This window comes from Anabrus simplex, chromosome 1 (genome assembly GCF_040414725.1).
Source record: "Anabrus simplex isolate iqAnaSimp1 chromosome 1, ASM4041472v1, whole genome shotgun sequence".
NCBI lineage: Eukaryota > Metazoa > Arthropoda > Insecta > Orthoptera > Tettigoniidae > Anabrus > Anabrus simplex.
The window spans coordinates 1,398,230,022-1,398,293,247 of NC_090265.1; the positions used below are offsets into that span (position 1 = coordinate 1,398,230,022).

Genomic DNA, 63,226 nt, shown 5'->3' on the forward strand with positions numbered 1-63,226 from the left:
GAGTAGGTACGAATAAATGCCATACAACCTGCACCAACAAACAGTTTAGCGCGGTACCTCTGTAATCGCTATGAAGTTTGGTCATGGTGCCTGAGTGTCAAAGATAATATACGAAAGTGCGGATAAAACCTACCCTGTACAAACAAACACTTTAGCACTTAGTCAAGAAAATACGTAATAAAGGAATGAAGATTAAAGCCAGTAGTAATTAATGAATTCAGTAAATGGCCAGTAAGATATACAATAAAAGATTAACTTAATCAGAGGTACAAAACTTGAACAGAGACTTGACTCGTAATTTACTGTTCTTGACATGATACCGGACACATTATTTCTTGCATAAATTACAAATACGGTCTATACTGGGGTCGTTAAAATATTTGATTATGCATAGTTTATGGTGGACACAATGTACGGAGAAGCGTGTGACGATGTGTTTGAAGTCGTAGCTCGTTCCTTTCCAGTCTATCGTTAACGTAGTACCTGTTGCTTAAAATTAATTCCAGTTTTCACTTCTACATCGTTGATGAATGTTCCTGACTGAAGAAGTTTCACGTAAGATATCAGTTATTTGTTTTACATTTTCCTAAATCCTACATAATATGCAGAATAGTCGTTAGCTTGGTCCTGAAGACTGTGCCCACTCTCTGGGAATTTTGTTCTGGGCAGATTACATCTGCCAGTCTACTGTCACTTCCGACAGGCGTAGGTGGCCTGTTACTCTCAACCGGCCAAAGATATAAATCGAAACAAAAAATTAAATGCGGTAAAATTAGAACATAGAATAAAGACAATTTTCGGTGCTTAAATAGACATGCATCGCAATATAGCCAAAAACTGGCAAAATAGTAATTGGTAGGCACTAACACATGCCTTTTATTGGCCATCATTTTTATTCAAAATGCGTTTTTATCTTTTCTTGCATGTTTAGTAGTTCAAGAAGCAAATAGGCATTTTATGAAATGTACTCAGCCTATTTATGAGACACCCAGTATTATATTTTACTGTTTTAAATACATTGACGCTACTGTTCACTGCCTTTTACTCTTAAAACAGGTCATAAGTCCTAAATAAGTTTATTTGTTTGTTATACAAATCTACACACCCTCAGGGATCAACATCAAAATGTTCACCAAGGCTTATCAGGCATTCGGGCGGATCGTAGAGGTATTTGTATCTTCAAGGTAAGGGTAAGGGTTATTCTGCCCGAAGGCAGGTCCGAACCTCCGCAGAGGAGTTCCTGAGCCGGAGTTTACGTGCGGTAGGGTGGCCAGTTCCTTTCCGCTCCTCCATTCCCTTACCCCCCACCAACAGCGGGTGGCAACCCATCCAACTTCTGACCACGCCCAATGTTGCTTAACTTCGGAGATCTCACGAGATCCGGTGTTTCAACACGGCTACGGCCGTTGGCTTTATCTTCAAAGATGTAATCAAATAAAATTGGATATAATATGTGGTGTACGGATAGAAAGTTTAATGTGTTGACGCCATTTTTGATACCAAATATCTTAAGGAATAGACTGGATACACAACATGGAACTGAAATAGCGAGGAACATTAGACTAGACACATGAGAAGTATGGGAATTGGAAGAGCAAGGAATATGATCAATCTTCATACAGAGGCACACGACTAAACTCTTCGTTGGTACTTTCCTGTATTTTGCTCCATAACACAACCTAGCGATTGCCTTATCAAATTCAGTGAACTTAATGGGATATTATTTCAATTTGTAAATATCTGGTCTCTAACAAGGAATAAATTTACAGTAGGAAACATTGCAAAATACAGAGTGGTCATGTAGTAGTTATATATCAATATTTCATCATCATCATCATCATCATCATCATCATCTGTTTACCCTCCAGGTTCGGCTTTTCCCTCGGACTCAGCGAGGGATCCCACCTCTACCGCCTCAAGGGCAGTGTCCTGGAGCTTCAGACTCTTGGTCGGGGGATACAACTGGGGAGTATGGCCAGTACCTCGCCCAGGCGGCCTCACCTGCTATGGTGAACAGGGGCCTTGTAGGGGGATGGGAAGATTGGAAGGGATAGGCAAGGATGAGGGAAGGAAGCGGCCGTGGCCTTAAGTTAGGTACCATCCCGGCATTCGCCTGGAGGTGAAGTGGGAAACCACGGAAAACCACTTCGAGGATGGCTGAGATGGGAATCGAACCCACCTCTACTCAGTTGTCCTCCCGAGGCTGAGTGGACCCCGTTACAGCCCTCGTACCACTTTTCAAATTTCGTGGCAGAGCCGGGAATCGAACCCGGACCTCCGGGGGTGGCAGCTAATCACGCTAACCACTACACCACAGAGGCGGACCATATATCAATATCAATCAATACTGATCTGCATTTAGGGCAATCGCCCAGGTGGCAGACTCCCTTTGTTTTCGTAGCCTTTTCCTGAATGATTTCAAAGAAATTGAAAATTTATTGAACATCTCCCTTGGTAAGTTATTCCAATCCCTAACTCCCCTTCTATAAATAAATATTTGCCCCAGATTGTCCTCTTGAATTCCAACTTTATCTTCATATTGTGATCTTTGCTACCTTTATAAACGCCACTCAAACTTATTCGTCTACTAATGTCATTCCACGCCATCTCTCCGCTGACAGCTCGGATATTACCCCTTAGTCGAGCAGCTCTTCTTCTTTCTCCCAATTCTTCCCAGCCCAAACTTTGCAACATTTCTGTAACGCTACTCTTTTGTCTGAAATCACCCAGAACAAACCGAGCTGCTTTTCTTTGGATTATTTCCAGTTCTTGAATCAGGTAATCCTGGTGAAGGTCCCATACACTGGAACCTTACTCTAGTTGCGGTCTTACCAGAGACTTATATGCCGTCTCTTTTACATCCGTACTATAACCCCTAAACACCCTCATAACCATGTGCAGAGATCTGTACCCTTTACAATGCCATTTATGTGATTACCCGAATGAAGATCTTTCCTTATATTAACACCTAGATACTTACAATGATCCCCAAAAGGAATGTTGCAGGAGAGCGATTTGTTTCAGTAGTTCCCGTATAGTTTCATTATTTCTTCACAGAATTATAGAAACTAACTATCTTCTAAATAGAGTAAAATCTGTAGATGACATTTTTTGCGATGTAATTTTAATTTTTAATATTTTAGTTGATACAAGTTTATAGACATTTGGATACTGCTTATTAGAATTTATTTTAACCATTTTAGTTCCAATTTAGGCTGCCTTTATGAGTTTGAATGCCTAAATGTCCTCATCTTACTCACAAACATATTGTACTTTTCAAAAGTACACGAAACACATCTGAAGAACATTCACTCTCCTTGTCCAAAGTGTAGCACATACAGTGTCAGACAAAGATGAAAAAATGCCTAGGAATATAAATATCATTATTACATAATTGAAATTTCTACGCTATGAACGTCATTGTGTTTTTCAGGATATTTGTTATCAATACGTTTCTGAACTATTTGATTTACCAGACAAAAATATTAGAATGCCACTGCATGTGAAGTACAAACTACAGTATATCACCACAAGGCAGTACATCCTGTTGCATTCTACGGTGTAGAATGTCGACCAGCTGACAAAGATGCCGACCGCCAATTACACAACATTGAAATTCACATGCTCCGTTGATCGATACCTCTAAGATCCGCCCGAGTGCCTGATAAGCCTTGGTGAAAATTTTGGTATTGATCCCTGAGGGTGTGTAGATTTGTATAACAAACAAATAAACTTACTTTGGATTTATGGCCGGGTTTTAAGAGTAAAAGGCAGTGAACAATAGCGTCAATGTATTTAAAACAGTAAAATAAAGTACTGGGTGTCTCATAAATAGGCTGAGTACATTTCATAAAATGCCTATTTGCTTCTTGAACTACTAAACATGCGAGAAAAGATAAAAAGGCATTTTGGATAAAAAATGATGGGTAATAAAAGGCATATCTTAGTGCCTACTAATTACTATTTTGCCAATTAGCGGCTATATTGCGATGAATGTCTATTTAAGCACCGAAAATTGTTTTTATTCTATGTTTTAATTTTACCTCATTTAATTTATTGCTTCGATTTATCTCTTTGGCTGGTTAAGAGTAACAGGCCAACTACGCCTGTCGGAAGTGACAGTAGACTGTCCAAAGCAGTTCTAGTATGACACAGTTAATGCTGATATGTTTAAGACCACACGATACCAAAAATCGTGAAAATTGGCGAGCCAAGATTAAAAAGCGGAATATGCACCAGAGGGAAGGTTTATAAAGGAAAGAAGAAGACAATAATTAGAAACTACATTAAAATCAAACCAAACCAAACCCCATGGCACTACAGCCCTTGAAGGGCCTTGGCCTACCAAGCGACCGCTGCTCAGCCCGAAGGCCTGCAGATTACGAGGTGTCGTGTGGTCAGCACGACGAATCCTCTCGGCCGATATTCTTGGCTTTCTAAACCGGGGCCGCTATCTCGCCGTCAGATAGCTCCTCAATTCTAATTACGTAGGCTGAGTGGACCTCGAACCAGCCCTCCGGTCCAGGTAAAAATCCCTCACCTGGCCGGCAATCGAACCCGGGGCCTCCGGGTAAGAGGCAGGCACGCTACCCCTACATCAGCCTATGCCATATATAATACGATAGATATATGACAGTAATACTGCTCGCTGTTTCAGTATTTTAACTGTCTATCATTTCTTGTAAGGACAAAAAATGCTTTGGTCTCAATTCTTTATATTTATGTACACTATATACATATTCGGACTCACTCACATCTGCTCCATGAAGTCCCTCACTCCATTTACACGGGCTTTCTCTCCAATTTCCCAGTGTAGCACGCAAAACACATTACAATCGGCGAATGTGGAAATATTTACGAGGTTATTCTCATGGCTTTGGCATGTTGCTCCCCCCACAGTTGAGGCTTTTAATAGGTAATATCCTAGTGTGCATTTTATTAGTGACATTCCATTAGTCTGGAATGATGATGTTTCGTTTCGATTATATTTCGCGGTTTTCATTGCATTCTGTCTACCAGATTTTCTAGCACCATGGAGTAGAGTCATGAAACTCTGAACGTTACTCCATCCCCTCAATTACATTCTCCCCTCCAATTTATTGGTGTAACACGAGGGCACGGATAATGAAAGCCATGCGATGAATATCATAACTTATATTAAAGGAAAGAATATTGTGTTATACTCCACCAATGACGTTTATTGCTATGTCCGTTTTGGGAAGAGTCCTCTATATATTACTGTTCGCGGTGAGAATATTACAGAATCAAACTTGCAAATCTGTTCATAATTTGTATTACTGTATAAATAACACTAATGAGTGGTTCACAGTAAATAAAATTTTACAATGCTGTGGAAAACACTAAATTATTCTGAGATATATATATATATCGAAACTATGTAATTACCCTTGTAGAATATCTGATATATTTAAGTTAACAAGAAAATATATTAATATAATTGAGGAGTTTCTTGCCGTAATCCCATAATCCCGAAAATATTCAGTAGAGATATTGATGGTTTAGGACTTCAGATACAAAAGTAGAGAAGTGAAATAACCCTCAAATTAATAAGAAACATAAACAAAGTCACGGAGAAAATAATGACGCAAAGTTGATGTTGTGTTCTCCTTCCTTTTCTAAACGACACCAGTGAATTATGACGAGAGATTTCAGGTGTTCTTACTTATACCTATAAATTTCAAATAATTATTCCTACGAAATGTTTACTTTTTCACTGAAGTTTTATTGGACATAGAAATTAATCTCCGCCTCTGTGGTGCAGTGGTTAGCGTGATTAGCTGCCACCCCCGGAGGCCTGGTTTCGATTCCCTGCTCTGCCACGAAATTTAAAAAGTGGTAGGAGAGCTGGAACGGGGTCCTCTTGCCTCGGGAGGTCAACCGAGTTGAGCTGGGTTCGATTCCATCCTCAGTCATCCTCGAAGTGGTTTTCCGTGGTTTCCCACTTCTCCTCCAGGCAAATGCCGGGTACTACGCCCTTCCTGCGTCCAGGTAGGTCAACGTAAAATAATTTCCCAACCAGCTTTTCAAGGGTTCTTGCTGTTGCGATGTATTTTTAGCGTGGGATCCGAAGAAGACTTTGATGCGCCGATACGAGGTTACTCATTTTCAACCTGGTGCGTTATTAATCCCTTCTTACCTCCCGATGGACGACTCCAACAGAGTCAACAGTAACGACATTCAGTCAATGAAAAACTTAACTACTGTACCTTATTCTAATATGATATTCATAAATAAATTCTCAAGTGAGGTTTTCATAAACTAACATTATTTATTGACAAGTAAATATATCAAGAAATGAATAAAATAATAAATCTGAAGAGAAAAATAATGATAAGGTTTTCAAAATGCTTATTACACTCCTGCTGAACAGCTGATCCTTTATAACATAACACAACAACATAATCCTGCTTGCTGTCATCTTTCTTTCATGGCTAATTAGGCTCTTTTCTCTTCTTACATCTCACAAATAAATATCTCTCATCCTCCAGCTGTAAATAGAAATATTTTCTATCATAGTTATACTGCATTCGAATTATTCATCTTCCAAGATAAGTTCCTTATAAATAACCTAAATTTTAAGTATCTAATCTTCTTAAGCTGGATTTCACTTATCATCCTTTCTTTAATCTGAATCTGAATTTGAATCGGAATTTCATAATGAGCTTGTTGACTATTTAAGCATCGGAATATTCAATATGTTTCTTGTAACCTGCAGCTAAAATTCGCTGCTATTAATCTGCTATAACTAATTTCAATATCATATCTAAGATTCACATACTCAACACATGTGCAACGTCAGCAAGATGAAATATGTCTCATCCAGCTCATTTACTACCTGTGTGCCATTAAAATATACAGTATTAAAGCTCTAGATATCCGAAGGTATATTACTTCATAAAATCGCATACTCTCTTGTGTGCCACTAACCTAAATTATTTCGTAGCTTTCAACCTTGCTTGGTTCATAGGGTGAATAACCAATATCATAACCTAATATTACGGCACATCATCTGTTTATAATATTGAGATATCAGGTGACTGTACTCCAATATCCTAATTCGTATTTCGGCTTGAGTACGTTGAATCTGCGGTAGAATACCTATTATGAAAGACAATAACCTTTCTTATACGCTCATACGCAAGTATGGTCCTATTTTGCATGTACACTGACTGACGGAGCAAATGCAACACCAAGAAGGAGTGGTTCGAAAGGGGTGAAAGTTGGGGAAAAAACAGAGACGGCACGAACGAATAATTGATGTTTATTTCAAACCGATATGCAGGTTACACAATGCGCACGGCATCGACTCAGTAGGATGTAGGACCACCGCGAGCGGCGATGCACGCAGAAACACGTCGAGGTACAGAGTCAATAAGAGTGCGGATGGTGTCCTGAGGGATGGTTCTCCATTCTCTGTGAACCATTTGCCACAGTTGGTCGTCCGTACGAGGCTGGGGCAGAGTTTGCAAACGGCGTCCAATGAGATCCCACACGTGTTCGATTGGTGAGAGATCCGGAGAGTACGCTGGCCACGGAAACATCTGTACACTTCGTAGAGCCTGTTGGGAGATGCGAGCAGTGTGTGGGCGGGCATTATCCTGCTGAAACAGAGCATTGGGCAGCCCCTGAAGGTACGGGAGTGCCACCGGCCGCAGCACATGCTGCACGTAGCGGTGGGCATTTAACGTGCCTTGAATACGCACTAGAGGTGACGTGGAATCATACGCAATAGCGCCCCAAACCATGATGCCGCGTTGTCTAGCGGTAGGGCGCTCCACAGTTACTGCCGGATTTGACCTTTCTCCACGCCGACGCCACACGCGTCTGTGGTGACTATCACTGACAGTACAGAAGCGTGACTCATCGGAGAACACGACGTTCCGCCATTCCCTCATCCAAGTCGCTCTAGCCCGGCACCATGCCAGGCGTGCACGTCTATGCTGTGGAGTCAATGGTAGTCTTCTGAGCGGACGCCGGGAGTGCAGGCTTCCTTCAACCAATCGACGGGAAATTGTTCTGGTCGATATTGGAACAGCCAGGGTGTCTTGCACATGCTGAAGAATGGCGGTTGATGTGGCGTGCGGGGCTGCCACCGCTTGGCGGCGGATGCGCCGATCCTCGCGTGCTGACGTCACTCGGGCTGCGCCTGGACCCCTCGCACGTGCCACATGTCCCTGCGCCAACCATCTTCGCCACAGGCGCTGCACCGTGGACACATCCCTATGGGTATCGGCTGCGATTTGACGAAGCGACCAACCTGCCCTTCTCAGCCCGATCACCATACCCCTCGTAAAGTCGTCTGTTTGCTGGAAATGCCTCCGTTGACGGCGGCCTCGCATTCTTAGCTATACACGTGTCCTGTGGCACACGACAACACGTTCTACAATGACTGTCGGCTGAGAAATCACGGTACGAAGTGGGCCATTCGCCAACGCCATGTCCCATTTATCGTTCGCTAAGTGCGCAGCACAGCGGCGCATTTCACATCATGAGCATACCTCAGTGACGTCAGTCTACCCTGCAATTGGCATAAAGTTTTGACCACTCCTTCTTGGTGTTGCATTTGCTCTGTCAGTCAGTGTTTTACAATCTAACATATTCCATATCTTCTTACTTTCGACGATAATTACAACTCCATGTGCTTCATGTTCCATATTTCTCTTCAATCAACTATTCTACACTATAATTTCTGTATTTCAAATCACATTTATTCTTAATATCAACTCTACATTGCAGGAATATTTTCCCTCGACCTATTACTTGTTTCTATTTCCCTTCATAATAACATAGGTTCCGTTTCTTCTTATATTATAAATTTTGCCCCGTCAAAAAACGTTACTCTTCCATAAATAGTCTTACTAAATACAGCGTATTACCTCTATGATATTCTTTCACTGGCATTTGCATTAACCTTGGCTATGATTTGGGGTCTACACCAGAGCCATCTACGGTTAAAGCCGGAAGGTGCGCTTGGCAACGCTGTATAAAACTGTCAAGCGGAGGCCGAGAGAAAAGGGGGCGTGTCCGATTTTGAATGACTTCACCGATATTCATTGCATTTAGACCAACATGATGATTGTGATAAATGCACACTCTTCATAAAATGGCACTAAGAAACACACACATCAGTAAATGCATTCGCTGAAGTTAGAAATACCATTTTACATGAGCAAGAACAAACACTTTAAGAACAGAACTCACAAGTCCGATTATTGTGGAGCGTTGACAGCTGCTTAGTGTTTTTATCCTCACTGCTGACATAACTCGTGTTCTTCATCTGCTTTCAGCACTTATTTAACACGACATTGAAAAATGTAGACAATAAACAATCTATCGCACCATTATTGTCACGCCTACAGTGACGGCGTTCAAACCAGAACTGTTGATTGTCATCTCTTCCTAAAGCAGCTCAGGATAGAGAGAAAAATTCTGTTTTCACAACCCAGATGGTCTTCGTATACCACAGTTTTGCAGACACAAATACAACCTGATGGCACCACTAATCCACCTCTCTGAAGTTTTTCAAAATAGGAATCACCTGTTTCATTACTCTGCAGGAAACCTAAACTAGTGTCACAGCTTAAAACTTATCCTTCTCGATAGTGTCCTTATTGTATACCCAGAAATATACAGCATATTGCCCGTGACATCTCAAAATGACCAACAAAAGTTTCACATGGTAAATGTGAATCTAACTAGTTTATTACACTGACTGACAGAGCAAATGCAACACCAAGAAGGAGTGGTCAAAACTTTATGCCAATTGCAAGGTAGACTGACGTCACTGAGGTATGCTCATGATGTGAAATGCGCCGCTGTGCTGCGCACGTAGCGAACGATAAATGGGACACGGCGTTGGCGAATGGCCCACTTCGTACCGTGATTTCTCAGCCGACAGTCATTGTAGAACGTGCTGTCGTGTGCCACAGGACACGTGTATAGCTAAGAATGCCAGGCCGCCGTCAACGGAGGCATTTCCAGCAGACAGACGACTTTACGAGGGGTATGGTGATCGGGCTGAGAAGGGCAGGTTGGTCGCTTCGTCAAATCGCAGCCGATACCCATAGGGATGTGTCCATGGTGCAGCGCCTGTGGCGAAGATGGTTGGCGCAGGGACATGTGGCACGTGCGAGGGGTCCAGGCGCAGCCCGAGTGACGTCAGCACGCGAGGATCGGCGCATCCGCCGCCAAGCGGTGGCAGCCCCGCACGCCACGTCAACCGCCATTCTTCAGCATGTGCAAGACACCCTGGCTGTTCCAATATCGACCAGAACAATTTCCCGTCGATTGGTTGAAGGAGGCCTGCACTCCCGGCGTCCGCTCAGAAGACTACCATTGATTCCACAGCATAGACGTGCACGCCTGGCATGGTGCCGGGCTAGAGCGACTCGGATGAGGGAATGGCGGAACGTCGTGTTCTCCGATGAGTCACGCTTCTGTTCTGTCAGTGATAGTCACCGCAGACGAGTGTGGCGTCGGCGTGGAGAAAGGTCAAATCCGGCAGTAACTGTGGAGCGCCCTACCGCTAGACAACGCGGCATCATGGTTTGGGGCGCTATTGCGTATGATTCCACGTCACCTCTAGTGCGTATTCAAGGCACGTTAAATGCCCACCGCTACGTGCAGCATGTGCTGCGGCCGGTGGCACTCCCGTACCTTCACGGGCTGCCCAATGCTCTGTTTCAGCAGGATAATGCCCGCCCACACACTGCTCGCATCGCATCTCCCAACAGGCTCTACGAGGTGTACAGATGCTTGCGTGGCCAGCGTACTCTCCGGATCTCTCACCAATCGAACACGTGTGGGATCTCATTGGACGCCGTTTGCAAACTCTGCCCCAGCCTCGTACGGACGACCAACTGTGGCAAATGGTTCACAGAGAATGGAGAACCATCCCTCAGGACACCATCCGCACTCTTATTGACTCTGTACCTCGACGTGTTTCTGCGTGCATCGCCGCTCGCGGTGGTCCTACATACTACTGAGTCGATGCCGTGCGCATTGTGTAACCTGCATATCGGTTTGAAATAAACATCAATTATTCGTCCGTGCCGTCTCTGTTTTTTCCCCAACTTTCATCCCTTTCGAACCACTCCTTCTTGGTGTTGCATTTACTCTGTCAGTCAGTGTACATCCATACTGAGCCCAATAACGTCTGTCTTGATGGAATCAGATATTTCTAATTGGCTACAGCCAAACCTCACTTTTTCATACCATCACCACCACTACCACCGCAACACTAGAACACTCTAATCCTGATTTTCATCTCACTCTCTTGGACATGAGGTGCAGTAACATTTTAGTTAGAACCAATAAACTATAAGTACTGACTAAACCTTCTTTCTAACTTATAACTTTGAAAGTTTCTTGACAGTAAATAATTTGCTTTTACAGTTCGAAACGAACTTTGTGAGTAGGGCCTAACTCTCGTTTTCGTTGTAACGCAAATATTATTATTATTATTATTATTATTATTATTATTATTATTATTATTATTATTATTATAACAGTGTTATTTGCTTTAAGGCCCATTTACCCATGGAGCAGAACTGCAAATAGAAAATTACTATTAATAATAATGTTACGTTTCACTACTACTTTTACTGTTTTCGGAGACGCCGAGGTGTCAGAATGTTGTCCTGCAGGAGTTCTTTTACGTGCCAGTAAATCTACCGAGACGAGGCTGACGTATTTGAGCACCTTCAAAATCCCACCAATTTCTACAGCTCTACAGTCCAAGCTATTCAGCCCTGGTTAGCCTTCATATTATTTCGATAATAGGCTCTACGTATGCTTATTCTGTCACTTATCTTGTTATATATTGGTACTCGAACAAATTCGTGAAAATTGAATGAAGCACGAGACGAAGTTCACTAGATATCAACATACTGTACAATAGATCCCGCGCCTTCACCTTGGCCTCCACTGGACGTTTCCAAACTTACATGACTCCGGCTTGTAACTGTAGTCGGCTATGGTCTACATACCTACATTCTCATAATTCTTTTCTTTGGTATAAAAACTGTTGGCAAGACTTGGATTCATTCATACTACAGTCACTTCTTACTTCAATATACATGGATTGGCACATATGTTAATCGTGAGAACTAGGCATGTCATATAAGTTGATTTCGACGATCACATCAGGCACAAAGATTACTTTTACTTTCAAACAACATATCCTATTCTATCAATCTACATAAATATCATAAAATAACAAGAAACTTATCTCAATTCCTGGACTGGTTTGCTTGAGCACTGCCAGCAAATCTTGCCGCTAGCAGCGGCACGGCTGTTGTCCTCTGGGCTCTCGGCTGATCATTTTACAGTATGTTGGATCGGGCAGCTCTGAGTAGTCCATATCCCACATCTGGCTAAAACTTCTCCATGACGTCCAGCTCGTTAATGTAATAACAGATGAACTGGGTCCGATAATACATGTTAATGAAGTTTTCTCTAGCAATCTTTCAATTGATTAAATGTTAACCCATGTATAGTTTACTCTGGTCTCAAATTTCCTTTAAGTGATTATTTTCTCAACTATTTCCCTAATTGAATGAAATCGGCGTAGATTTACTCTCTTTATATGGGCTATTTTAATCTGCAATTCTGATCATTTTCTTCTCCGCGAGGATCGATAGTGTAGGCGTATAATGCTCTACTCTTCTACCAGTTTTTAAGTTACACTTTTCGCGAAAAAGCGTGTTCTTTTTCCTTGCTTGCTAATGGATATCGCTAATGTGGCAGGCTACACTCCTTAATATGCTTCTAGGTCATTATTTACCTTTCTTTTCAGCAGTTTTGTAATATAATTTTATCTTCTTGGCTGAATTACGTCTGAATACTTGGATTGCCTATAAAATAGTCGTTCATTTTTTCTACTGTTATCGTTTTAATAATCCAAACCTCATTTCTTTGTCTTTTACACGGCCACCATGATTCTATGTGTTGTGCTACGACATTGTATGTTTATTTACTCTGTTTGATATCACCGCTGGCCATTCTATTTTTGTCGATCTCCCTAAAGTTTCCACTTTAGGGATAGCGTAATGGTACAGTACCTAACTTCAGGCCACGGCTACTTCCATCACTCATCCTTAACTATATCTTCAAATCTTCCCAATCCCCACAAGGCCCCAATTCATCATAGCAGATGCGACGGCCTGGGCGATATACTGGTTCTCCTCCCCGGTTGTATACCAGAACCAAAGTCTGATGCTTCTGGACACTGCCCTTGAGGCGTTAGAGCTTGGATCCTCCGCTGAGCCCGACGGAAGAGAACAACTCCAGTGGGTAAACAGATTAAGAATAATATACATTAATAAAACAAGGATAAATTTAATAAACACGTTTTTTACTGTTATTTTAATATTTGAAAGCATTAAGCAACATTATTACAAGCTATGTTAGATTCGGAACTTTGTACAACATTGCACAAGATTCTTCTTTCCTTCATTATATTTGTCCTATTCTATTATTTTCAGTTTAGTTAATTATCTTTATCTACTCAAACAGGTTCCTGTTCGTCTGGGGAATGAAGACCTAACTGGTGTTATGCTGATGTTAGCAAGCTTAACTTATTTAAATGTACACGCGTCCAATACAAGGTCAAGTAACACGAACAAAGCAGCGATGTTAAAAAGTAGTGCAGGGTAGGCTGTGGTCCAATTGCCTTGAATTTAGAGGGAGTATGAAAGAGACGAATGTTAGGCCTATTTTTCAATAAACCAATACCAGTAGCGCAGAATATTAGCATCCTGGAATGATAGCAATTAATGCCAATACGGGGAACGATGCCAATACCAGCGAGATTCAATAATAAAGTTATTGATTAGCACCAAGTTATACACTGACTGACAGAGCAAATGCATCACCAAGAAGGAGTGGTCAGAACTTTATGCCAATTGCAGGGTAGACTGACGTCACTGAGGTATGCTCATGATGTGAAATGCGCCGCTGTGCTGCGCACGTAGCGAACGATAAATGGGACACGGCGTTGGCGAATGTCCCACTTCGTACCGTGATTTCTCAGCCGACAGTCATTGTAGAACGTGTTGTCGTGTGCCACAGGACACGTGTATAGCTAAGAATGCCAGGCCGCCGTCAACGGAGGCATTTCCAGCAGACAGACGACTTTACGAGGGGTATGGTGATCGGGCTGAGAAGGGCAGGTTGGTCGCTTCGTCAAATCGCAGCCGATACCCATAGGGATGTGTCCACGGTGCAGCGCCTGTGGCGAAGATGGTTGGCGCAGGGACATGTGGCACATGCGAGGGGTCCAGGCGCAGCCCGAGTGACGTCAGCACGCGAGGATCGGCGCATCCGCCGCCAAGCGGTGGCAGCCCCGCACGCCACGTCAACCGTCATTCTTCAGCATGTGCAAGACACCCTGGCTGTTCCAATATCGACCAGAACAATTTCCCGTCGATTGGTTGAAGGAGGCCTGCACTCCCGGCGTCCGCTCAGAAGACTACTATTGACTCCACAGCATAGACGTGTACGCCTGGCATGGTGCCGGGCTAGAGCGACTTGGATGAGGGAATGGCGGAACGTCGTGTTCTCCGATGAGTCACGCTTCTGTTCTGTCAGTGATAGTCACCGCAGACGAGTGTGGCGTCGGCGTGGAGAAAGGTCAAATCCGGCAGTAACTGTGGAGCGCCCTACCGCTAGACAACGCGGCATCATGGTTTGGGGCGCTATTGCGTATGATTCCACGTCACCTCTAGTGCGTATTCAAGGCACGTTAAATGCCCACCGCTACGTGCAGCATGTGCTGCGGCCGGTGGCACTCCCGTACCTTCAGGGGCTGCCCAATGCTCTGTTTCAGCAGGATAATGCCCGCCCACACACTGCTCGCATCTCCCAACAGGCTCTACGAGGTGTGCAGATGCTTCCGTGGCCAGCGTACTCTCCGGATCTCTCACCAATCGAACACGTGTGGGATCTCATTGGACGCCGTTTGCAAACTCTGCCCCAGCCTCGTACAAACGACCAACTGTGGCAAATGGTTGACAGAGAATGGAGAACCATCCCTCAGGACACCATCCGCACTCTTATTGACTCTGTACCTCGACGTGTTTCTGCGTGCATCGCCGCTCGCGGTGGTCCTACATCCTACTGAGTCGATGCCGTGCGCATTGTGTAACCTGCATATCGGTTTGAAATAAACATCAATTATTCTTCCGTGCCGACTCTGTTTTTTCCCCAACTTTCATCCCTTTCGAACCACTCCTCCTTGGTGTTGCATTTGCTCTGTCAGTCAGTGTATTAAATCCAATGAGAGATTAAACGAGACAAAGTTAAGGAGATAGGCTGTGGAATATAAAATTTTCCACATCAGATTGAATTCACCATGCAATAAATATAAATGGAGAATTATAGAATGTCGCGCAGTGAAGCTGATATCTAAAAAAAAAAAAAAAAAACAATTGGAGTGACCTATGCCTCTAACCAGTAGACAGAAATAAGACATCTCCCGTAAAGTAGTACAGCTGAAGCACATTGAAGTTATTAGTGGGAATGATTCAGAATCAATCCCAAAAGTAAGTCACAATTAAAGGGGCCAGTAAATATTTCATAGGAAATTCCTATATTCTAGTAACTGATTTCCAAAGGCGGCCAAATCACATTTAATGTACTACTTAAAAATTAAGCGTAGCTTACTTTAAATGATTGTACGTCTGTATACAGTCCTTTGACCAGAATGATGGTACATTGGGTCGCCTTACTACCGAAACATTTCCTTTCTCGGCAAACGCTTTTTAAAAATAAATATCGTACATATAAATATTCCATTATGGCAAACCACATCACATACGAGTGTTAAGGTATTAGGTCCAAATAAGAATTATTGATAAATGTAAGAGGCAATAGCGAAATATTCAATATTTCAAGTTCAATATTGAAATTTACGTGTTAAAACTGGAATTCTGGACTAAGATGTGTTAACCCTGTTAGGAAAGTGCCTGGTCCTCCGGTTTTTGGTTGAGCGTAGGGCTGACTACTTTATCCTCCAATAACGTATTGTCACAAAACCTTCAAAATGTAAGAAAAGGAAAATAGATATTTAGATGAAGATGGTGGGAGATAATGAAGAAGACAGAAGCACGGGAGACCATTGTGAAGTAGGCCAAAACCCACGGGACTGTAGCGCCGATGATAAAGAAGAACCATGCAGTCATCTTAACAACACATATATTACAGCACAACATTCATTATCAAGTATCATTTGCTCCGACTCTTAGGCCGAATGGTCAGCGCAGTGACATTCGGTTCATAGGGCACCGCGTTCAACTCCCGACAGAATCAGGGATACAGCCCGATTTGGTTAATTTCTTTTGATCGGAGGGATGTTTCTCATAATTTTAAAAACATCTTTATTGGCATACAGCAAATCACACTTGCGACCACCATAGAAATACGCAATTGTGAAATGCATCCTTTCATGAAGGTTTTGCGTCAACATGGGTATCCGGAGTTAAAATTCGGCTTAATCCACATTACTGACCACCACGGCTAATTGATAAGAATGCAAGGAAAGAAAAGGAAATGAAAGGAAGAGAAATGAAAAGGTATTATTTAAATGTAGTGTGCATATGTTGCAATGCTACTTACTGTATAAGACCGAGCGAATTGGCTGTGCGGTTAGGTTCGTGTAGCTGTAAGCTTGTATTCGGGAGAGTGGATTCGAGCCCGACTGTTGGCAGTTCTGAAGATGGTTTTCCATGGTCTCCCATTTTCACACACGGAAAATGCTGGAGCTGTACATTAATTAATGCCACGGCCACTTCCTTTCCATTCCTAGCACTTTCCTCTCTCATCGTTGCCATAACATCTATCTATATTGGTACGACGTAGAGCAAATCGTTAAACAAAAGAAAAAAAACATGTGGAAGTGGGTTTGCTTGAGAAGGAGATATACGGATCTGGTTTTTTGAATGACACGTTTTGGATTAGAGTCATTTATCAAGAAATGTTGTTCAAATTTCCAACTCCTTTAAAATGATTTAAGAGAAGGCTATTCGGGTGCCTGCAACCAACGCAACAGTCCTAAATCCAGGTTAGTGGTGACTGACTGTGATTGACTGAAGGGAATGAAATGGTCAAATATCATATCTGCTCTAAAAGTGGCAGCTCGGAATAAACTACCTCCTTGTTCCCAAGTCTTCTCTGCTGAAACTGTGAAACATTTTGGAAACACCCCTCTTTCGTCGGAAATATCGCCAAACTATTCATGCGAATTTCCTTTAGATCTTATCGGGTTCTCTAATTAAGTAATTCTGAAGAGGGTCCAATACACTGGAACCAGGCTGTAATTGGGTGCTTACCAGTATCTTGCAATTCCTTTTGCTCTCAACCCTGCTTTGACATATTTATTACTCCATACTAAAGTACACTATGTTTCCGTCATTTGATGAGTAAATGGAAATACGTACAGCATAAAAAATTAAATGAAAATTTATATTTCACATATTTAGCCTACAGATGTTACATAAAATGGTTAGTGTACGAGAAATTATTAAGTAACACTCTTAGTCTTGAACTGAACTAAAAGAGAAAAATATCTCCAAAAAATATTAAAATAATATCAAAATGAACTAACGTACAGAAACCGGGCCCCAAAGCAATTTTGTTATGTAGATTTCCCGCCGATCATAATTGCTTTCCAAAAACTCACTCATATCTCTTTCATCAACCATGTAATACTGCGTAACAGCCTTATACCTTCTACCTTCTTTTCTATCACCTTTACTTTAACTGCGACAAGAACAGCTTGGTGATCATAGACAACATCTAAACTTCAGTTTCTACATAGAGCTCACTTTGTTTTATCAGCACCAAGTCTCTAATATTCTTCCCTCTATTGGTTTCAAACTTTCTAAGGAGGGTGTATGTGTGAGAACTTACAGAAGGCAGAAGTATTCAGTCAGCAATAGGTAAAGGTAGTTACAATAGATATAAAGATGATGTCCAGATAAGTAAGGTGACTAGTATTGGTGAATAACTTAAAGTTATCTATGATAATAAAGATATTTACAAAAAGATATAAAAGTTGAAAGCCAGAAAAGCACTGGCGATTAATAAGATTTCTGGTGTTGTATTAGAAGCCATGGGTTGGGATATATTGCTACATCAGGAATACTTATTCGGTTACTGCTTGCATGAAGGAGGAATACCAAGTGAATGGAGAGTTGAGGTAGTATCCCCAGTGTACAAGGAAAAGGGTGACACACATAAAGTGGATACTTACAGGCCAGTCAGATTGACATGTGTTGCCCTGGGAAAGCATTTATCTGGTTATTTTAGACACCTTTACGAAATTAATAACAGCTTTAATAAAAGGCCACATATTTTAGATTGAGGAGGTTAAATGGACTGTGTAGGTATTGACTTTTCCTAGGCTTTTAATAGGGTAGTTCGTGGGAGATAACTGATGAAAATAACGGCTATTGGACTAGAGAAGAAGAGTGGTTGAAACAGTGGCTGCATTTATAGAAAATAGCATACGAATTGTTATGTGATCCTGTAATGATTAAGAAGGGGTTCGCGCAGGGCAGTATTATCGATTTACCGGTATTTTATTTATGCATTTATTTATTTGATGTGAATATACAGGTGATGAGCACAATTACATTATTCGGTCATTCAGTGATACATTCAACATACAAGTAACACACATTTAATATTTAACATACAAGGAAACATAAGAAAATAAACATGAACTAAAACATGCAATTCATCGCGAAAAACCACTATAATGTAGGAACATAATTGTCACATGTATCCAGATTTAATGTTAAGGAAATATAGTAAGTTCGAAACAATGTTCAGTAAATAATTAATTATGTAATATTAACCATACAATTATTACATAGGAAAGAGAGAAGTCGTTATGCATGTTCATAATAAAACAATGGAATGGAACTTAAAGGACAATGATAAAAAATAACCAATAAGTAACAAACAATGATAAAAAAGAAAACCAGCAAAATGACAGCAATAGGCCTATAATTAATTAAGAATATTTCTTAGTGTACTATAAGATGCATTAAATTAATCTAGTGTACCATCAAACTTGTACGGTACATCAATTCGAAGATTTTTCCTTGTTTTCTTGTGTACATAAATTATTTAACCAAAGAACTGGAATTACAGATAAGGTTATTTGCGGATGATGTTATACTGTATAGCAGGGTCTCTGTGCACTGTGCAAAAGACGACTTCGCTTGGTTGACCAGAGCGCAGACCCCCACTTCTCGATTTGGAACAATAGCACTGTCTCTCTATTTCCCCACGCCTGTCTCGCTCGCTCCCCCTGTCTCCCTCTTCCTCACTTGCTCCGTAGCGCTCCAAATCCGAGCCGAGTTGAGGCGAGCTTAGCCGAGAAGCCCAGAGAAGAAGCGTTGGTCCGAGCCGAGCCGAGCGGGACCGATGCACTCTGCACAGGAACTCTGCGCCGCTGTCTGCACGCGTGAGATTTTGGGCGTTTGAGAGGCCCTGCTGTATAGAGTAGAAAATAAGTTACAGTACTGTAAGCGACTACAAAAAGACCTAGGCAATGTTGTGAGATGGACAGCATGATGTTAAACGGGGTGAGAAGTCAGGTTGTAAGTTTCAGCAGGAGGAAACGTCCCCTCAGTTTTAATTATTGTGGTTATGTCGTGATAGCGCCTCATGGGGAACACTGCAAGTATTTACGCGTTAATGTAAGGAACGATCTTCATTGGGGAAATCATATTAACGAGGTTGTTAAGGAAGGTCTCAGATCTATTCATATGTTCATGAGATGATTTAGGAGTTGTAGTAAGGATGTAAATGAGAGGGCGTTTATATCTCTGGCATGACCCCAATTGGAGTATGGTTCCACTGTATGGTGCCCACACCAGGACAACTTCATTCGAGTACCGCAAAAGATCCAAAGGAAAACAGCACGATTTGTTCTGTGCAATTTCCGACAAAGGAGCAATGATAGGAAATTGCTGAAAACTTTATATTGGGAAGAGGAATAAGAAGAAGAGTTGCTCGGCTTTGTGTTTTGAGCTGTCATTGGAGAGATGGAGTGGAATAACATTAGCTTGAGCGGAGCTTTTATAATTGGGGAAGATCAAAATATGAAGGTAAAGTTCGAATTCAAGAGGAAAAATTATGGCAAATATTCATTTCTAGGACGAGGAGTAAGGGATTGAAGTACACTATTAAAGGAAATGTTCCATAAATTTCCAAGTTCCCTGAAAACGTTTAAGGAACATGTAGGTAAACATTTGATGGGGTGTCTGCCACCTGAGCGACATTCACCCAAAAAATGCTGGTAATCACTAACTCAAACGTACTACGGCCTACAGTCTAGAAAACTAGGATCATTGATGACTGATTCCAGATTAACTTATTTACCATTTTTGGCCATACTTTCTGTCATTCGCATTAGCATCTCAGTTATCATTTGGTAAATTTAAATCACCTGAGGCACGCTCGTTTTCATTCTGTGTCGTTCGTGGTATAATTGATTATCTTATTAATTCCGCATGAGCGTCAGGGTCACGCCTTTCAAGTCCGTAAACCTAAAGAAATGAATTTGCCTATTATCTTTAGAGATGTGTCTTACACGTACATTTTCTTAAACTTAACTTCTTCATAGATAATAAATGTTTCTATCACCAGTATGAATAAACCCCTTCCTTTCGATTTCATCCTCTATCTACGATAAGTATTCCACTTCTGGGAGAAAATTCCCGCATCCAATATATCACGTCTTAGCCTTGATTCAACTTATATTACAGTATACGGTAAATATATATTAAATTGTTAACGTTTTCTTTCCTTACAGTATCTTCAAAGTTTAACACTAACAAATTTATGCCATTCGTAGATGACTTCCCCTGCTTTCATCACTGCTCCTTAGTCCAAACGGTTTCTCTGAATTTACCCCCATACAATCCTTGTAAAACAAACCGCTCACAGTACAGGTGCTACGACCCAAACAGTTCATGAGAAGGCCATCTGAGCGCAGATCGCTATCTCCTGCTCACCAGTTAGGATCTACAAATCTCACTCCCAGTAAACCCTCACACCTACTCCATTGTCTCCAATCACCCTCCGTACAGTATCCGTCGTGTATAGTATATTTATAATAATATTATCTGCTCCCTAATTCTTATCCCGCGCTGCTATAATATGATCCCACATATTCCCAAATGAGTTGGTTCCTATTCCTGCCCGAACTTTGCCTGTGTTGTTACCTCTTCCTCTCACACCCGTCTCTCACTTCGACTTTCCTTAACACCTGTATTAACCAAATTCCTAGAGTACACTCTAACCTGGTTCCCTTTCTTCCTCTGTAATACGGGGTGTTGTCACTTCCAAACAATGCAAGCAGTTTTCTAGACTGTAGGCCGTAGTACATTTGCGTTGAGCATTTTTTGGGTGAAAACTGATCTCCGAATTTGATAATGTCTGGCAGAGTAGATCCAGTGAAACACTGGGCAGTATGTACTAAATTGGACCACGACGTACAAGCCTGGAGATTTTCGTCTACCTTTCGATGTAGTGTATAATATTCTGGTTGGAAATCTTTCTTTGAATCCTTGAAACTGTATAATTACCTACTTATTTTGGAAATTACCAGTAACTATAATGAACAACGGGTGTGAAGAAGTTGACGTTACTGGTGATACTTGTAGAAAGGAGGGAAAGTAATGAATTATCACTCCAAACGTCTATTTGGGCGGAAAGAGAAGATTTCAAATGATGATAATCCCACAATCTACCTGTAGAATTATTCAAAAACTTGTCCACCATCATTGAACAAGAATAACTTTCTGATTATTAGTACGAAATGATTCGGATGTGAGGGATGAGAATAGGCCTATTTCAATTTCACATCACACTATTCTCCTTTTGGCTGCCCTAGAGCTGATGTTTGTTTACCTTTATGTGACTAATCTAACAAAGAAATCGTGGCTTCTTAATTCCTTTAAAATGAGGTTTGTTTGTTCAAAAGGTGTTATTTTCACTTCTACATTTTTTTAATTATTTCGTCCACAGAGGTTGAATACTATCGAATTCCATGATCAATACAGATCAGAAAGATGTAATTCGTTAAAAGTAGTACCATACCCGATCATGGGGACGTTCTATGTGTTTTCATTACATATTTTATTGCCTTTATCTACAACTTTTTAAGAAGGAAATAGCACCTTTTAAAGGGAAACTTCTCAAATACACTCAAGTGTACTACAGCGAAGCCCTTAAGGACAAAGGTCTGGTTTAATACTCACTTACACACAACTGTAATATTAAAGATTTTCCAAAATAATCCTATGGCTGACATTTTAAGTATATTTGAAAGCCTTTTTCCATGATTGTATTTCATTTCACTGCTCAATTAATATCAATGTATGAATACAGATGTTATGATCTCCACATTTTATAGTATGATTGACAATTTGTAACACTTGTCAAAGGATATTCATTCAATGTTGATTTTTTAAAGTCCTTGCTCACATATATATGGAAGTTTCCACTCATTGTATATGTCATTGAGCAACCCGTTGTTGCTAACACCACCGACGTTTTGCTTGTAATTTCCTCCGGGTTCTCCTGGAACCCACTTGTCATAGCCAGCTTCTTTGAGGGTAGCACCTGAAACGTTCAACAACGCACTCAGTAATGTCTAAATATATTTCAGTTAAAATCATACTAAAGCAGGGCGTCTCAAACGCCCAAAATCTCAGGCGTGCAGAGCGAGGCGCAAGAGCTCCGTGCACTGTGCATCGGTGCCGCTCGGTGCCGCTCGGTATGGCTCGGATCAACGCTTCGTCTCTGGGCTACTCGGCTATGCTCGGCTCTACTCGGCTATACTCGGCTCAACTCAGCCAGGATTTGGAGCGCTACGGCGCAAGTGGGGGAGAGGGAGACAGGCGGAGCGAGCGAGACAGGCGTGGGGAAAGAGAGAGACAGCGCTATTGCTCCAAATCGAGGAGTGGGGGTCTGCACTCTGGTCAACCAAGCCAAGTCGTCTTTTGCACCGTGCACAGTGCATGCACCACGCGCATGCACCCTGAGAGGCCCTGTTCTAAAGCAAGCAAGCTTACAATTTTATATGAAAATTGATGTCATGATCAACCTCGTGTTTACTTGGAATCTTATCACATCGTGGAATTCATAACCCATGCTATTACGTTAGATCATCAGTAATATTTATTTTCTTTATAAATTATATTAAATGGACTGAATATCTCTTTTAACGTAAAAAGGTGTACTTTTTGGATTATTACACTTTCTTCAAACCCTCTACAAAAATATTCAGGGGAGACGCACTGCGAGGCTTGTATGATAACACTGATAACATACGGACGCTGATTGGATCATTATCCTACTTACGATAGACATATATAGGCCTAAATATGTCATCAAATATTATAACCATAAAACAGAATTACAGCCAATTTCTTTTGACCCAAGCTGTACATAATATGTTTCAGGGGAATTCATTACATTTTCCTTATGTCCCTGTATCTTCCTTCCCTGACTCGATAACGTTATCTTTCACACGTTTCACTTTCCCAATGTACACAACCCTTAGAATACACTCCTATTCTGATGGATCTAGTGTCACAAAAATATCTCAAAATGTCGAGCAATTATACCTGTCTTTTTTCGGCAAATATTCCGTCGTACATTAATAAATACAGCGGAACATGAGGAAGTGATTTAATTAATTTATTTAGCTACGTAATGTTGACGGTAATAATAATAATAATAATAATAATAATAATAATAATAATAATAATAATAATAATAATAATAATGTGCCATTTCACGGCAATGGAAAGTTACGGACGGAACAAAAATGGAGTCTAAACCTCCGAGAATAACGAATATAAACGTCTGGCGATATCATGAACTAAAATGACAATATCTTCATCAGACGCTTGTAAAAGGACTGAGGTGTAGAAGGCAGTGAAAAGGAACAAGAAGAGAGGATTGTTACGAACAATTATTGAAAAAAAAAACCAAGTTGGAAGAGAACTATATTTCATCTCAATCGCATACGAGAAGCAATATCGTCGACCGTATAAAAGAAGATATCAGTATTAGATTTCTCCACTGGAAACAAGGAGTAGACTTTGTTGACGGCTGCATTGTAGATTATTGGCAGAAGATATTGTTTCGCTCCGCGAAATTTAAATACACCAAAAATCCAAAGATAGAAGTTACAGCAAGCATACGTCACGACAATCTTTTGCTGACGTATTACCCTATACCAACAGTCTTAAATACCCGAAGGAGTAGAACTTCGATCATAATCTTCAGAAGGGATATATAGACACAATTTGTTCATTTCGAGCATTTCAATCAATTACATTATCCCAGATTACCAGTTGTCTATAACATCAACTCTTCCAAGAAGAACGACCATACTATATAAGCAAACAATAACCAAACTTAATTCTAAGATGATGATACCAATTAATACTGCATATTATTTTGTTCCAACTACTCAAGCTATGCACAAGATGTTCTAAGAAGATGGAAGGCGAAACTACCCAAATGAGCTCCGTAGGATGACGTCGCCAGCCATAAGATGACTAAAGCCCAGCTGAGCGGTGTCCGAGCCTTCCCAAATACATAGGGAAATGAGAGGAGGCGTGTCTGCATGTCCAGTCACCCGGACATAAACCAACTACAGGAGCTGCTGAATGAGATAAGTCCATTTTTAAAATTAATATTTGAATAAGTAATATTTATTTCCGTTGTTATTAAAGTACGGAGTTATTCCGTATGAAAGTAGTGAAAGGATGCAACTAGTGGATTACGAGTTAGGTTAAAGGTGGTCAGGTAATCTTCACATCCTAAACGTCAAATCCATATGTAGGAAGTCAATCAGTGATAGAAAGCCTACGTTCAAAATACTGTCCATGTAGTGTGAGAAAGGATTGTTTTCTTTAAGGTGTTGGTAAATTGTATACGACGTCAGAGTTGAACTTAGATATGTGTGTGTGATCGTTATGATCAAAGAATGGTGAGATAGAGGCCATCCGTAGGAAGTGTTTGCCAGATGAATACAGGTGATTATGTTAATTTGGAGTTATGACAGAACCGAAGCTATAATACAATGAGTAAGTCCACAAGCCATGGTAGAAGTGAGAAATACGTCGCGTGAGAGTAGGATGATTTACATAAGGTAATTGAAATGTGATATTTTGCTTAAAGTATGAGATAGTAATTGATTAAAGAAAGTGATGATATGGGATTCATAATTAAGGATGGTAGTAGTTATTGTTTCTTCGTGAGTATGATCATGGTTATGTTGCGGTGGACATAATGTGTTTCCTTTTTCAAGTTGAGCTTTACGGAGTGTTAGTGAATTCAGTGATTCATTTAATCATTCACCTACGAGTAAGCACAGATTAGGTTGGTATATGATCGGAATGAAACCTGTTTTTTGATAATTATACCTCAAAGCACTAATAGATTCCCAACTAGGAGGATAAGTTTTGAATGTGCTCACACCTTCACGGACATTTTCCAATTCTAAGATCATCCTCATGTGAAATGAACTGTAGGGTTACTTCTTAGGCAATATCTAATATCACTGATGACTGACTGTAGGCATGTGAGTTATGAACTCGCAGTAGAATCTTCACACAAAGTAGACCACGCAAGCCAAATATGTTTTTGATGAAATTAGGATAGTATCCACTGGGAAAAATAATTCAATCACATGACCATTCATTTAGAGTCATGAATAAGCTCAAGTTAAGAGTAGTATACTTAAAATTACAAATACAATGTTTAACCATTTATGTGAATGTATACATTAATTTAAGAAAAAGGGACTTATCAATATTCATGCAGGGAGATCAAGAAGCATAAGCATAAACAAAAGCATTACGTACCATATAATGTCTATCACCTGTTATTACACCATGAAGACATTTCTTCCCAAGTTAATCTAATTGTGTATTTCTAACACTATGAACTAAAAAGAAAGAGAATTATCTCATTTCAGTAGGTCAATAGAAATATGAACTGAAATAGAACAATTGATTTAAAGGTTTCATAGGGTCGAGTAGGAAGACTTTGATTCCAGTCCATAAGATTTAATTCCAGATACAGAGATTATGTCCTGAATATTTTCGAAACTACCCTCAATCTGCAACTTTGTATATAGTGTAATATATTGTGAATGTTGTTTTCCTCGTTAGATGCATCTAATAATTCTAATCTTATAATTATAATCTAATGATAAAATTTTAGTAATTCTAATTCAATAATCCTAATTTAACAATATCCAATTGAACAATTATATCTTTTACTTATTTTAAGGATCTTGTTCTAAATTTAATTCTTCATCCAATCTATTTTTCGATCATTCAATGATTAATTATTTAATGTACTACTGATTCAATACTCTCACCAACGATTATTTTAATTTGAACGACAATTTTATTCATTGGGCATTACTAATGTCAAACGTACTAATTATTTAAGTACTTGTGGTGAATATCACCTAACATTTTTACCCGATACCGGCATTTGTTAAATTGTTTCCTGACCAGAAAGAAAGATATTATAAGTCAAATGCTTGCGATAGAGGAGTTTTAAGATGGCAAATAGGCAAAGCATCAGCTATTCTGACAGGAGATCAGGTATTTCAAGAGCTAAAACCTAATCCCGTCGAGAATGAACCTTATACTTAGGTGGAGCCTACAATTTTTCGATTATCACTCAAAGGTGAAGGATATGATGTTTATATTATGGAATAAGTTGACTACATAATAAAATGTGGTACATTAAAGCATCAATCCTTCTATTAATTTCTTTTTAGGATAGTGACTTAGACTTAAGTACTTGTTTCAGGTTAACTTGGTAAGCCATAAGGAATTCTAGTCAGTAGCGTATAGGAGACGTCCTTCGACGTAGATTAGAGGCTCCTTAAACATAATTTGACGTACTTTCCTTGTCATTCGGAACTCATAGCCCATATAGATGTGTATAATAATCTAATAATCACGAATTAAGCTAGCCTGGATCTTGTGTGTCCTCTCCTGGACGCAGGGACGGCGTAATAATAATAATAATAATAATAATAATAATAATAATAATAATAATAATAATAATACTTTCTTCAAACCCTCTACAAAAATATTTAGAGGAGACGCACTGCGAGGTTTGTATGATAACACTGATAACATACGGACGCCGATTGGATCATTATCCTAATAAATTATTATTATTATTATTATTATTATTATTATTATTATTATTATTATTATTATTATTATTATATATTATATATTATTATGTATATTATATAATATTATATATGTATTATATATTAGTATATTATTATTATTATTATTATTATACAGAGGAACATGAGAAATTAATTTAATTTACTCACTAAGCCATTAGCTGTAATTAGCACAAAAATTGAGAAACGCAGAATTTTGGCACAAGCCCTAGACTAAGAAGTAAAAATCTCTTCCCTAATACAATCTGATTTCTCTAATGGAGAAGATGCGTTTCATATACGGTCCACGGAGTTTACAGAAAATCAATAGTATAAGAGAAAATGGAGGAAAACCGTTCTGGTTTTCTTCCTATAAATCGCCGTCTATTCAAAGATTTTAATATGATATGCATATCGGAACCTCCCTCGGGATGAGTATAATCTAAATATGAAGTATGGTTGAGATCTATATAGCCGTTTCGCCGTGAATTTTAAAAGTGACTTTCTTGAATGTGGACAGAGATATATGGGATCAAATCTGGTTGAGGGAAGCTGCTTATGTAGGAGGAAATGTAGTTTGATTATGTTGTTGTATTGATGAAGGCTTACATTCATTTTGAATATTAACAGGTGTGTGTGTAGCTCTAGTTGTCCTGCAAGCACCTAGCATGTATAGTTAATACGTGTATTGGATTTATAACCATCTCTACAATTACAAACTCCCACTGTTGGAGGATGGAGACGACATTAACTTTTGTATAACAGTAAATAGTAACAAATCTATATAAATAAAGTTGTAGGGGGTCCGCTGTCTGTAATTTCGTTTGTTTTGCCAATTTTTCGGATATTTATCCCTTTTAGGTCAACTCAAGACCGAATCGGTGGATTTTATTTTTCGAATCTGCCTGTTTGTCTGTTTGTTCCACCATCACGGCGAAACGGCTATATAGATCTCAACCAAACTTCATATTTAGATTATACTCATCCAGGAGAAGGTCTCGAGGTGCATATCATATTAAAATCTTTGAATAGACGGGGGGTTTATAGGAAAACCAGAACGGTTTTCCTCCATTTTCTCTTACACTATTGATTTTCTGTAAACTCCGTGGATCGTATGTGAAGCGCATCTTCATTATAAACAACTTTCGTTCTGTTCATAATTTACCTTACTTTTCAAATGACGGAGAAATTTACTACAGTATTTTCTGCGGGTATCATGCTCTGCATTCAGTGACCGAGAGACCGACAGCGAACCTACAGATTACCATGGCAACGTCTCTGATTGCATGCCAGCAGGGAAGTAACGTATTGCCATTTTCCACATCATGTCTTTAAATTCGTGGTTGTTCGTTGGGTAGAAGGCAAGAGAGGCGTCAATCGGCCATTCTGCGGGATATTGCCGGAATATCGTTGGAGGTTATAACTGTCCTCCAATAGCTAAAGTAATAACACCATTACTCATCGTCTTATCTGTTTACCTAAGAATCTCTGCGCCTAAATTTCTCCTCTGTTACCGCTTTCTTATATCCATAACTCACACCAGCATAATTTATTGCGGGGCATTTGATTTTCCAATACATTCGCTTGGTATTAACATATTTGTCATCCGGCTATCCTCAGTTATAATCCATTTTCTATTAATGTCAGCTTCCTTAGATGTATTATTTTGCTTCCTTAATTACTCCGTATGTATGCGAGTGCTAATCACGAAAGCTGGACACTCTTTTCTTTGAGGAAATGTTCTAAGCTATACAAATGTGTAACTTTTGGCCCCGGAAAATATCGAAATATGGATGCCATTTTAACGAAGGTTCAGACCTTCGTTTCGGGATAATTGGTGGCTAATCGGTAAGTCGTATAACAAATCAGAAAACACAATCGCCTTTGATTTTGGAGAGATCTACAACTTTGGTTCTATGACTTTTTTTTAATCATATTTCTTACCCGTATATATTAAATAGAGCTGTATTTCTCGATTTCAAGTTAATTTTGTACGTTTACACGTATTGAACCCTTGAACTTTAGAATTATGGGTTCAGTATATGTTATCGTTTGGCACACTTACAGAAAAGATAGAATCATGACATTCGGCTCGCACATTAACATGACCAGTGGCCATGAGATAGCTAAATTTTATGATTCTAGCTGTCACGTGAGTACCAAAAATATAAAGTAGTATGTGAAAACTGTAAAAAATTCCACCCCATTCAATGACTCTAACTCAATAAAACCATAAATATAGGAGATACGAGAAGATGTAATGGGACCAGCTATGTAGAACGCTGTACGATGCGTCCGATGGTGAAGTCCATTTGTAGATATGTCGTACAGTTTCAAAGCAGTAACTCTAGAAATAAAGGTTTGCACAGCTAAACGTGTCCATGCTTATCTATCTATATAAATAAAGTTGTAGGGGGTGCGCTGTCTGTAATTGCGTTTGTTTTGCCAATTTTTCAGACATTTATCAGTTTTAGGTCAACTCAAGACCGAATCGGTGGTTTTTATTTTTCGTGTCTGTTTGTTTGTCTGTTTGTTCCACCAACACGGCGAAACGGCTGGATAGATCTCAACCAAACTTCATATTTAAATTATATTCATCCAGGGGAAGGTCTCGAGGTGCATATCATATTAAAATCTTTGAATGGACGGGGGGTTTATAGGAAAACCAGAACGGTTTTCCTCCATTTTCTCTTATATTATTGATTTTTTGTGAACTCCGTAGACCGAATGCGAAACGCATCTTCATTATAACAACTTTCGTTTTGTTCATAATTTGCCTTACTCTTCAAATGACGGAGAAATTTGCTATTTTCTACGGGTATCATGCTCTGCATTGAGTGACCGACAGACCGACAACGAACCTACAGGTTACCATGGCAGTAATAACACCATTAGTCATCTTCTTTTCTGTTTACCTAAGAATCCCTGCGCCTAAATTTCTCCTCTGTTACCGCTTTCTTATATCCTTAACTCAGACCAGCATAATGTATTTAGGGGCATATGATTTTCCAATGCATTCACTTAGGATTTACATATTTGTACTCTTGCCGCTGTCCTCAGTTATAATCCTATTTTCTGTTAATTTCAACTTTCTCAACTATATTACTTTCTTCCTTAATTACTCCGTATGTATGCGAGTGCTAATCCCGAAACCTGGACAATCTTTTCTTGGAGGAAATACATCTTCCAGGACATGCAAATGTACAACTTTTGGCCTCGGAAAATATCGAAATATGGATGCAATTTTAACGACGGTGCAGACCTTCATTTCGGAATAATTGGTGGCTAAACCGTAAGTCGTGTCACAAAAGATAGCGTTTCAATTTGGAGAGATCTACAACTTTGGGCCTGTGACATTTTGTCGTATCTCTATCCCTTATTCGTAAAATAGTACGGCATTCCTTGAGTTCCAGTTAATGTTGTACTTTTTACACGTGTATGTTTTGTTTGGCACACTTATAGGAGAGATGCAATCATAACGTTGGGCGGGCACATTGACATGACCAGTGGCCATATGTTCCCAAAATGTTATGATTCCAGGGTCACATGAGTATTAAAAAAAATAAAGTAGTATGTGAAAACTGAACCAAATTTCACCCCATTCAATGAATAACTGAATCAAGCCCATAAATATAGGAGATAAGGGAAAATGTCACAGGATCAACCATGTAGAACACTGAACGAGTCGACTGATGGTGAAGTCCGTTTGTTGGTGCAATTTAATATATTCTTACTCACTGCATTTACAGTAATTTACGGAGAAATCCGTGTACAATGTAGAATACCGTAGCGAAGCACGGGTACATTTGCTAGTTAGAAATATTATCCTGTTTTAGAAGGTTAGTTTTAAGAAATCCGCAAACTGGATGATACGAATGTTTTAACGTATGCTCAGTGATCCATCTGAGCAATGATGATTGCCGTAAATGTGTCATTGTTCGTCATTTTGAGTTTATTTTCAGAGACACGTTTTTCATCAACATCGGAGCGTACACTTGGGGAAGTGCCCCTTGCAAGAGTACATCGTAGTATGATTAAAAATGTTTCACTTCATGTAGCAACGATATTTTACAAGTAATTTGTTAAATTTTCGAACAGAATAATACTACGTTGTATTTCTCAGAATATAACGAGGAGTATAGCGGAAATTATATATTGAATATTCTGTTAATTCGTAATATTGAGAATGTGGGCTTGCAGAACAAACTCTGAAAGGCTTAACCGTATATAATATAGTCGAATGAACCATGGATCATTTTAAAAAGTTTACGAAGGTAAATAGCAACTGCTGTGCTGTATTGTGGACTTGTCATTTCCTGCTCATCAGGCTGCTTGAACTTCTCTGCCTGTTGGAAGTATTTAAAAAGAGGTCTTATAATTTGAAATGGACCATTTTCGAACTCGCAGCCTGCAGTGATCAGTCAGCTCCTGCCCATAAAAGAGAGGAAATAGACTGGATTGAATTCGAGAAGCAACTGCAAGTTATTATGGTATGGAAATTGTGTGATAAAAGGTCATTTCATTTTGCATTTTAAGCATGTAAATTGCTTAGAGGTTCAGTAATTAAAGTGATCATTCTTTAGCACATTTAAGGATATGTTATTCCCGTGAAAAGGCATGGTGTCACCTACAGGTGACATTGGTCACATAAAGTAGGCCTTTTGTTCAGTTACATTCATGAATAGTATCCGATATTCACTTCATGTTTCTCCCACTTTTCATTCTGACACTGGATAAGGTACTAGAAATGTTGGAAGATGTCAGTAAAAATGCACCATTTATATATAATGCTATGTTTCCTCCAAATGGTGGACATATTAGGGATGAGGAAAGTGGCGTTAAAGCACCTAATTCTGTCGGTCTCAATTCCCTTTCTGGTAGAATTTTGAGGTTGATAGTGTAAATAAATATGATATCAGCACATGATGGTGCGCCAACACCTTCTAATGAAACGCAGCAGACACCTGGTCTTTCTAGGACAAATAAACCAGAATCTTCTAAGAAAAAATACAATACACAGCTACACAGGGGAATTTTATTTCCGATTGAATGAGATGACATCCAGGAGGAACCTTCTGAATATGACAGAGCGTAACTGTCTCCAGTTCAGTGTGTTGCGTTACTGTTCATTGAAGAAGAAGAACCTCAATTGTAAAAATGCCCAAGGAACGATATGTTAGACACAAATTCAGACGATATAAGTGTTTATATCGCTGTACTATTATTGACTGGCTAAATATATTTACAAAACATGAAAATGTTTGGCGAATTAAAATCAAATGTTTTCAAAAAATCAGTTTCCAACAGCATGAGAAGAAATAACTTTCCAGATAATCATCAGTAATTGCATCCTACAGATGATATGAATCTCCCCACCCCAACCCAAATGACAAACTTCGTAAGGTATGAGAATACTTAAAATTTCTAAATCAAAAGTTTGGTCAGTAATTTCAGGAAATCTGTTCAAGTGAACTTGCTGATAACTTTAAAGTGCCAGACCCCTTCCAGGTTTTTCCTCTGATTAGTGTTAATAAAGGAAGTTTGTCCACATTAACGTCCTCTTAAAACAAAGTACTTGTTTCTTTAGTTTCAAAGGAGATTCCAAATTTCAAAATATATGTCTGTAACATCTACAGTTTTTGAAATATAAGTCTCCTCATAAAAGGTGTTCAACCAGTTTTCCCCCATTTTTCACCCCCCTTAATGGGATTTTCCAAAAACAAAGAAGAGAATACGTGTTCCTTTATTTTTAAAGGAGATCCCAAATACCAATTTTCACGTCTGTAATATCTTCAGTTTCTGAGATATAAGTATCTTCAGTAAAGTCATTCAACCCTCTTTTCACCTCTTCTAATGGATTTTCCGAAACAATAATCACAACCACCACCACCACAACCACTGATGTACACAACAAATGGCGTCCTTGCTTTCCTAATCCGTGTAATCTACCGCCATCAGCATGTTGACTAATGTGTAGATTAATCCACTCGTGACAGGTAAATATCTCGTATATCACAGTTTATCATAAAGTTGTATTACTTGAATTAATCCAGCAGCAGAGGACTATGTTTACGACTCTGGTAACGTAAGAGTGATTAAAAATTCCATCTGAGCCACAGAATGTTGCGTAAATAACTATTCGCCCAGTCGAAAACATTTTTACAAATTTAGGACCTATAGTTCTAATGGGCTAAAAGGTTCTTTGAAATTTTGTTTCAAATTCATCTTCCATTTAACACAATTTGTGCTTCAAACTTGTGTTTCTATTATTCAATAAACGTGTGAATTTTCATGGGGAGTATAAAGACCTCCTTCCTAGAATCGTAATTTTTTCTTTGGTTTTCGGCGAAAACCCTTAATGGGGGGTGAACAGAAGTGGAAAACGCGGTGACTATATCTGCAAATTATCCCAAGCACGTAACATACTGCAGATTTGAAAACTGGTATTTGGTATTTCCTGCAAAAATTAAGAAATATATATATATATTTTCCGGAAAATCTAATTAATGGGAACTGAAAAAGGGGGTGAAATTTTAAAATTAGCGTATCTACCGTACCTACAATATATCGCAGAAACTGAACTTGTTGCAGACTTGAACGTTGGTATTTAGAAGAGGTGACTGAAACATTCATTTGATGGAAATTATGATCTGGTGAAATAATGAGTGATTATTTTTTTAATAAAATGTTTCTTTACCTCGGAAGATACTGAAAGATACCAAAATAGACTTTATTATGATTAGACAATATGGCGGCTCCTACAATGTGCGAGTCGGCGGTATATCTAGTAGAAGTGGCTTAAGGTGGGAAGAAAGATGTGGTAGGCCTAAATGTAACAGAGTGGGAATAAATGGTATTCATTGTGTGAAATGTGATGAATGGTATGATTTTCGTTGTGCTAATGTCGCAAATAAGACGGATAACCAAAGAAGTCAGGGGCTATGCCCTCAGTGTAAATAAACTGATACACTTAGTGAGCAAGACAAGAAGAAAGAGACAATTACGAGGCAATTTTAAAATTTTAGGTGTTCTACAAGAAGATTTAGGGACTGCCTGGCCGAGGCGGTAAAGGCGTGCTCGGTTCGCGCGGAAGGACGTGGGTTCGAATCCCCGTCAGGAAGTCGTAAAATTTAAGAAACGAGATATCCACTTCCGGAGGTGCATATGGCCCTGAGGTTCACTCAGCCTACACCAAAAATGAGTACCAGGTTAATTCCTGGAGGCAAAGGCGGCCGGGCGTAGAGCTAACCACTCTACCCCATCACGTGCCGAGGTTAACAATGGTGATAGCCTTTACCTTCCACTCCTCCAAGGGCCTTCATGGCCTGTACCGAGGTGACTTTGCTTTTTTACAAGAAGATTTAGCTGAAAATGAATGCCTGAAAGTCAGAATAAAGAAAGTAGAAAACAGAAAAGAACATGTTGAGGAAGAAATGCCTTGGACTCAAGCGGTGAACCAACATATTAGGCCTAATTGACAAATGGGAGAAAATTGGATACGAACTCTTTTCAGTGCGCAAATAAGTTCCACTTACTGCAACAAGATCCAGATCGTTAAATTGTTTGCAGGCTAAACTATTTCAAATAGTATAAAGACAGAAGTTATTTATTTTCATTTAATTAAATCAACTTCAGATGACAATGAACATAGTTCTGTCAAATTATTGGAAATATATTTGGATTCTAAGTTAAGCTGGTATACTCACACACAAAAGTTATTTAAAAGACTGTCTAGGGGGTTATTTTTATTTCGAAGACTGAAAGAGTCAGTTAGTAGTAATCATATATTGTGTGGTCCAGCTCCATGGCTAAATGGTTAGCGTGCTGGCCTTTGGTTACAAGGGTCCAGGGTTCGATTCCGGCAGGGTCGGGAATTTTAACTACCATTGGTTAATTTCACTGACACGGTGATTGAGTATATGTGTCGTCTTCATCATCATTTGCTTACTGGAGTCATATCAAAAGCCCTGAACCTGGCGAGCCGAATATATCCTCGGACACTCCCGGCACTAAAAGCCATACGCCATTTCATTTCATTTCATTTCATTTCATATGTTGTGTGCATACCATGCTTTCTTTCATTCACATTTTTCATACAGTACTATATATTATGGGGGAATTCGACAAGCGCACAATATGTTTTCAAGTGAAAAATGAAGGCAATAAGGTGTCTAAAAGGCAAAGCCAAAAAGGGAGTCACGCAGGCCTATGTTTCATGAACTTGCTATAATGACTGTCCCATCACTATACATATTCCACTGCATCTTTAAAATCAAAGAAATTCTTGATGATTTCACATCTCGTAGAAATGTTCATTCATACGATACAAGAAGAAGGATTGATTTAGATTTACCACACGTTAAAATGAAAGAAACACAAGAAAATTATAGATATATTGGGATTAATTTATTCAATAAGCTACCTACACAGTGGAAAGGTATACCCTTAAATCTTCAAAACATACGTAAACAAATGGATGATGTTAAACGGTTTTTATTCACTACTAGCAATTACCCGCGGCTTCGCTCGGGTGGATTTCGTAATATGAACACAGTAATCGTTCCTCGGCATTGTACTACGACATTATCTGAAAATCCCTAACGTATAAAATCTCACCCAAAATAAAGTTACGTTTACCCCGGGAATTGTTTGTAAACCCTGTTTGTGGTATTACCTTTTGGGGCTAAGACGACCATGCGACATAGAACTGTACATGTGAGAAACAGTCTTCACTCAACTCGAAAAAATAAATACATGTTTCTTTATTTTTAAAGGAGATTCCAAATACCCATTCCCACATCTGTAACATCTTCAGTTTTTAAGATATAAGTATCCTCATAAAAAACAATTCAACTATTTTTCACTTCTTTTCACCTCCTGTTAAGTGCCTTCTCCGAAAACAAAAACGTCCAGATTCCTGTATTTTTGAAGGAATTTCCAAATATCAAGTTTCATGTCTCTAACATGTGAAGTTTTTGATATATAATGTTGATATACTGGTACTCATTTTAAAAATTCACCCGCTTCTCTAATTCTTTTCATTCCCGGAACTTGATTTTCCTAAAACCAAAAATATACGTGTTTCATTACTTTTAAAAGAGATTCCAAATACCAGTTTTCATGTCTGTACGTCTGTATCACCTTCAGTCTTTTAGATAAATGTATACTCATTCGAATAATTCAACTTCTCCTTCTTCATTTCTTTCCACACCTCTCCTCCTTAAATCTACTTTCCGAAAAAAATACTTGTTTTTTGAAAGGAAATTCAAAGTACCATTGTTCACGTCTGTAACAGCTTCAGTTTATAAGATAAAGTATCCTCATAAACATATTTCAACTCCTTAATTACTTATTTTCAACCCCACATCCCTTAAGTCGATTTTCCTAAAAAACAAATGCGTGTTTCTTCATTTCTAAAGGAGATTCCAAATACTAATTTTCACCTTTATAACATCTTCAGTTTTCTATATATAAGTATACTCGTAAAAGTAGTTCAAATCCATTTTCATCCTCCTTCCTAACTGTTAAGTTGATTCCTCCCCAAAAGAACGTGTCTCTTCATTTTTAAAAGGGATTGCAAATACCAATTTTCACGTCTTTAACATATTTAGTTTTTGAGATATAAGTGTCCCCACACAAAGAATTCAACTAATTTTTCAATTCATTCATCCCCCTTAAGTGGATTTTCCGAAGACAAAAGAACACGTATATCTTTACTTTGAAAGAAGATTCCAAATACAAATGTTGAAGACTTTAACATGTTCAGTTTTTGAGATATAAGTATCCTCATAGTAAGAATTCAACTTCTTTTTCACCCAAGCCCGTTAAGTGTATTCCCCCCCCCCCCACCAACATCCTCCAAAAATGCGTGTTTCTTTATTTATTAAGGTGATTACAAAAACAAATTTTCACGTGTGTAACTATAAGTTTTTGAGATATAAGTATCTTCATAAAAATAATTAATTTTTCACTTCCTTTCACCCTCCTCCCTTAAGTGAATTTTCCGAAAACCAAGTAAACGTGTTTCTTTATTTATAAAGGAACATACAAATGCCAATTATCCGTTTTGAGATATATGTATCCTCATAAAAAGGAATTAAAGTTCTTTTTCACCGCCCCCGCCCCCAGGTTGATTCCTCACCCCCTCAAAATGCGTGTTTCTTAATTTTTTAAGGGGATTCCAAATTAATTTTCGAGTCGGTAACATTTTTAGTTTTTGAGATATAAGTATGCTCATACAAAGAATATAACTAATTTTTCAATTCATTCAGCACCCCCCCCCCCCCTTAAGTGTATTTTCCAAAGACAAAAGATTACGTGTTTCTTTATTTTGAAATTAAATTCCAAGTACAAATTTTCATGTCTGTAACATCTTCAGTTTTTGAGATAGAAGTATCCTCATGAAAAGAATTCAACTCCTTTTTCACTCCACCCCCGCCCGTTAAGTTGGTTTCGCCCCACCCAAAACACGCTCGTTTCTTTATTCTTAAAGGAGATTCCACATACAAATTCCCATGTCTGTAACCTTCAGTTTTGAGATATAAGTTTCTCGTGAAAAAAAATCAATTTTTTTACGTGTTTTCACCCCCCCCCCCCATTCAAGTGAATTTTTCAAAAACAACAGTACCCGTTTCTTAAGAGAGCTTCCAAATACCAATCATCACGACTGTAACATCTTCAGTTTTTGAGATATATGTATCCTCGTAAAAGGAATTCATCTCCGTTTTCACCCCCCCACCCACACCAAGTTGATTCCCCCTTAAATGCCTGTTTCTATTTTAAAAGGAGATTACAAACACCAGTTTTCACGTTTGTAACACCTTTAGATTTTTTGGTGAATATATACATTCTCATACAAATAATTCAACTAATATTTCAATTCTTTCACCTCCCCACCCCCCGTTAAGGGTTTTCGCCGAAAACCAAAGAAAGCGTGTTTCCTTATTTTTAAAGGAGTTTCTAAATACCAACGTTCAAGTCTGCAACATGTTCAGTTTCTGCTATATATTGTAGGTACGGTAGATACGCTAATTTTAAAATTTCACCCCCTTTTTCAGTTCCCATTAATTAGATTTTCCGAAAAATATATATATATTTCTTAATTTTTGCAGGAAATTCCAAATACCAGTTTTCAAATCTGCAGTATGTTACGTGCCTGGGATAACTTGCAGATATAGTCTTTTTTAAATTCACCGCGTTTTCCACTTCTGTTCACCCCCTGTTCTTCGGATTATCAAAAAAAGTACTTGTTTCTTTAATTTCAAAGGAGATTCCAAATTTCAAAATATATGTCTGTAACATCTACAGTTTTTGAAATATAAGTCTCCTCATAAAAGGTGTTCAACCAGTTTTCCCCCTTTTTTCACCCCCCTTAATGGATTTTCCAAAAACAAAGAAAAGAATACGTGTTTCTTTATTTTTAAAGGAGATCCCAAATACCAATTTTCACGTCTGTAATATCTTCAGTTTCTGAGATATAAGTATCTTCAGTAAAGTCATTCAACCCTCTTTTCACCCCTCCTAATGGATTTTCCGAAAACAAAAAATACGTCTGTAAGCTTTTAAAGTTTTGAGATATACATACACTCATTCAAAAATTTCACCCCTTTTTCACCCCCTTAACGACGGAATATCCAAAAATCCTCTCTTAGCGAGCACCTACATGTTAATATGAATATATCCCCAACATTTCATTTCTTTATGTCCTGTAGTTTTGGCTATGCGATGATGAGTCAGTCAGTCAGTCAGTCAGAACGAGTTATTTTATATATATAGATTTCAATTTGAAGGAAAAGTAACACTATCGTCAAGGGACGAATATGTATGTCAACACCTTCCTAATAGGTTGCTAACACTGGTAGTTATGATCAGATCCACTATTCAAGAGACTAATAGCCCAAAGTGTCATGATAAGCTTTAATTTCACTTCAGTCTACATAAACCTTTCATATGTAGTGCTCTGTTTAATGACAATTATATATATTTATATTTTTAAAACTGTAACTTGTATATTATATTTTATTTTACTTTGTGTATTGCAACTTGGTGTTGTCTAACAGCAATAAACTGTATTGTGTTTACAGAGATTTAGAAACCAGGTATTGGATTGCAAGATACTCCCAGGAACAGACGTGGACTCGGAGTCCAAATTGGTTGCCATACAACTCCGTCTAATGTTGAAGAAATTGAAGAAAGGATGGAATGGTAGAAGATGGGATCTAGACAAGTTGATGGATAAGCATGTGAGCGATTGTTTCAAGGGACATGTCGCAAAAGGACTAAATGGAAAGGCTGAATGGAACACAAAAGCATGTGGGTGGGCAGTCGTGAAGAATGAAGTCGGTAGATCTGTTGAAGAAAGGTTAGGCGGAAAAGTAATATCAAGTAAATCAACGAATAACGGAGGAAATAACACACTGATTGACGAACGGTGAAAGTACAAAAATACAAAAAAAGGAATGAGGGGTCAGAAAAGAATACAGTCGATTAAAGAATGAGGTACATAGAAAGTGCAGGACATCTAAGGAAGAATGGCTGAAAGAGAAGTGCAAGGATATTGAAAGTTGTATGATTGTAGGTATGGTAGATGCTGCATATGGGGAAAAGAAGAAAATATATGGAAACAGTAATACGGATATTAAGAGCTCAGATGAAGGACTGCTTCTAGGAAAATAATACAACGCAGGAAAGAATGTTAGGAGCACATTCAAAACATTTTATGAACGGAAGTCTATTATAATATTCTGGAACAAGAAAAGGCTGTTGTTCCTGATGAAACGGACAGAATTCGAGAAAGTTATGAGGATGCTAAATTGGAAAAATGCGCCTGGAATTGATGACATACTCTCATAATAACTGACTGCCGTATGAGAAACCTGCATGGCGAGGTTGTTCCGTTTAGTGTGTAAGATGTATGATACAGGGGATTGCCATCCGAGTTTAGACAGAATGATCTTATACTTATTCTCAAGGAAGCAAGTGCTGACAAGTGTGAAAACTGCTGCACCATTAGATTAGTACCACACGTCTGATTTTTTTTTACACCTGTTATTAACAGAAGAGCGGAAAGAAACGTCGAGTTTAAACTGGGAGGAGATCACTTTGACTTATTTAGGAACAAGCGATGGAATCGTGACTTTAGGTCTGAATTAAGAAAGACAAGACCACGTGCATGGCGTTAGTATATCTACAAAAGGCATACGATAATGTTGATTGGAGCAAGCTATTTGAGATTCTGAAGGTGATCGGGATCAGATACCGAGAAAGAAGAATTACATGCAATCTGTAAAAAATCAGTTTGAAGTAATAAGGATCGAGTACACTCCTGCAGCATAAGTTAGTTGGTTTGAAGGTTTCGTTTCATTTGAAAGTGCGCTTCCTGGATCCACTCTTCCAAAGTGGGTGAGATTTAACAGAGTCCTCAACGAACATCCGCTGAAGATTAGTATGGAACTCATCTCTTGTTAGTGTTCGATGATGCATCAAATATCTTTCATAAGTCCAAACCACGTACTTGACATCTTAAATATATCATTTCACCATGTTCACTGTCCTCTACTTCACAACAAAAGATTTATTTGACTACCACATGTTTATTGCCTACCTGAAAAGAGAGCGAATTTTGTTCCGTTCACCTTCATTTTCCCTGTAGTCAATACAAAATGTGGAAATACCTTGCCTTTATTGGATTTTCCACATACAGTTCTGGATTTCTAATAACTTTCTTCCATTTATCTTTCTAGGATGAGGTGATAAATTCTAAAGTAAAGCGTAACAAGGACAAACATAAAATGCAACGTTTAGAAAGTAAAAATTACGATCGTGTTCCTAAAAACGCTGAATTTGTTTGGCAAAGAGACTACAATCACATTATATAATATATATATATATATATATTAGTTTGTTTAAGGACTTTCAGTTTTGAGACAGATGTACTTCATAGCTGCTTAAGGTATTATGCTGAAATTAGAGTCGCACATTTGTTCTCAGATTCGAATATTCTCAACAAATATTATTATTATTATTATTATTATTATTATTATTATTATTATTATTATTATTATTATTATTATTATTATTATTATTATTCCTTGTTAACAGGAGACGTTTTAAATTTCAGCTATAGAAAGCTGGTTGCGACTCTCTCCCAAGACCCTCTCACCTTCCTCGTGGTTCCGTCCCCTAGTATGAGAACCACTGCTCTGCAGTACATTACACTCATTCCATACAATGTTTACGAAATTACTAACCTGTAATTGTAAGAAATTTTCCTTCAGTAGCTCTGTCGTTAAAACCTGCGTGAATATACAGTGAAGAATCAGAACCTTGAAAGGTAGGTTTTCTAGAAAAGAATTGTTTGACAACGTTCGCTTCAGCTTCAGAGTTGAGAACTATGAGATCTGCTCCTTCGTTAATGCACGATAATCGCGCTGCATCCCATTGCTTAGCCGTGGTGTGAAGTTTGTAATAACCGAATCCAGGGAAGAGTTCATAGTCTGTCCTCTGAATAATTACACGGGATTGTTGAGCTGAAATAAATTAACACAAGTCATATACCGGTACAGAAAAAAGGGAAATTTCCATTCATCAAGTACACAAGCATAATTACCTATCACTGTTGTGTTTAGACGCATGAGCTCACTTTTTCCAAACACAGAGCTGCCGATACTCACTTCTAATGAAATATCATCAATTGCATTAGAAGATACTGGGATGTTCTTCATAAGGTCCACCTGTTGACAGCATATAGTAAAATTCATTTATTGAAATTTAAGTTATTATACTATATATGAAGTAATATTAATATTACGGTCTTTTGAAGTTGGTGTAATAACATTTGCAACTCCAGTCCTTAATATAACTACCATCTGCATTTTGAAATAATTATGGCTTCGTAAGATTAGCAACATGTTTACGCATAGCTTTGTCATGTTGTGTATAGCCATAAATTGCTTTGATATGTCAGCCGTAGCATTCCGGTCTCTAACCCGTTAGAGGAGAGAACCCCACTTTGACTATGTGTAAATAAGGGTAGCATCCTGCTTCACAGATTTTACAAACCTCAGAAAATTTTCAGCAAGCCTAGGACCAATGGGAGTAACGGAGTCCCACTCCCAATTGACAGAAGAGGGGCTCCTTAGAAACAACCTTGCGAACGAAATGGAATTCGATGGGGAGTTATCAAAATTAATGGGGCTTAATGAAGAAATAAAGTAAAACTGTCTGAGTCAGCAAAGAGGATCCATCTCGATGTTCTACGAGTAAATGGGGAAGTGATAGGAGATTATAGAGGAAGAGACAGGATGTTATAAAGTGTACTTCACGGGGGTTAAAATGGGAAGGCCAGAGTGTGGGGTAGGGCTGTTTAACAGGAATACTATCGCACGCAACATAGTTTCTGCTTGGCCCATAAATAAGCGAATTGATGTGGGTAGATTTGGCAATTGGAGGAATAAGTACAAGAATTGTCTCAGAGTATTCACCATGTGAAGGTGGAGATAAGGATGAATTTGACAAGTTTTATGAAGCATTGAGTGACATCGTAGTCAGGATCAACAGCAAGGATAGGATAGTGCTAATGGGCAATTTCAATGCGAGAGTTAAATATAGAACTGAAGGGTACGAAAGGGTGATTGGTAAATGTGGGGAAGATCTGGAATATAATAGGAATGGAAAGTGCTTGCTGGAATACTGTGCTAGTAAGGGTTTAGCAGTTACAAATACATTCTTCCAGCATAAGTCTATTCACCGCTACACACGGAACGGTAAAGGTACAAGATCCATAATAGACTATATCTCAACCGACTGCAAATTCCGGAAATATGTTAGGAATGTACGGATTTTCCGGGGATTCTTCGATGATACGGATCACTGTCTGATCTGTAGTGAACTAAGTGTCTCTAGGCCTAGGAGAGAGAATGTGAAATCTGTCTGCAAACGAATACGGGTACAAAATCTCCATGACGGGGAAACTAGATAGAAATACATGGATATTATTAGTGAGAAGTTCCGAAAAGTGCGCAGGTTCAGGATGTAGAAGGAGAATGGGTGGCATACAGGGATGCAGTAGGAGAAACAGCAAAGAAATGCCTAAGAACAGAGTGTGGGTTAGGGCTGTTTTACAGGAATACTATCGCACGCAACATAGTTTCTGCTTGGCACATAAATAAGCGAATGATGTGGGTAGATTTGGCAGTTGGAGGAATAAGTACAAGAATTGTCTCAGAGTATTCATCATGTGAGGGTGGAGATAAGGATGAATTTGACAAGTTTTATGAAGCATCTTGATAGAATGATGAAGTGAGTATCAGGAATTACTCAAACAACGGCGGATGCATACAGGGACCTGTACGTAGATGAAAGAATCAGAGAAAAAACCAAATTATTGAATCCAGAAAGAAGTCTTGGGAATGTTTTGGTAATTATCCGGAAAGGCTAGGTCAAGCAGCAGGGAATCCTTTCTGGACAGTAAAAAAATAATATTAGGAAGGGAAGGAAAAAGGAAATGAACAGTGTTATGTGTAATTCAGGTTGAACTCATAATATATCTGTACGGGTAGGATGAATATTTTGAAAATCTTCTCAACGTAAAATAAAATCCATTGTCATAAAACAGCAAGAATAGGTGAAACCAGACCTGAAATGGTGAAGTATAGTGGGACGGCAGGGATGAAATTGCTTCATAGAATAATATTAGTATGGATTGTTGTTAAGGTACATTCAGATGAGACAAAAGAAGTAAGGGAAAAGGAAGGATTGCATCAACTATCGAGGTAACTCATTGATAGGTATACCAGGCAAAGCATTCACTGGCATTTTGGAAGGAAGTGTGGGATCCGTGCTTGACAGGAAACTGGATGAAAATCAGTGTGGTTTCAAATCACAGAGGGGCTGTCAGGTTCAGAACTTCAGTATGGGCCAGGTAATTGAAAAATGCTACGAGAAGAATAGAGAGTTATGTTTATGTTTCGTAGAAATAGAGAAAGTATGTGACAGGGTACCGAGGGAAAAGATGTTTTCCATACTGAGGGACTATGGGATTAAGGGTAGATTATTAACATCAATCCAAGGCATTTATGCTGACAATTGGGCTGCAGTGTGAATTGATGGTAGAAGGATTTCTTGGTTCAGAGTACATACATAACTTAGAAAAGGCTGTATAATTCTTCACCTTTGTTGTTGTAGTTTACATGGATCATCTGCTGAAAGGTATAAAGTGACAGGGAGGGATTCAGTTAGGTAGGAATGCAGTAAGCAATCTGAAGACTTGGTCTAAATGGAAGATTGTACCGAAAGCCCTCAGTCAAATATCTTGGAACATGAAAATAGATGCAATGAGTATGGTATGGAAATTAGCCTTTCGAAGACTAAATTGATGTCAGTATGTAAGAAATTCGAGAGAAATGAATCTCAGATTGGTGATACAAAGTTGGAACAGGTGAATAATTTCAGGTATTTAGGGCGTGGGCTCTCCCAGGATGGTAGTATAGTAAGTGAGACTGAATCAAAGTGCAGTAAAGCTAATGCAATGAGCTCGCAGTTGCGATCAACAGTATTCTGTAAAAAGTAAGTCAGCTTCCGGAAGAAACTATCTTTACATCAGTCTGTTTTCAGACCAACTTTAATTTACGGGAGTGAAGACTGGGTGGACTCAGGATATCTTATTCATTAGAAGTAACAGACATGAAAGTATCTAAAATGATTGCTGGTACAAACTAGTGGGTACAATGGCAGGAGGGTGCGCGGAATGAGGCGATAAAGGCTAAGTGAGGTACAAATTCGATGGATAAAGCTTAAGTTGAATCCGAAGCAAATGGTGGATGGGTTACCTAGGAAAATAATGGACTATGTTAAGAAGGGTAAGAGAAGTATAGGGAGACCAAGACGACGATGGTCAGACACAGTTTTTAAGTATTAAAAAAAAGGTGTTTTGATCTAACTGAGGCCAGAGCACTAGCTGGCGGCGGTTAGTAAATTCACAGCGGCTTGAAGACTGAACGCTGAAAGGCATGGCGGTCTAAAACAATGATGTGTGATGTGTGGTGGGCAGTCCGCAAGATCTTTAAGGTAGTTAGCTAATGGAAGTTATGAAAATAGCTGTCGGTAGTAGCTCTAAAAGCAGAGCCCTCTTGGAAGCACGCTCCAATATATTACGATGCCCTTGATTGTGATATGCGGGAGTCCCTGACGCAACTCAACTAATACATGTTTCTTTGTTTTATAATATTAGAAGTTCAGACATACTTCACGCACCAACTCTTGAAAGTAAACTAAATTACCAAAGTATAATTTTTAAATAAAAATCCTCATGTTGATCTATCGTATTGAATAATCCAGACAATTGTACTCATAACGGCTGAGCCGGACTGAGTGGCTCAGACGGTTGAGGCGCTGGCCTTCTTGCCCCAACTTGGCAGGTTCGATTCTGGCTCAGTCCGGTGGTATTTGAAGGTGCTCAATTACGTCAGCCTCGTGTCGGTAGATTCATTGGCACGTAAAAGAACTCCTGCGGGACTAAATTCCGGCACCTCGGAGTCTCCGAAAAAAGTAAAAGAGTAGTTAGTGGGACATAAAGCAAATAACATTATTATTGTAACGGCTGCCATCGTCTTTATATATAAAATCCTCATTCCGTCTGCCTTTCAAGCCGATATTGAGATAACAATAACATTTCAACAACTGAAATCGGCACCACATATAGATTGTCATCTCCACTTAATATTCGTTTCTGCCCTCTTCTCATCTTTCACACCTTTCTTACCGGGCGAGTTGGCCGTGCGCGTAGAGGCGCGCGGCTGTGAGCTTGCATCCGGGAGATAATAGGTTCGAATCCCACTATCGGCAGCCCTGAAAATGGTTTTCCGTGGTTTCCCATTTTCACACCAGACAAATGCTGGGGCTGTACCTTAATTAAGGCCACGGCCGCTTCCTTCCAACTCCTAGGCCTTTCCTATCCCATCGTCGCCATAAGACCTATCTGTGTCGGTGCGACGTAAAGCCCATAGCAACAAATCACACCTTTCTTGAAAATATAATAGGTCAACACTGATTGCTAAATACGGTAAACCGGCTGGTATATTTAACATTAATCAGCATTGGAATTTTTGTCTCCAAAGAGGATTATTTAACAATTGACAGTTTATTCAAATCAATTTCACTGTGATAATAAAATCTGATACGTTTCCCGTTCCACTTAGTAATTAATTTTACATAACTCAAAGGACACATTCACGAGTATTCGCAAAAGATCATTCCAATGAGTTTATCTGATTTCAGAACTGAAAAAGTTCCAAAGGAAAATAGCACGATTTAGTTCTAGGTGATATGCAATTAAATAATAGTGTTACGAAAATATTACAAACTTTGGAAGTAAGGAGAGGAGCTATTGAATTAAGCGATATGTTCAACTTTACAAGGATAATACAATGTTCTTTTATCAATCAAGAAGCGTTGAGTGCGTTGTTAGCGAGGCAATCAATTTGACCCCCTGAATCTATCTGCCATATCTTTCTGAAATCCTAAATTAAAATCTTAACTTCGTATGATCTTTCGTAGTTTTAATAAACTCGATTCAGGCTTATATGTCTACTAATATAATTCCACGTCATCTCTTCACTGACAGATCATAACTAGGCTCTGTGGCCACATTTAGTTCCATAGCTCTTGTCATAATGTCATGAGAAAATGAGGCTAACCATCGACACCGTCTCTCTCTACTGCTCTTATCCCCCATGATCGAGTCCATTATTCTGTTAGGTAACCTGTACCCTTCCACTAGCCTCCCATAAACTCACTACCGAAACATACAGCTAATTTGGCCTTTATCTCAACATTACGAGTACCCTCCTTATAGTGTTCCGATCTGTTTGTACCGGAAATCATTCTGGCTGCATTCTTGTCTGTATAATTACAACTTATGAATAATATACTCTGAGTCCACCCAGATTTGACTAATGTACAGCGAAGCCGGTCTGAAAACAGACCGGTGTAAAGATAATTTCGTTAGGGAACCGACTCCTTTCTTACAGAATACTGTTTACCATTGCTGCGAGCTCATTGCATTAGCCTTGATGCACCTTGAATCAGTTTCATTCACTCTATCATCCTGGGAAACTTCAAATCTTAAATACTGGAAATGATATACCTGCTTCCACTTTGTATTCAACCTTACATTCAATCCTCTATATTTCTTCCCTACTGACATCACTTGTCTTGAAAATGATAATTTTCATATCAAACGTATCTCGACGTAAGATTTCAGGCTTTCCGCCATGAACACCGAATCATCGGTATAGGCCAAAGTGCTTACTATTTAGACAGAACTGAATCCATCCCTGCCAATTTATACATTTCAGTAAATATTCCACGGAAACTATGACCAACAAGGAGAAAGTTTACAACCTTGTTTTAACTGCTGTAAGTACCTTGAATCATAAATTCATTCAACCATCAATTTTTTCTACAGCCTAATTTTCAACATAAATACCTTTTATTGCTTCTTGTAATCTTCCCTTTGCACTGTCTGCAGGCCTGAGAATGGTTTTCAGTGATTTCCCATTTTCGCCCCAGTCAAATGCTGAGGCTCTACCTTAATCACAGCTACTCCTATCCCACTATCGCCATAAGTCTTATCTCCATCGGTGCGATGTAAAGCTGTAAAGATGTAAAATAAAAAAATCTACCCTTAATGCCATAATCTATCAGTGAGGTTAAATAGTTTCCCTCTGCACTACACTATTTGAAAATGGCACACGAAAAGTTCCTCCACCACAACTAAACGCCGAATCTTACGTATCAGACGCCATCAACCTTCCCAGGAGTCTCTGACTAAATGAATCAATGCAAGAAATATATCTTTGGTTAGATATTCGTGGACGTAATAGGTACGTAAGCTACAGCAATCACACGATTATCTCCTTATAATACAAACTGTTAAATGCCTCAGTATGAGAGCTCAGAAGTAAAATAGCGCAATGTCACTTGTAATCTAGTATTTTTCGATCGCAATTGAGTCAGCTCACAGATGAATGTGATTATTTCATGTTGATTTATAATGGTACCAAGAGGGAAATATTTCACGAGAAGATTTATATATATAGATTGATAGATCCTCAACAGAAATTGGAGAAACGGCGTTTGGATTTTTTTAAAAAAACGAATCATCGAATATTGATTTTACATTAATAAAGTAGTCACGGTATTTTCGTCTAACTGTAATTTGTATATGAATGAATTCAAGTCTAGTGAGACAGTTACTGATTTATATCGCAAAACACATTATTCAATTCCTTACCTCTACAAGGCGATGACGAGTTTCATTTCGTTTACTTGATATTGTAAACCTGATTAGTTCCTGTTCATTTATGCATAGCGAATGTTGGGATAGTCCAATCTCTGCCAACATCACGAGAAGAATCCCACTCCTCACGATGTCCATGTTGGTGTGCATATCAATTAGAGCACCCACCTGAAAGAATATAATTCACAGGTTAAATTAAAATGCTGTGTAAACTTCCAGATAAAAATCACAAAATTATGCAGGTTAAATTATATCATAGTGTAAAAAATAAACAATTGAATTTAGTATTTGAGGAAATGTGCTCATTAGTGAGTGTAGAGTAAGTATCCGAATGGGAGATGTGCTTTATCAAAGAGACAAGTTTAGTTGGAAACATGTGACTTTGGGTAAATTGGGAGTGACATCTGATAGTCTATGGAATTATGAAGGCTGTTTTCAATACTTTCATACATTATTTCAAAAAAGTATTAAGTTCTATCTGTGGAAATGTGTAAATTGTCTGCTGTTCCATAGTTCTATCTTTTGAATACCGCCGAATAATAAAGCTCCGAACACGGGCCATTATTACCTTAGATATTGTTTGCCACTGTCGACTATTGTTGGAGGGAACAGGCTGTCAGAGAAACATGAATCATACCTCCATATGGACCCATTGACATATTTGTAAATGGAATGTCGGGCTGTTAGGTGTTCAGCCCAGAGAATGGCTGGAACCCCAAATATCACCACCAAATTTTATGCGGTTGTAGGGAAACAACAAAAGCTAACGGCGGGCTCAAAATGAGGAGTGCTAGATAGAACGAAGAGCGAGGTGTTTTACCATTGATTTGCTAACTTGGCCTGGAAACTCTAACTAGCACGTCTTCCCCTTTACGTAGCACCTTTCATAACATCAAGACGAACAAGTCGTGTTCCAAAACCATTATTCAGCAGCTTCCATGCTTTCCCTGCTATAATTGAGACTGAGACTTTGGTGGAAGCTATAATTTGCTCTGACCTGTGCCAGGAGACGGATGAAAAAATACTGTGTCTATGAAGAAATGGCCAGGTGCATACGGAATGAATGAATAATCTATGTGATTATACTGTGAGGGAGAGGGGTAGAATATAATGCTACTGAGGTAAACAGTTCATATCTAAGACGGCTCTACAATCCTGTTAAGTTGCCCCTAGCTTGAATTCAATACGAAATTCGGCTGGGGAGAAATGAGTTCAGGCGCTGAAATACCTTGTCGCCCAGATATTGCATCTAGGCCTCCAGATCCAGCATACTACGGAAGCCTGCGAAACTGACGTCCCAAGCACGATCGGGGAAAGTCTGTGGAAAGGGCAGACCAAAAAAAATATGGTGACCCTAGCGGGATCACCTCTGGGAAAACATTACCGAATAGGGTCGAACTTTACTTAGCTGAAAAGTCCCTACCATGAGTAAGAATATTTGTGCCCGCAGGATTCCTCTCACATCACTCACCTATAATTAACCCTCCGACCACAAAAGAATGGGACCGACTGCTGCACGTGGTTGCATTCTAGGTAGACCATCACATCAATGGTGGCATACCTCTCACTAACAGAGTGGCACCTCTAGGCTACCATACCGTCATCGACTCCCATGCAGAGTCTGGATTCGTTACTAATGACTCACTAATGAGAATATGGCACCAGTCCGTAATATCGTAGGTTTTTTTGTAGACAAATCCACTCCAATAAGATAATGACTTGGGCCCTATGCCAATAGATTTACATCATTTAAACGCCTGTAAATCATCTGGACCAGGACACGTGGCTACAAGGTAGGGATGATGTGTGTCTACGAGTATATTTGCTAGATAGTGACAATCTGAGCGTTCCTCCTGTCTGTGGATAGGTAAAACGGGCGATACCTACTAAATAGTTCACATCTACGCCATTCCCAATCCATATTCCAGGTATTTGCAAATGCCCACTTCAACAAAATCACTTACACCAAACAAAGTTGAGCTCATTGTTATAGTTATTGGTAATGGCTGCCTTCTTCTCTACAGCTGCCGTAATGTAACGATGTAGTAAAATAAATCTACTACCATCACTGACTACTGGTATCAGTTATTTAATTATTCGTCATCCATGGTTACATATTCACACACAATCCGTACTTAATCCAGCAGGCGGTATCGATACACAGCTGAATCGACTTGCTACACTTCGCTGACGTCACTAACTCCCTGAACTGTACCGCGGTTTATACTGTATACGGTTAAGATTCCAGGTTATTCTAGATTCATCCTATTACCTCAAGATATCCAGCTTGTTCTAGAATCAATGGAGAGACGTTTTTGAACTCAAAAGTACGAATTCATGAGGAATCTTCATACATACAGAATGATATTTCGTTAGATCCTCTAATAGCTCTCGTCACCGATTAAACATGTGTCCCCACTGGTCTCTCCTTACAATCCCCGAAATACTGGACCTCATTACTACCCCCCATTCGTGCGGAATTTGCTCTTTTTTCTTCCATTCCTTTTTGCGAGAAACTCACCGCTTCAATGACAATAGATGCAGCAAGTAGGAGCTACTACTCACAGCGGCGGTTAGTAAATTAGTCTTCTGCAACGACACTTCCGAAATCGCCTAAATTCTCATCGAACTCCATTCCCGTGATCATCGTGCTCCCAAAATCGCACGGCTCCAGATGCCTGTATATGGGGCATGTTTAAGGAATCAGTTTCTAAGACGGACGATTCACCTACAAATATTCCTTAATTACATGAGTAACAATATTATCTGTCCCATTACAGCAAACTCTGTCCATCAATATGTAGAATAATATTCAGAAACGTTATGAATACCTTTTGAACTGCACCAACTACATTAGGAGGCACTCTACTACGATAATTATGGTATCGTTCCTGGAAAAGCAAGGTATCGTAAGTGATAAAATATGAATTTTACAGGAGATGATAAAAGGATTAGCTAGTCGAATACTTACACTTTAGGAAGTTTAGGTTTTTATTCTACTACAGAAATGAATTTCTCACCTTATTGTCATATTAGGTTACGTATGTATTCAATCGTAGCGAAAACGAAATTAATTTAAAGTGATGAATATCGCTTACGATTGCTTGCCGGTCGTTGTCGAGTGCATTGTATAACAAAGTAGTCATCTTACAATAACCTTTGTAGCGCTTACGATATTTTGGAGGGATTGGTTTGACAGAATGTAAGACAAGAGAATAATAAGAGATTTTCTTAAAAGACTGCAATAAGGAATGTAGATGAAAACAATAGGAAACATGACTTACAGTAAAATAAGAGAATCTAAGAGGAAATTACACTGATTACAGTACCGGTACAATATTTAGAAAGGAACATTTTAATCATCCCTCCTCATCTGTTTGCGGTAATATAACACTGTGTTTGGAGTCGTAAGTAAGGTTTAGATACTCGCCCTGTGTCGCCTGCTAATCTCCTTATTGGATATCACCTATCAGTCATCAGAAAAACAAGTAGATCCCGCGGCAACTCACTCACAAATTTATTCACAAGAAAGCGACTGTGATATCATGGTATGTGGCCTCCAGTTAGGCCTGGTGAGGTCTTTCGCCGTATAGGCGATGTCGATTAAATCCCTTCAATTATTTCTAATCTTCTTTCAGTTCAAGCCAAACTCTTTTACAATACTTCTCAAACTGATAGAATATCCTTGAGAACCAATCCACTCTCCTGACACAGGTCGTAATTTACATACTGATGAAGCTGTCTTCTGAAGAATGTAAAATTCATGGATTGTGCGTCGAAATCTTAAAAATCCGTTACTCGCTTTTTCCCTTTCCGTGTTACCACATGTACCAAATTTCTTCAGTCTCGTGCTGTCTCTGTCCTACTATTTTTACTTTGTTTTCCGCTTGTTTAACTTCACACAAGCACATTCAAGATTTTTGGCACCGGGCGAGTTGGCCGTGGGGTTAGGGGCGCGGCTGTGAGCGTGCATCCGGGAGAGTGTGGGTTCGAATCCCACTGCCTGCAGCCATAAAGATGGCTTGCCGTGGTTTCCCATTTTCACACCAGGCAAATGCTGGGGTTATACCTTAATTAAGGCCTCGGCCGCTTCCTTCCAACTCCTAGGCCTTTCCTATCCCGTCGTCGCCATAAGACCTATCTGTGCCGGGGCGACGGGCAGCCACTAGCAAAAAAAAAAGAAAGATTTTTGGCAACGCAGGGATGGAAAAGGGCTAGGATTAGGAAGATAGCGACTGTGGCCTTAATTGAGGTACAGCGCCAGCATTTGCCTGGTGTGAAAACGGAAAACCGCCGTCAACCATCCTCACGGTTGTTCACGGTGGAATTCGAACTCACTACCTTCCGAATGCAAGCTCGCAGCTGCGCGACTCTAACCGTATGGCCAACTTGCTCGGTTAACATTCCCTTGACCGTCCCCTACAACACATTTGTTGCATCGGCTGTTTTTGTTTTGTTTTACGTTCAACAAATTACTCCCTTCTATACTATGCTTGTGTTTTATTATTTCTGTCTTCAGCTTCCTTATTCATAAAACTATGAACACGGAACAAACTCTCGCGCTTGTCCTCTTGTTGTCGCAAACTTTGGTTTAGAATTTTCTGCAGCAAAATTCACTTCGTGCACGAACGGTTGGAATACGTACTGACAATGAGCCGGTTTGTTTAGCTACTCACTGTATGTGCTCGCTCGAGTCTTGTCACTTATCTTCTCTTAATTTTCCGTCACTTTTCTGCATTCCACTAGTATACTAGCAGTCAATTAACATGCGGTAGGTCCGCCAGCACGCTTTGCCATATGTTTCAGGTGCCAAATTGGTTTGAGGCAGTTATAAATCGTGTACGTTTCTTCAGCGATGACCGACAACTGTCACGAACAATGAAGCTAACACATCTCACGTTCCCTCCAGAATTGAAACGGTTCGCGTTCGATAAGCCGTACGTAAAATACAAGATTCTAACTCAGGCGCTAAAGGTGTAATGACTGGTGTTCTGTATATTACTGATGGTGGGTACGATAATTTCTTTTTTATGTTATTTTTACCCTCTAAATTCATTTGACCCTTACGATACTTTGTCAATATGTGCAGAGGGGTCCGATTGACTTATTAACATTGTAACCTCAATTTTGACAAAAATGTCGCTTACGATACTTTCCCTTTCCAGGGACGTTATATTTCTTCCATTGTATAAAATCAAACCCGTCAACGACAGGAGAAAGTTAAATGTTTAGTGAAGTCCTAAATATATTCAGCGAGATATAATTGTTTCTCCACTGAGCAAGTAGGCCGTGCGATTAGCGGCACGCAGCTGTGAGCTTGCGTTCGGGAGATAGTGGGTTCGAACCCCACTGTCCGCAGCTCTGAAGATGGTGTTCGGTGATTTCGCATTTTCATACCAGGCAAATGCTGGGGCTGTACCTTAATTAAGGCCACGGCCGCCTTCTTCCCTCTTCTGGACATATCTCATCGTCGTCGTAAGACCTACGTGTGTCATTGCGACATAAAGCATTTTGTACTTATTTTCCCAAGATATGTTCCTCGATAGGACACCTTTCATTATTTGCTATTCCTCAATCCCCTGTGTTTAACTAACAGAAATGAATATGTGAATGTGGAGTATACATTACTGAATTTTTGAATGAAATTTGAGAAATCAAGATATTGAAAATTTTAGCATAGCATTCACTTGCTTTATTAATACTAAGTGGAAATAGTCAATTAATATTCCGAACAGGAGTACAGTCTTACTAAGGTCAATTATTTTTCAAACTCCACCAGTTCACCATAATATATTTCCGCCGTGTAGATACTGGTGCCTGATACGGTCACAAATGAGAAACTAGTCTGAAACACTGGAGTTGTGTGGGATTTCTTGAGACTACTGAGCAGACATCATTTAGTATTCAAATTTCATCCGTTATAGAAGGGCAATTTGTTTTCCTCTTCAACTCAATCTCCCTCAGTGGATTAATGGTATTGTTGAGCCCTGTACCCCAATATTGCAGGTTCAAACCTTGAAGAGGGAGTTAGACTTCTCTAGGCGAGAAATGACCCTACATCATTTCTACTTGCAGCTGTTAGCATGTGAATGATATCTGGCGACACATCTCCATAAAATTAATTAACATTCAACAATAGGTTACCCTAAGAGAATTCTCTCTCCTCTGTCATTTGGTAGAGTAAATCGGAAAACTGAGAAGATTCACCTTAGGTGATGTCAAATTAAAATTCCCCCACAAAGCAGTTGAGGATTTTATTATTATTATGCCAACATAAGACAGGGCTTCTTTCCTCCCAATCCACAGCCCGGAAAGTTAAAGAAACACTAAGACAGAAACGAAACAACTTCAGAATTTTTATCTATCTAGCTACGTTTAGTGTACGAAAGGGGCGATCAAAATATTTCAAGGCCCTCACATTGTACCAACAAGAATTACGAACACTTGAACTACAATATTTTCCGTAGGTTTACTTACCAAGAAACGAAGATGCAAACTGTAATCTGTAACTATCGCGTTCTCTCTTAGGCTTCATTTATTAGAGCAGTGAATCCACGAGTGTTTCCCCTAGTGACAAACTAGCTTCTCTCATTGGATGACCCAAGGCTTCAGAGATCAGGAAGACAGTCTGATGACGCAATAGATTTATGAGTCGCATTTATCAGATGAAATATGAAGCAGAATCATACCTACAGTCTCAAACACATGGGGTACTTTTAGTGATCGTATTTCCCAATTTCTGCTGGGCAGAGTGGTTTCCTGGACGTCTGGGCCAAACTGTTAGTGGTTCGATCATGGCTCAGACCGGTGTTATTTGAATGTGCTCAAATATGCCAATCCCATGCCAGTAGATTACCGGCACGGAAAACAACTCCTACTAGGTAAAATTCCGGCACAACTGTGTCCGCAAAGACCGGAACTGTAGTTAGTGTTACGTGAAACATATACCGGTAATACAATTTCTGATGCGCTGGTCCGGATAATCCCATCCACTTCATTATGATAGCATGAGTTCCCGCTTCAGAACCCAGAATCACTCCTCAATGTTACTTGATATGTGAAAGAAAATTAAATACTTACGGAGTTATGTCATAGGTGTATGCTAGGTTTTCCAAATGAGGCTCGAAAACTCAGGAGTGGGTTGTTTCGTGCAATAGGAACACTCTAGAAGTCAGTCACTGATGGCTCCGACTTCCACTGCAAAGGCTGGCAAACAACATTTCTCACTCTAATTCTCAGGTTAACCTAATTGCTAAGAATCGTGCGCGATCGTATTCTACTAGCACCGGAAAAGAAATGCTGAGCACTTACAGATCGAGCCGTTAAGAATCTAATCTAATTTCATTTAATCATAAGCAAAAGAAAATATCAATTGTTTTACAAGCAGGACTATAATTCATTGTTTTAATCCTACGGCTTTTTGATCCAGAAACTTAATGTTTCATTTTATTGAGTAAAATAACATGGTACTCTATTTGTAGCGTTGTGAATTACAGTATTATTTTAACGTGTGATTTCCTTTTAAATAAAAAGGTTATTATTTTGCAATTTTTTCTGGTTAATATAGTAAATTAATGTATGTAAATGTTTGAAATCCTATTATTATGTTTTAATCAAATTTTCTTTCAAATAAGGCACCATAATTCCCATCAAATTCGGTTAAGTGGGAATGTAGCTTAGTTTTACATTAATCAATATAGCCGCCTCCATATTATTCCACAAGCTACAGCAGACAAACTGCGTATCCCTCCAGTTCCAAAACGCCATCCTCCGTGAACTCTCCATCCTATCCGAGCTCCTTAAAGGACTGTCAGGAACTATCCACTCCTCTCTACAACGATCTCCCTCTCACCCCCGTCATTTATATGACGGTGACAATGAGAGGACTCCGACAGCACCTTAATACTGCTTTACCTCCCTTCTATACCCCCGAGTCGTCAGCATACACATTTCATCAATATTCTACTCATTAAGTGTGTGTTCTGTGTATTATCGGTTGATCATAATTATGTACAGTGCAACCTCGACATCTTAAATCCCCTCGCGAGTTAAATTTTATTTCAAGTTATCCAAATTTCCAGATATAAGAATACCGTTTTTCAGCATGTATACTGTAGCACATAATTGAATCATATGTATCTACGGGTTTATACTGAGTACATTACTTTTAACAGTAATTAAAAAGATACAAACGATCTCTATTTTACGACATCACTTTAATTAAAACACATTACAGTAAACTTTTAGAAGACAGTATACAGTGCATACAAGAAATGTACGGTGGTAGAAGGAGACTGTATGTTCTAAAACAATGGGTGCTGAATCAGCTTTCTCCATGGGGTCACTGACCCCTGGCGTGGTCATTGACCCAATGACGTCACGGCCACGTGCTATTGTTCACGAATAAGACCACGTGCATGTATTTGACAGGTGTAAGGTGCGGAATTTGAATGAGAGGAGGATGCTAACCTCACAGATGTCACCTTGACAGGTTCTAACATTACTTTTGACCACGTGCTCGTGTTTTGACAGGTGTGAGGCCAGGAATTTGAATAAGTGAGCGAGGCTAACCTCACAGCTGTCATCTTGACAGGTTCTAACCTCACACCACGTGATTTTGACAGGTGTTGGGCGTGGAATTTTGAGAAAGAGAACAACCCTAAACTCACTGCTGTCATCTTGATGGGACGTAGCCACAAACCACGTGTTTTAGACAAGTGTGAGGCGCGGAATTTTGAAAAAAGGCGATCCTAACCTCACAGATGTCAACTTGACGGGACTTAGCCACACACCACGTGCTTTTTTGATTGACAGCTGTCAACACGACCACGTGCTGAGGCGTGCAAGAGTGCAAGACTAACCTCACAGACGCTGGGGCCTAACTACACATGACTTAGTTTTACCGCTACATGCCCTTCCCGACGTCATCTTGCCAGATCCATTCACTGAAAACATCTCGGAGGGGCTAACCTCACAGGGTCCTAGTTTTAAGGCTAGATGCCCTACCCAACGTCATCTTGCCAGATCCTTTCGCACCACCATCTTGGAGGAGCCTAACCTTACAGGGCTTAGATTTACTTGAAGTTACCTTTCCCGACCTCATCATGCAAGATGTCCTTGCCGACGCCATCTTGGAGGAGCCTAATTATACAGTCTCTACCTTGGACCCAGTTCTACGGATAGATAACCTTCACGACCCATTTTGGAGGGGCATAAATACACCTTCGCTTCCTCGGACCTGCTTTTACGGTTAGATATCTTTCCCGGCGCTATTTTAGTGGGGCCTATATACACACAGTCACCATCTTGAGCCCTAGCTGCTGAGAGGTTAGCTCAAGGTTTTGCGTCTCCATCCGACAAGTCAAAATATGCATAACCATGGCGACGTGATCTTAATGCGTACTGACGCAGGCCTTTAGAGATGTGACGTCACGGTGTGGCAAATGTCAAGTCTTTACGTCTCCATCCAGCAGATAGGTGCCCTCCTCCTCTTGGAGGGGCCTAACCTTACAGCGCATAATTTTACGGCTAGATGCCCTTCCCGACGCCGTCTTTCTAGATGCCCTTCCCAAAATCATCTTGGAGGGGCCTAACGTCAAAGGGCCCTAGTTTTACTGCGATATGCCCTTCCCATGACATCTTGCCAGATCCCCTCTTCCCGACACCATCTTAGAAGCATTATGTCGTCATCTGACGTAAAAATAACTATGATCACTCCTCATCTTCCTTTACCTAAAGCGCATCTCTATTTAGTTGTGCACCTGTGCTATCGTGAGGTTTGCTCAAGGCTTTACGGTTCCATCCGACAGATGCCCTTTATGGCGCAGGGAAGATAATATGATAATGTAAATGACGCAAAAACTGGTTCAATCCTGTTTTTAGCTGTACCTATCCTAGTCGCCATTTTGTTGATGACATATTTTTAGGCTTTACGTCTCCATCCGGTAGACTACTTAGTTGTAGCTAACTGTGCAGGTCTTGGAGGCTTTTCGTTACTATCCGATAGACTACTTAGTTAAGAACACTCCTCCTCCTTCTCGAAAACGCATCTGTGTTATCATGAGGTCTGCTTAAGGCTTTACCTCTTCATCCGACAGATAGATGCCACTCCTTATCGTCTGGCGCTCATAGATAAAATAAATAGCATGTTATAAGGGAAAGGGTAGTAACACATACAATTTCTTCTATCAATAGCATTGAGGCTTTACGTCCCCATCCGACAAACAAATAACTACGAACAGCGTCCTCTCGCTGCGGCGAGGATTTTTTAAAATTTAATCATGACACAAACAGAATGGTATATACTTACTCTGTTAGTCTGAATGGCTCGGACAGCGCTGACTTTCTTGTTGCAAAATAAAAAAATTCTTCAATCCTCTTTTCAACAGTGTGAGTAGAGGGAGGGCAGAGGGACTAGAAATTTATTCGGTAATCTTAATTCGTATTATCAGAAAGAAGATCGTCCGAAATCGTTGCTTAAAAATTTTAAAAATAAAGCACTGATTGTAGTTATAGTCTGCTCTTATCATAACAAATCTATAAAAGAATTTCTTTTCGATATTCGTTTAAAATTTAAAGCAACTGAAAATATTCCGTCTAACACAACAGCCTATTGTCTTATTACTTATTTGTGTGATGATAATTACCATCTTCTAGCGAATATTGTTACAAGACAATAAATGAAGAGAATCGAAATAGCATCTTCTACCGCATAAAGAATTAGTCAGATAAACAATTATTGCACATTTTTTTTCGAAATAGCAATTTCATGCTACAGTAAGGAATTATCCAGTTAGGCAATTATTGCACTTTTTAACATAACTGAGTGCGACTTTAACAATATCATCACTGTCCTGACTGGGAATCGAACACGTGAATCCCATCTTACTTAGTTGTGCAACCACAATGCTGTAATAATTGACAGGAGGGCTGTGTGTGCAGGTAACTTTGCTAGGAATCGAATCCGGCCCCCACGAACTAGCCCATAGTAAATACCAAGCAAATGCTAGGACTGTACGACCCAGCACTCCGACAATATTGTTCCGTCTCCTCAGTAAAATGATCAGCGATGTTACTACGCAAATGCTGGGGAGGAATGTCTGTAAACGATAAGGGACCAACCTACGCTCCCTCTCCCTATGCTATTGGAAACAAGGACACAATCTCATTCCACTACACAATGACACAGCCACTGAGCTTGATTAAACAAACTCTATCACAGAACCTTAAACTCTCTTCCCCTCCCTCATAAGGATAAAAACTCTTTCGACGACACAATCACATAGCCACTGAGCTTGAATAAAAAAATCTCTATCACGAAACCTTGAACTCTATTTGAAGTAAACAACGGGAAACTACCTTACCTATTATCTTTGTATGCCACTGCTGTGTTTCCTACACAATAAAAAATCATTTTCATTACGCAGCTTGCGACTGGGTGTGTGGCAGCCAGAAAGAAGATCGTCCTCTATTGTTGCCTAAAGATTTTAAAAGTAAAGCACTGATTCTAGTTGTAGCCTGCTCTTATTATAATAAATCTATTAATTAATCTTCTGTCGATATTCGTTTAAAATTTAAAACATCTGAAAATATTCCGCCTAACATAACAGCATATTGTCTTATTATTAATTTGTGTGATGATACTTACCATCTTCTAACGAATATTGTTACAAGACAATAAATAAGGAGATTCAAAACAGCATCTCCTGCCACAGTAAAGAATTAGCCAGTTAAACAATTGCACATTTTTAACATAACTGTATGCGATTTTAACAATATCATCTTTGTCCTGACGGGGAATCGAACACATGAATTCTATCCTACGTATTTTTTTAGTCACAACACTATAATAATTGACATCAGGCCAGTGTGTGCAAGTAACTTGGCTAGGGATCGAAGCCGGCCACCGCAAACTAGCCCATACTAAATACTAAGCAAATGCTAGGACTGTATGACCCAGAACCCTGACAATATTGTTCCGCCTCCTCGGTGAAATGATCAGCGATGTCACCATGCAAATGCTAGGGATGTATGTCCGTAAAAGATAAGGGACCTACATACGCTTCCTCTCCCTATAAAGGTTAAAAGTCTTTCGACAACACAATCACATAGCCACTGAGCTTGAATAAAAAATTCTCTATCACTGAACCTTGAACTCTATTTGAAGTAAATGACGGGAAACTACTTCACTGACTTTTGTATGCCTGTTCTGTATTACCTGCACAATAAAGAAAAGCGTTTTACTTACGCAGCTTGCGACCGGGTGTGTAGCAGCTATACACAACAACCGCAGTCGTGTGCAATAAAAATACACTTAAGAAAATGGAAGTTGCTACACCATGAAGGCATTGGACGTTTGTGTTGACTTTAAAGATATAGAACGATGCCATGTATGTATGTAAACGATCAAAGTTTCAGACCCATTGGATTGTTGCTACAGGTCTCCCCACGTGATTGGTCGCAGAGGAATCAACTCCAGTAAATGGACTCTGGTGCAGCGTAGTTGACTTGCAGACTGTGAAGTGAAGTCTTCCTCGTCAAACATGCCTCGACGACAGAGAAGAACACGCTATCAACAACTGTCGCCGTTTGACAGGGCTCGGATAATTGTGCTGTGTGAGGCTGGGTTATCGCTTAGGACTGTCGCTGCACGAGTTGGCCGACAGGCATCTACGGCACAACGTGTATGGCAGCAGTGGTCAAATGAAGATACCCACACTCGTAGACATGGCACAGGCCCAGCGCGACAGACCTCTGTGAGAGAGGATCGCCGCATCATTCGGATGGCCCGGATGGAACCCCATGCAACAGCAGCGCAAATTCGAACAGCTCTGGCACCCCACGTTACACAACAAACAGTTGGTAATCGCCTGCGTGCAGCTGGCTTACGAGCCCGTGTCCCTGCAACAGCGACGTGTAAGGCTGGCCTGGTGTCCAGAAAGATCGACGTGGGTCGATGAATGGCATAGGGTCGTCTTTAGTGATGAATCGCGCTTCTGTCTTGCCCGCAGTGATCGCCGGAATCGTGTACGCCGACGTACCGGAGAGAGGGCCCGCCCAAATCTTATTGTCGAGAGGCACACAGGGCCAACACCAAGCATTATGGTCTAGGGAGTTATTGGCTTTAATGTGAAATCACAATTAGTGCTTGTTGAGGGCACTATGACTGCTCGACAGTACGTTGATAGGGTACTCAATCTAGTGGTTGTGCCTATGATGGCGAACATTGCTAATGGGATTTTTCAGCAGGACAATGCCCGGGTTCACACTGCACGCATCTCCAGAGAAGTTCTCCACGACATCACAACCTTAGAATGGCCCGTCAGATCCCCGGACCTCAGTCCTATTGAGCATGTGTGGGACATAATGGGTCGACAACTGGACAACCGTCCTCAGCTCCGCACAACTCTGGAACAACTGACCCGTGCAGTGCAGCAAGCATGGGCCACAGTTCCTCAGGAAGCGATCCAGGGCCTTATTGACTCCTTGCCTCGACGAATTCATCAATGTACTGCAACTCGTGGTGGGCACATCCTGTATTGATTGTTGTCCAACCTTGCGGTCAGAGGGACCTGAAAATGTAATCATCGGATCACAACCGAACACTCGTCCTGCATGTTGAATTGCAGCAATGTAGCACCACTATTTCTGAGTGTTGCAATTTCCATTTTCTTCAGTGTAATTCTACGTTCTTCTACATCGTATTGTGTTAAGAAGGTGGATTTGCTCCTATTTACGGCACGAATAACAATAAACATAGATATTAAATACATCACATAGCACCCGCATTGGACTACGTAGATTTGATCCTATTCACGGTACTACACGGTTATATTAAAAACATGACAATAGCACACGCATTGGACTACTTAACATCACCTTCTAACGTAGTGAATACATGAACGGAACAGTACACGCATTTTCACAGCTTTTATGTACGTGTTATAATTCTGTACAGATACTTCGATCGCATGTTTTGTACTTACCTTATAGCAGTATAATATATACTTACCTCTAAAAAAAAAAGATGACTTATTCATGTTTCTAAATGATGAATGTAATCTCTGCTATGATGTGGTCTTGTGTGTGCGTTGTCATGTCAAATGAATGCGCGTGTCCCTTTGCTGTCCACAGCAGGAAACAGGAAGTTTCAAATTTCTGTGTAAACAGCGCATACCTAAGGACCGCTGTTTGTTCTCTGACATACAGTAGAACGGGGAATTATAAAATTAATCAGGTACAATTTTTTTTTATCTTGCACCGTCCGTGTTGTGAAGGGTGGTTGAGATTATTACCTAGAGAATTCGGGAGGTCGATTCCCGGCCAAGTTAGAGTTTTCAACCTGCTTCTAAGGGAATAGTTCGTAGCCGGCGAGTTCGATTCCCTGGTAAAGTCAGGGATTTTACTGAGTAGCCTTCACCGCTTCTCCTCTAGGCAAATTCTGGGGGATAGTACCTAACTTAAGCTAACTTAACGGGGGCTATGTGCGCGTAGACTAAAAACTAGCCTTAGATGCAGGTAACATGGCTAGAAATCGAACTCGGGGCCACGAACTAGCCCAAAGCAAATACCTAGCAAATGCTGGGACTGTATGTCACAGACCCCCGTAGCATCTCCTGCCAACAGTAAAGAATTAGAGAGTTAACAATTATTCCACATTTTTATGACGATAA

General features: G+C 39.6%; 1 protein-coding gene across 1 annotated transcript; it reads right to left on the reverse strand.

The window, feature by feature from the left end:
* Positions 1 to 21,414: 21,414 nt before the first annotated feature.
* Positions 21,415 to 55,119, reverse strand: LOC136858364 (hemolymph lipopolysaccharide-binding protein-like). The gene is made up of 5 exons (XM_068225521.1): positions 55,032 to 55,119; positions 48,549 to 48,722; positions 41,865 to 41,988; positions 41,506 to 41,784; positions 21,415 to 22,659 (listed from the first exon to the last, which is right to left on the reverse strand). The coding sequence occupies exons 2-5, from the start codon at positions 48,702 to 48,704 to the stop codon at positions 22,505 to 22,507; spliced, it is 714 nt and encodes a 237-aa protein (XP_068081622.1). The 5' UTR covers positions 48,705 to 48,722; positions 55,032 to 55,119; the 3' UTR covers positions 21,415 to 22,504.
* Between the last annotated feature and the right edge of the window lie 8,107 nt (positions 55,120 to 63,226).

Excerpts from the sequence above, each read along its gene's own strand:
- LOC136858364 (XM_068225521.1), bottom strand. The coding sequence starts at position 48,704 with ATGCACACCAACATGGACATCGTGAGGAGTGGGATTCTTCTCGTGATG. Across the intron at positions 41,989-48,548 it reads CTCGTCATCGCCTTGTAGAG|GTGGACCTTATGAAGAACAT; the intron begins GTAAGGAATTGA and ends TGCTGTCAACAG. Across the intron at positions 41,785-41,864 it reads TCTAAACACAACAGTGATAG|CTCAACAATCCCGTGTAATT; the intron begins GTAATTATGCTT and ends AATTTATTTCAG.